A 59,234-nucleotide genomic window follows, 5' to 3' on the forward strand; every position below is an offset into this window, starting at 1 on the left:
GAGGGAGAGGGGAAGAGGGGAGAAGGGGGGCGGAGAGGGGAGAGGAAGACTCATTATGGTGAAAATGACAATCCTACCAAAAGCAATCTACATGTTCAATGCAATCCCAATACAAATACCAAGTTCATTTTTCAAGGAGATAGAAAGGGAAATTATCAAATTTATTTGGGAAGGAAAGAGACCCTGAATAAGCAAAACACTTCCGTTCTCTCAGCTTGAGAAATGCAGTGCGAGTTCTACCCTTTTTATTATCTAACTGCAGCTCTCTGCACATTCCATTATAATTCTTTGCTTTATCGTCTCGACCTGCCCTTTGAAATCTGCTGTTCAGTTCTTCTAGTTCGGCATGCTTTCCCTTTGATTTGGCTTCTAGACGCTGTAGTGAAATTTCCAGACTTTCTTCTGACATGCATTTTGATTTTCTTTCTCTTCTGTCTTTGTAATAGCTTTTTGCTTTCTCCATGGATGATATCCTTTATATCATCCCACAACTCACCTGGTCTTCAATCACTAGTGTTCAATGCTTCAAACCTATTCTTATGATGATTTATTTTGAAATTCAGATGGAATAGATTCAAGATCATATTTTGGGTCTCTTGGACTTGTTTTAATTTTCTTTGGGCTCAATTTGAACTTGCACATGCGTAATTGATGGTCTGTCCCACAGTCTGCCCAGCCTAGTTTTGATTGCTGATACTGAGCTTCTCTTATGATTCCTCCCACAGATGGAGTCAATCTGATTCCTATGCTGCCCATCAGGTGCAAAGTTGAGGTTCATGTTTTTTACAAAAGGTATTTGCAGTGAATAAACCACCGGAAACACAAAATTTCATCATTCTATTTCCAGCCTCACTTCTATCACCAAGCACATATTTTCACTATTATTCCTTCACTGCTTCCAACTTTGCATTCCAGTCACCATTAACGCCTCTTGATTGCATGTTCAGTCAACTTAGGACAGCAAGTTTTGGTAAAAATATTCAGTTTCTTCCTCTTTGGCTCTAGATGTTGTTGTTGTTATGTGCCATCGAGTTGACTCCAACTCATAGCAAAACTATGTACAATAGCTCTGAATTCTGCTCTATCATGCACTAACTTCATCATCTCTGATACACTTACTCTCATTACCCCAGTCACTGAGTCAAGGCATCTCATCATGGGTCTTCCCCTCCTGCGCTGTCCCTCCATACTCCCAAGCATGATGTCCCTCTCCAAGGACTGGTCCCTCCTTGCACTATGCCCAAAGTATGTCAGACGGAGCTTCAAAATCCTGCCTCAAAGGAGCAGCCTGTTTTCACCCTCTTCAGGACAGACCTGTTAGTTCTCTTAGCAGTCCATGGTATATTCAACACTCATCTTCAGCGCCGTAACACAAAGGCATTGATTCTACTTCTATCATCCCTAGTCATTATCCAGCTGTCTGATGCATACCAAGTAATTGTGAAGATCATGGCCTGGATCAGGCACATCTTGGTCTCTAGACTGACATTGTTGCTCTTCAGTACTCTGGAGAGGTCCCTGACAGCAACTTTTCCCAGTGCAATTCTATCTTTTGATTTCATGGCTTCTGGTGTTACCTGTGTAGCCAAGCAAGCTAAAGCTGCTAATAATTGCAATTTCTTCACTGCCTATCATAACACTGCCAATTGGCCCAGTGGTGAGAATCTTTGTCTTCTTGATGTTGAGCTTCAATCCATATTGAAGGCTTCAGTCCTTGACCTTCTGCAGCAAATGCTTCAGGCCCTCCTCAGTTTTAGCAAGCAAAGTTGTGTCATCTACGTAAGACAGGCTGTTGATGAGTCTTCCTCCAATCCTGACGCCACACTCCTCCTGATACAGCCCAGCTTCCTTGATGTTCTGTTCCACATATAGATGGAAAAGATAGGGAGATAGGATACATCCCTGGCATACACCCTTCTTGATTGTGAACCATGCTGTGTTTCTTGCTCTGTCCTGATGACTGCCTCCTGGTTTAAGTATAGGTTTTGCATAAGCACAATCAAGTGTTCTGGGATTCCCAATCTTATCAGAGTCAGCTACAGTTTGTTGTAATCTATACAGTCAAGTGCCTTTGCATAGTCAATGAATGTCCACCATGGGTAACTCTTGTGGCATTTGACTCATAAGTGGCATCGCTTTCAATGTCCCAGCAACTCACAAGTTATCTCAGTACAACAGATGGAAAGACACGTGTTGTTCCAATTAGCACAATGTTCTTCCCAAACACAACAAAATGACAATTTAGTTTGTAATTGTAAAAGCAAATCAGTCTTCACACCAGGCCTGAGGGCATGCCAACTTTTAATCTCAAAGGCCTGTGCTCCGGGTCCTAGTTGGTTTAAATAAGAGGCTCCCAGTCCACAGCTGGTTGTTAATGAAATAAAAATGACCAAATAGGGTACATCTGACTGTTCATGAATAAGACCAAACAGCCCACAACTGACTATTAATCAAATAAAAACGACCCACCATCCAGAATCTAACTGCTTCAGACAAGAGCAAGCTTCAAGTAATTTACTGTCCAAGTGTGTGTAACTGACATGACCCCGTGTGCGTTAACACTGTCTGGAAAGATACACATGGATTTTAACGGAGGCTAACACGAAGGATCGAAGGATCGGATCGCTGTCTTGCATGGAGCTGGAGAAGAGAACTGAAGGCTCGGGCCGCTGAAGCAGCAAGCGCGTCTGTGTTGGAGGAGGTGCAGGCACTTAACAACAAGAACCTATATGCTCTGCGTATAGGGAGCATCCACAGATGAGTTATCTCCCCATGCGTGATTGTGTTTGGCCGGTCCCTTCTTGGCTGTACCTTGCAAAGTGAGTTGGCACGCCATGGTTTTCCTCTAAGCACTTGGGTCCAGCAAACATCTCCCAGAGAGTGCTCACCTACACTGTCAGAGCGACAAATTTAACATTTCACACAAGCACTGGTTAAACTGTTCCTGCTCACGGTGGGAGGCTGTCCAAGCAGGGACTTTCTGCGCTCACGTTGCGCGTGCCATAGACGCTGGAGAACCCAGACTCCACAGAGCTGCACAAAGGAACGCCTACCGATCGATCGCGTCACCGGGCTCCCCTGAACCCCGGCCATGCGCACCTCCAATCGCGCGCCAGGCCTCACCATCCATCGCTGTCATCAAAAGGCTCGCCACACGAGTAGTGCGCATGCTCCACCCTCACTCTCCTTCCCCGCCCCAACCCCTGAGACCCACCCCTTTGTCGTCACGTCCGCAAGAACCGTCCAATGCGCAGCTCCTCAGGCGCACGAGCTCTGTAATTCTCCTCCAATGGAGAGCCAAGCCCCGCCCCCTGCCAGAGGCCCCGCCCCTGCACGCTGCTCGGGACGAGGCCCACGTCGGGCGTCTCTCCGCACGCACAGGCTTCAGACCACGAGTTTTTCCACATCGCCAGGCCACGCCCCCCGAAGCTCCATAGGAGAGGCCCCGCCTCTAGCCTGTCACACGCGAGGCCACGCCCCCGGCCATCGACCCCCCCCCCCACCCCGCCCCAAGTCACGCACCACGAAGGTCCTGCCCCTTTCCGTTCTACCAGCGAGGCCCCTCCCACAACGCTGAATTTCCTGCCCCAAGTCACCACGCAAGCCGAGGAACCGTCCCAACAGTCGAGGCCCCGCCTTCTCAACGCTGCGTGCTTCGAGGCCCCGCCCCACGTCTCCCGAGGTCCCGCCCCACGTCTTCCGAAGTCCCGCCCCACGCCTGTCGAGGCCCCGCCCCACGCCTGTCGAGGCCCCGTCCCATGCCGCCCGGGGCCCCGCCCCACGTCGCTGCGCAAGCCTCCGCCCCGCCCCGCGGCGTCCCGCTCCACGTCTCCCGAAGTCCCGCCCCACGTCCCCGAGGCCCCCCCCACGCCGCCCGAGGCCCCGCCCCACGTCGCCGCGCACGCCACCGCCCCGCCCCGCCGTGCCGTCCACAGCGACGGTTGGTCGTTGGCAGCTGGGCGGGTGTCCCGGAGATCAAGATGGCAGCCACGGCGACCGCGGTGGTTGCGGAGGAGGACACGGAGCTGCGGGACCTTCTGGTGCAGACGCTGGAGAACAACGGGGTCCTGAACCGGATCAAGGTGGGCGGGCGGCGCGGGCCGGGGCGTCACAAAGGGCTGCTGTTAGCTCCGAGGTCAGGCCGGGCCCCGCTCCGGGCGTCGCTGCTGGACCCTGGGGGCACCGGTCACTGAGGGTCATCTCCGGGCCGACCGTGCTCACGTCGGCTGCCCACGGCGTCCCGGCCTCCAGGCGCCTCCCGCTTGTCCCGGGCGCCTACGGGATGTCCAGACCCTCCTCCCGCCCACGGCCCGGGGGCCACCCGAGCCCCTGTCCAGCGCTCGGCCACCTGGGCCTGCTCCCTGCGCTCGCGCACTTCGGGGCGTCTCAGCGCAATACACATCGGGGCTCGTGCCCGCTGCTCCGGGATGGTGTCCGGTGCCCTCCCGTCCCCGCCCCGGGATGGTGTCCTGTGCCCGTGGACAGTGTCCGCAGCCCTCCCCTCCCCGCCCCAGGATAGTGCTCGCTGCCCCTGGACGGTGCCCGCTGCCCGTGGACAGTGTCCGCAGCCCTTTCCTCCCCACCCCTGGACGGTGCCCGCTGCCCCTGGACGGTGCCCGCTGCCCTGGGATGGTACCCGCTGCCCCTGGACGGTGCCCGCTGCCCCTGGACGGTGTCCGCTGCCCCTGGACGGTGCCCGCTGCCCCTGGACGGTGTCCGCTGCCCCTGGACGGTGTCCGCTGCCCCTGGACGGTGCCCGCTGCCCCGGGACGGTACCCGCTGCCCCTGGACGGTGCCCGCTGCCCCGGGACGGTGCCCGCTGCCCCTGGACGGTGCCCGCTGGCCCGGGATGGTGCCCGCTGGTCCAGCGTGGAGCAGCAGGCCATGTTGGACAGGTGCTGCCAGCCGCCTTGATTTCCAGCGGGCAGGGTTGTGCCCTCTCCCTGCCCGTGGCAGGTGGTTCACGAGTCTCTAATCCTGGAGGACAGTTCATGCAGTCCACTCTCTCGGATTATTTGCAAAGCCTTCAGATTGATTAAGCTGAGCAAGGCTGCAACCATTAAACACCCTTGAAGGGCTGCCTCTGGGTCCAGGTAAATGTTGTACAGAAGGTGTTTGCAGGGGATTGATTTCTGTTCTTAGAGAATGGTCATGTTCTCTGCGGGGCCATTTCCAGCACTGGTCCAGTCACGTATGTATTGGTATGTGTGCTGTAATGGAGATACAGGGAGCTCTGGAGGCAAGAAGCCGTGCTGCCATCCCGAAGGCACGCAGTTCGAGATCACCGGCTGCCCCGGAGAGAAGGATGGGTGATCTCCTCCCAGGAAAACCCGCAGGTCAGCTATGGGTCAGCTCTGCCTCGGCGTATACAGCAAGTGAATGAAGATCGAAGTTGTCATGGATTCCATTCTACCTGAATCCACGGGGAACACCAGTGAAAAGCGTATCGGCAGCATGAAGAGGGTGTGTCTGACTCGACCAACTCCATGAAGAGGAACCGTCCCGGTCAACAACCTCTCTAGTACAAAACCAATTCCTGTTAGGTCAGACAGGATCGTTCACACTCCTGTACCTGCTTGACTGAGGCCAGCACCAGTCTTACTGCTCTCTGGTCCAAAATCCACTGCAGGGACCACCCAGACCTCACAGAGCCATACGCACGGTCAGGGATTGATTAGGGAATTAACAGGCCATAATTCGTGTGGGCAGGACACGGTCCCTCAGTTCAGACAGCTTCTCAAATGTGGTTGCAGACCCCTTGACCTTTAGCCTCATGGCTTAGGTCAGTGTCACAAAGTTCCCTTGGTTCTGCCGGTTAGTGGTCTTCCCTCAGTCCTCCAGCAAGCGTGGGGGAAGGGCTCTGGCTCTGTGGGGCAGCAGTCCCAGGCCGGCTCTGTCTCATGTCGGTCTCTGGTTCCCTCTTGAGACTGCTGTTGGCTTTTGTGTAGGTCCCAGGCTGGCCAGTGCAGGAGTCTCTTGCCCCAAAGGCAAGATGTCCCCTGCTTCCTGTTCCTTTAATGTCAAGATTCCTAATTTCTGACACTGAATCTACTCAACTCAATGGCAGGACTAACCTGTCCCCTTACGTGTAGACACCCATCCATGTGGCAGAGTTAGGCATCAGTGGCTAGAAAAGCCATTTTGAACAGTAAGCCCTTGAGACCATGACACACTTTTGATACCACAGTCAGGAAATTAAAAGAAATGTTGCCTTGGGGAAATCTGCTGTCAAGGACCTCGCCAAAGTGCTCAAGAGCAAGGATGTCAGTGTAAAGATTAGGGTGCACCTGCCCCACGCCAGGACGTTCTTGTGGTTCAGATCCATCAGCTGCTCCACAGGAGAAAGCTGGGTATCGCCCCCCATGCCCGTTACTCTTCTGAAAACCTGCTGGACGGTTACCCAACAGCAGCAACAACATACGTGCGTGAAGTTGAGCAGAGAATACGCATGACAGAGAGTTGAGGCTGGTGAGGAGCACTGAGTATCCCATGAACTGTCAAAATCACAGATCTGGCTTGGAGAAAGTGCTTCCAGGATGCTCCGTGGCGGTGGGCAGGGTGAGACTTCGTTTCACGTGCTTTGGGCAAGCTGTCGTGGGGGACCAGCCTCTGGACTAAGAAGACATCAAGCTGAGGCAGGTGGTGGGTGAGAGGAAGACCCTTAGCAGTGGATTTGCAAATACAGAGGTTGTGCGCATGGCTCAGTAGAGGACAAGGTGTACTGCCCTCCACACGGACTTGGTGAGTCCGTGGGGCTTGATGGCACTTAAGAGCAACAACTTGTGGATTTTAAGAAATGTGTTCTCACAGTGAAGGAGAGGAGAAGGCTAAAGGTGGACTGGACTGTCTCCTCCCGTTGTATTTACAGCTTCAGAAAACCAGCAAGGACTTTACAGGATTGAAAGAAAGAGAGGGGTGTGAGTGTGTGAGCCTTGAGCGCGTCCTGGTCTGGCATTTGTTGGCCATCCCCAGTGACGTGGCTTCCACAGCTGAGGCCTGAGTCCAGTAGGTACTCACCGTGCTCTCCGGGGGTGCTGAGACCTCCCCTTTTGGGCTCACTTGTTCCTGTGTCTGGTAAGGTGGGAAGTCGTTAGGCCCACGCTAGCCCAGCGTCCATGTCGGCCAGGCTTTGATGGGGGTATAGGTGTTCTTCCTTTTACAGCTGTTTGCTCCATCAGATCAGGGGGCATTGCTAGAGTTCCACAAGATACCATTATCTGCGTGTGTTGTGGGGACACAGTTCAGTCCTCCACTTATCACCAAGGCCCTATGTTCCACCCTCTGCTCGTTTTGTTTCCAACTTTCCTATTTCAGTTACTAATAATTACCTGTGCATCTTAGTACATCTTTGATGAATTTCAGACTGCAGAAACGTGAATAAATACTCATCTTCGTTGGCATCAATGTCAGTACATACGTTGGAGCCAGATCACATTCCCTGGCCTTTCTTGTCTTCTTGAAGCTGATGTCCTGTCACTGACTGCGTTATACTTCAGGACAGATGTTGAAATGCTTTTTTAACAGGGAATGTGACGCTGTTGGTCTCTGGTTGGTTGCTGGCATAGTGGACCGTATGATTGACTGAGAGGAGCCGTTATCCGTCCCTGTGGGTTTGACAGCTTGCTGAGATCCCGGTCTCATTCTCTGTTGTCCATGTCCTGATGACTCAGGGGTGCCTGCAGCCGTCTCTCCTCATCTTGAGCCAGGCTGTGTCTGAACAACCTCGAGTCCATCCACACCATGAAGGTGGACTCTGCTTTGAGGAGGCTCCTGGAGGCATAGTAGATGACTTGTCTGGTCATCAACAGACTGTGTAGAGAACTGCACTGCCAACCCAGTGGCATGTGGTTCGAACCCACTAGCCTTCCTGAGGGAAGAAGATGGGCAGCTTCCTCCCGTGTGATCCGCTGCCTCTGAAAACCTGTGGAGGGGCCGTTCTGGTCACTGGTGGAGGACATGGTGCCCCAGAGGTGCCACCTCTCTGGCCCTGACTGCTGGCGAGCCTGTGTCCAGCAGCGGGACACCTGCCCAGTCCTGTGCTCGAGCCTGCGGTAGAAGCCGCTGCGCGTCCATCTCCTTGACAGGCATCCTCGCTTCTCCCGCCCTCTGTGTGCCCAGGCGTGAGTCTTTCCTGAGAGCGCGTCCTGGGCAGCACCACGCCATGTGTCTGCCTTGCCATGCGTGTGTCTGCCTCGCTCGCTCCACGGAGAGGAGGCAGCTCTCCCTCACTTGGTGTTTGCTGCTTCCAACCCGAGGGCTCCTCTCCTGACGGTGTCCTGCTGCCGCTCGTGAGGTTTTACCAGCCCGTCGATTGAGAAGTGGGGGTCCAGTCCTGCTTCCTCGTCTGGCTGCTGAAACGTGTCCACCCTGGGGAGCCAGGCTGCTCTATCGGATTCTAGTGCATCTCCCAGAAGAGCAGCCCCACGAGGCCGTCACAGCCCAGCACGTGACACAGTGAGACGCAGCAGCTGTCAGGATGGGGTTCCAGAGGGCGGGAGCCGCCCGGAGGATTGGAGGGACTCCGCACACCCGACTGGCTTCCGGTCCCCTTGGGGCTTGCTCGGTGAACTCGGCCCTGCCCGTTTGGATCTGGGTATGTAGACGGCACATAACAATAACAACAACGTAGGTGGACACTGGGGATGGTGCCCGTGGAACGAGGTTCCAGCTCATCAACCCTACATCAACTCTGCTTAGTTTGCTGCTGTGGAGTTGGACCGATCCGGAGCTGACCCTTGTTGAGTTTCTGAGGCTGTGTATTGCACAGGAGGAAATTCCCATCTTTCTCCCGTGGAGCCGCTGGTGGATTTGAACTGCAGGGAGGATTGGCATTTGGATTCACAGTGCAACACTCCCAGGAGTTGTAAAAAAGTGCACACCCATGTTTATCATGGCTTTGTTCACAATAGCAAGGAGTTGGAAACAACCTAAGTGCCCATCAGCAAACAAATGGATAGAGAAGCTGTGATATATTTACACAATGGAATACTACGCTGCATTGAAAAACAAAGAACTCATGCAATATTATTCAAAATGGGTGACCATTGAGGACATTATGCTAAGTTAAATATATCAGTCACGAAAGCACAAATACTGCATGGTGCCACTGTTAGAAAACAAGGCTGACATGAGGGCTGGGGGGAAATTAAAGAAGGGATAAATAATCTGCACAACCTTGAACAGACGTGGGAAAGAACTGTATAAAAGGAATATATGATTAGGGAGGATAGAAAGAGGATTGATGCCTTTGAGCTATAGTGCTGGACAAGAGTGTTGAATACATGGACTGCTAGGAGAACAAACAGGTTTGTCCTGGAGAGGGTGAAGCCAGAATGCTCCTTGGAGTCAAGGATTCTGAGGCTTCATCTGACATACTGTGGGCATGTTGCAAGGAGGGACTGGTCCTTGGAGAGGGACATCATGTTTGGGAGAGTGGAGGGACGGCACAGGAGAGGAAGACCCTCGATGAGATGGATTGATTCTGTGAGTGGAGTGGTGGGAATGAGTGTGTTTGAGACGGGAGGTTGGCACAGGATAGAATGGCGTTTAGGGATCTTGTACATAGGGTCGATGTGAGTCGCAAACGACTCGATGGCACATAAGAACAACAACAACATGATTAGGTATTAATTGGCATGACAAGAGTCTAGAATGAGAGCGGCAAAGTAAAGTGGTCTGGGTGGGGGATGGTATAACAATGAAAGAACTTTTTTTCCCAAAGAAAAAAGCAGTCTGGGGGATGAGGGGACGGGGAGGAAAATGTGCAACAATGAAGGATTGGAAACCCAAGTTCTTCATAAACATTCATTAAAATCTCAATTAAAAAAAAAAGAATTATCAGAATTCTTGTCATGAGAATGATCTTGAAATGATTACTGCTCTTATAAACGTGTGTGTTTTTTGTGTTTTTTTTTTAAAAGGCTGAACTTCGAGCAGCTGTGTTTTTGGCACTAGAAGAACAAGAAAAAGTAGAGGTATGGCCCTTGTCCGTTTTGATGTGACCACAATCTCCCTGTTTACATCTGTTTCCGGCAGAGTGTATGCAGGGTAGTCCGCTGCTGTCGGGTCGGCCGGCTCTGGGGACCCTGCATGTACTAGACTGTCACCTGGTCCTGCTGCGTTCGGTTTCACGTTCTGACCTGCAGGGTTTTCAGGGCCCCACCACATTAGCAGAGGCTGAGCGGGCCTGCTTCCCCGTTAGTCAGTCTGGAAGCTCCACTGAACCAGGACTGACCTGCTGGTGTTGGAAGAACCGTGGCAGAGCCACCAGCATCACAGGAAAACACATGCCACCACCTCCCTCCTACAAACTGACGGAGGACGGTGACTGAGGGTGCTTTGGGGTTTTTAGAGACAACATTACTCTCCTTTGTGTATGTTTCAGAACTTGGGAGTGAAACGAGGAAAGTCAAGCTGAGCAGCTCTCAGAGGCCAGCTGCGGGTCCTTCCCGTCCCCAGAGGCTTCCCGAGACCACAGGGCCAGCCCTGAACCTCAGTGGGTCCTTCCCTTTCCTGCAGGCCACCTGAGACCTTGGCCATGCGGGTCCTTGAAGGCCTGGCTCCGTGTTGGTGATGTCTCTGCTGCGGGCTCTGCAGACCTGTAATGTGCCCACGTGCTCCGTGAATTCTCATGGGGCTGTAATAGAGAAGGCTGCTTTCTCCTTTCACCTGAGTCCTCCGCTGATCTGTCTGGCTCAGAAGTCCCATCCCTTCTCTGTGTTTAAGTCCACGATTTATCGTTTTCTCTCTGCGCCAAGTCTACAAGAATCAAGTTAAGGCTCTGGACATTGTTTTCAAACGTCTTGAAGGCTTTTCTGTGGGGAACACGGCCTCTCTGGCCCTGCCTTGACCCTGCAGAGCTGCCCTCTGCCCCATGGCCTCACCACTCCTGGCGTGGCCCTGCCATCCAGCCCCTCTTCTCCGCTGCCTCTTCCTCTTGACCAGTCTGGACCCTGACTTCCACTTCCTTGCTCTCCAGCCGTATTTGATCGGAAAAGTTGTAATGATTGAGCGAGCAAACCAGCTTCCTCCTGTGTGTGTGTGGACACCTGGGCCCGGCCCCACGCACCCTGTGTGAGCCCCGCAGTGCTCCCTCTGTTCAGCATCGCCCACTTCTGCTGCTTGCCAGTGCCGCCTCCCTGTGTCAGGTCATCCTTTCTCTCTGGTGGCCACCCTGCTGCCAGTCTGCCACTCTACTTGTGGACCTGGTTCTCTTGTCCTCTGTGCCGTTGACCCGGGGATGACCTCACAGATCCCAGCTCTGCACAGCCCGACCGCAGTCCTTGCCGGCACCCTGTCTGTTGGGCTTGTCTTCTGTGTGAAATGCTGTCTGCATTTCATCTAAGGAGAAAGCCGTCTTCACTCAGGTTCTGTTGTTGGCGTCCCTTTCCCTGGCCTGGCTTCTGCCGGGCAGCGTGCAGCCGAGGCTCCTCCGTGTTGTCATGTCACCATGCGCCTCTGTCGTGGAGTAAGTTCCAGTGTGTGGCTGCACCACGGCTTACCGAGCGCCTGCTGTGTGGTTTCCAGGGTTTCACTCTTGTCAGGGGAGGCTTTGCGCGCTCCTGCGTCAGTCTTCTCTTGGCTCTGTGCTTTTTCCCTTGGGAGAGAGAAGTGCCTGGATGACTGAGGTCGGTGTGCTTCAGAAACTGCCACTCGTCTTTCCAAGGCGATTGCCCAGTTCACAGTCTGACAGCAGTGGGTGAGGGTGCTGCTTCCTCTAGCTATGCCAGCATTTTCTGGGTGAGGTATACGATTTCATTGTGGATTCATGCTGGAAACAGTGGAGGGTCTCTGAAGGCGAGGGAGAGCCTGACCGAGCGGGAGTGGCACAGTGACGGCAGCAGTGGGCTTGATCGGCGTTCATGGGAGGACGGCGAGTCACAGCTGACTTGATCGCACCTAACAACAACACGTGGCACAGGAGCCCTTGCCTCCTGGTGGCTACACCATCAAGCACAGAGGCCAGCAGTTTTCGCCCTTCAGCTGCCCACTGCAGAAGTGCTGTAGCCGTCTGTCTGCGAAGCAGTGACAGCCTCTGAGAGCCTGGGACAGCTGTCTGTCCTGCAGCGTTCCCGTGCATCAGAATCAGTTGGATGGTGGGGTCAAGGACTGACAGGACTGAATGTCTTTCTGTTGGCTTCTCTGTTTTGTTTTGGGAAATGTCTTGAGCTGCTTTGCCCATTTCTCCGTTGGATTCTGTCTCCTCACTGTATATCCTGAATACACGAGTTCTTACGGCTGAAGCACTTTTGCGTCATCTCCCAGCCTCGTGTTTCTCATGCTTCCCTGGAGAGGGTCTGTAGGACAGCAGCACGTCTTCGTCTGATCGCTCCTGACTTCACTTTCTCCTGTGGACTGTGGTCCTAGGCCTGCGAAGTCTTTGCCCAGCATAGGGTCATGGCAATTTTCGACGTTTTCTTGATGTTTTCTTTCTGGATGAGTTTTGTACAAGGCGAGGCTGCGGTTCTGTCTCATGTTTTGAACTGCCCCGGTGCCGTTTGTTGAGGCCGCGGTCTTGAGCCCCTGCAGTGTCTGTGCAGGGCTGTTGCTGTCCTGCATGTCCCTCTGCTCTCTGTAACGGCCACGTGATGCCAAGGTGAGCGGCTGTGGGAGGCCCTGTGCATGAAGAAGACACACATCCTCGTCTACTACACCTGGGTCTACACTCTGTGACAGAGGAGCAAGAGGAGCGCTGCTAACTCCAACACACCGCGAAGGGAAACGAGGCTGCAGCGACGGGCGCAGAGCCGAGCCTGTTCTCGGAGGTCGCCAGCGCCCCTCAGGGGAAGATGCGGCGGTGAACGCAGCCCAGCCAGTCATCCAGTTACGACTGCACAGCGGAGGGTTTCCGGTTTACCTCACTTGTGTGTCACAACACTGAGCTTTAAGATGCCGTTTCTCCCAGGTGGATGGACAACTGGACAACAGACTGATGTGTGGGCGTTTACATGCTGATCCGAAAACACGTGGGAGTGGGAGCAGCTCCTTAAGTCGCCGTCAAGAGACTGGCACACTGCCGCTGGTGTGATGGTGATTCCACCCTGGTCCTGTGACAGAGTGACCACGGTCATCCTTCAGGGCGTTCACTGTGTTATCCCAGTGGAGGGAAGCTCCGGCTGTGGAGGTCACGCCTCTGACGCTCTGCCTCGTGTGGGTGTGGCTGGACGCTGGGCTGGCGCCATCCACGTGCGCATGGGTGCCTTCTCTTCATCGGCCGAGGGACGCCTGGCACGTGCTGCCTGCTCCGCCCTCTCCTCGCAGAGATCACACCCGGTGCCAGGCGGCTCTTGTGTCTGTCCCAGTCTGTGAAGAAGCATCTTGCGTACAACTGAGCAGAAGAGAAGTGAAAGTTCTGAGTTCAGTTTCCTTCGTAGTAACTACATTGAACCTAAGCATTGGTGTTTTCCGGTACCTCGTCTGTTAATGAAAGCTGGACGATGACTAAAAAGAGCAGAGACGACGGGACCCCTTTGAATTACATCATTGGCAAAGACGATTGAGCGGACCCTGGACTGCGAGGCGAACGACCAAGTTTGTCTTAGAAGTCCAGCCCCAATGCCACTGGAAGTGAGGCTGGAGGCCTGCTTACTGGAGTGTGAACGTGTTATCAGGAAGGACCTGTGTCAGCAGAAGGTGGGGACCCTCCAGGAAGAGGACTGACGTGGTGACCCCAAGAGTGGACACACACAGCAGCGATGAGGTGGCCCGGGACTGAGCAGGGCTAGGTCTGCCGTTCGCAGGGTCGTGCTAGTTGGAGCGGATTTGACCTGATGACACACACAGCAGCATGCTAAAGTGGGAGGCACACAGCTGAGAATCAGGCGGCCGGATTTCATAGACTTGATGCAGTAAACAGTGTATGAAAGTTGGCGTTCATGCCATTCTGAAGCAATTCTGTAATGTTTAGAACATTTAGAAGTTAATTACAAATATCTGTGCTATGGTATCTGGGAAGTTATTAAATAGTATCAGGTAATTTGTCATAATGAACAATTATCCAGTGATTCAGCTATCATTTTATTAATGACAGTATATTACCTACTTTTATTGTCCTGAAAGTGAACTTAATCTATGTCTCATGTTTGTTTTTAGGACAAATACCTGATCTTTAAAATATGTAATTTGTTTCTGTTTCAGAACAAAACACCTTTAGTCAACGAGAGTCTGAAGAAATTTTTAAATACAAAGGATGGTAAGATGTTGCAGGTGGTGGTGGTCTGTGAACTAGTCCTCACACCTAGGAGAAGACGAGACGGTGGTGAGGCCTGATGCCCACCGTGCTGGGCCCCTGAGAAGGCAGCATTGCGGGGCTGATAACCCGCTCCTCAGTGGTCTGAGTTCAGGGATGACCCTTGGCAGTGGGGACCTGCATGTGCCTGAGTGCTGACTGCCCAGTGGGCAGCAGTGGCACCTGCTTACCCACCGTCTCTTCCTCTTTGGGTCTCACAGGTCGGCTTGTGGCCAGTCTGGTTGCGGAATTTCTTCAGTTTTTCAATCTGGACTTCACGTTGGCCGTCTTTCAGCCAGAAACCAGCACGGTAAGAAGGAGCACCACCCCTTCCTGGCCACCTTTCTGACACACGGCAGCCTCCTGCACGTGCCCTGCTGCTTGGGGACCACAGCCTGGAAGCTTGCTGGTGCCCGGTGCTTTCACGTGAGTGCGGCTTTGTAGAGCGTTAAACGCCTGCAGCCGGTGGTGGAAACGGACTGCAGAGCCCCTGCTCCTCGCCTCCTGACTGTCCAACCCCTGACAGTGTGAGTGCCCCTCAGTTGTGAGAACCTTGTTCTGTGCCCTCTGCCCTTTGCACTGAGGCCAGCTGCCTCAGAGGCCCCGAGCGGGGGGACTCCTCTCTGGATTCCCAGTTCCGGTGTGGCCTGAGACTCCGTGACTCGGAGCTGCTGCTGGATGGTAGAAAAGGGTGTGAGGAAGAGGGGTGTGCATTTGACCACATCTCAGACTGAGCCGGAGAGGCTCAGCAGCTTCAGCCTTGGATCAGGTCCCGGTGGCCTGAGGGACAGTCCTCAGCCTCTGCCAGGTCAGGCCCAGAGGGCAGGCTCCTGAGCCGGGGCTGACAGCGGAACCCTGGTCACTGCTGTGACGTTTGCACCTGTCCCCGCTCTGTTCTGTAGGGAATAATCCACAGCTGACGTCTCAGCTTTAGATTGCAGCTCGTCTTAAGTCTAGGATCTTCGTTTAGATATGAAAAGTCAGATAAATACATGATGTGAAAACAGGACAACAGTTTCTCCATTTTCCCGTTTGGACCCTGACCCTGTCCATGGTGGGTTTGTGGTGACGTGCGGTCAAGCCAGAGCTGGCCCTCCGCCAGGTCACCTTCAGAAGCTGTGCATCGTGCAGGAGGAGACCCCCCACCCCCGTCTCCTGCCTGCCTTGGGGTGACAGTGCAGCTCCTTCCCCGCTAGGCCTGCAGGGCTCCCTTGGAGGTGAGCACAGGAGGGTAGGTTTAAACAGGAGTGCTCATTTCTGAGTTTACAGGCGCCTGTAAGCCCCAGAGATGCTTTGACTTCAGCCTGGTTTTGTGCCTCACTTCTGTGGTCTTAACTCTGGTCTGTCTTCTCCAGTTTCAAGGTCTGGAAGGTCGAGAGAACTTGGCCCGAGATCTGGGCATCATCGAAGCTGAGGGCACAGTGGGCGGGCCTCTACTACTAGAGGTGATTCGGTGCTGTCAGCAAAAAAAGAAAAGTGTGGCCAGCAGGGAGATGAGCGCGGCCAGCGGGGAGGTGAGCGAGGCCAGCGGGGAGGTGAGGCCAATGGGAAGGTGAGCACGGCCAGCGGGGAGGTGAGGCCGTTGAGGAGGTGAGCACAGCCAGTGAGGAGATGAGCACGGCCAGCAGGGAAGGGAGCACTGCCAGCGGGGAGATGTCAGGAGGTGAGGCCAGGGGGAGGTGAGGCCAGTAAGGAGGTGAGCGTGGTAGTGGGGAGATGAGCGTGGGGATGAGGGCAGTTATTGCGGAGGTGAGCGTGGTCAGTGGGGAGGTGAGTGTGGCCTGGGGAAGTGAAGGCAGTGAGACAGTGAGGGCAGTGGGAGGTGAGGGTGGCCAGTGGGAACTGAGGCCAGCAGGAAGGTGAGTGAGCATAGCCTGCTTGTGTCCCCACATGGGCTTCCAGCTCTGTGATACCACAGTGTCCTGCATTGGCTGGTTGTAGTGAGTGTCCAGCCAGGGTCCTCAGCAAGGCTTCCCCAGCAGCACGGCCTCCTGGTGTCCTCACATGGGCCCGGGACACAGTGATGTCCTCTGACGGCTGGCTGTCACCCAGGGCAGGGCTCCTCCAGCAGCATGGCCTCCTGCTGTCCCCAGTGGACCTGGTCTGTGGGATCTCTGTCCTCGTTCTCTTCCTCCCCTGCCACTCTTGATGGTCCCTGTGCGCCTCCTGCCTTGACCGGGTGGCACGTCCTTGTCTGACGGCGGAGGAGCCTCACGTCCCTGCCCCTGGTGGATGCTTAGTTCCTGGAGGGCAGGCTGTGTCTTTGTTGGTTCGTTTGCTCTCTGAGGGTCAGTGTGAAGGTCCTGGGAAAGAGCCCTTCCTGGAGGAACAGTTGGTAAGGGTGAGGTGGGATGTGAGGGTGTTAGAGGATAGAACCTGCCACCTGTCTGACAAGTGTAGGCGACACCTCAGTGGTGAGGAAGGGAGGAAACGGACAGAGCTTGTTGACCCCTGGCGCCTGCGTGCTCCGTGGACGTTGTGTCTGACCAGTGTCTCAGCGACTCTGGTCTTTGGGAAGGTGGTTGCCAGGCCGTTCCGGGCACCTGTGAGGGGGTTCAGACTGCTGATTCTTGGCTGGTTAGCATCACCCGGGGATTGCGCAGGGCGGGGATTACAGTAACAGCTTCACGGACTGGGTAGCAGGATTTGGGAACGTTAATCTTTTGTCATGAGGGCAAAGCTAAGTGGGCAGCGGGTCCAGTGGGCCCCTCCCCTAACACACCCACAGTGGGCACACTGACGGACCATGTTAAAGGCCGCATAGTTTATGCTTTACCTGCCGCTGGGCCCAGGGGTTCCTGCTCTGGGCGCTGCCTCTGAGCCGAGGGTCTGTGCCAGCCTGGCAGCTGTGAGCGTGGGGCCACGTGCGGGCCGTGACGGGGAGCTCATGGCCTAGGCTGGTTGGGGTGAGATGAGGAAGACAGGCCCTGGAGACGGTACAGTGTGTGGAGTAGTTCCATCTGCACAGAGGGACGAGGGAGGTAGGGGGCAGGAACCGGAGTGGCTGAGGACATGTGGCAGCAGGGTGGCCCTGAGGACAATCCCAGGGGTACGGGGATGACTTGGGCAGGTGAGCGGGACTGGGTGATGGTGGTTTTGGTGATTGGTGTGATTTTTTTTTCTTTTAAATGAGGAAAATGTGAAGATATTTAGATGAATTGGAAAGAATACCAAATTCCACACTTGAGGGTTTCAGATGCTCACGTACTGAACGAGGACACCTGCTCATTCCTGTTTCCGTTGACACTTTGCAGGGTGTCCTAGAGCTCTCTGATGTACATTCTCCACCGAAATCCCCTGATTCAAAGTCAAGTTCACAGACTGTTCCGAGTAAGGTAAGTCAGGCCCTCCGACCGCCTGAGGGGCTCCAGCTCCTTACGCAGGCTACCGTTGTCTGTCACAAGTGTTCCTTAGTGTCTGGAAAGCTGGCCTTTTGTCCTCCCGTTAGTTTCGTGCTTTTGGAAGCTCCTCCAGCGTTGCTGGGCTGTCACTGCGTGGGCGCCCTGATGACAGGCACACCTGCCTTATCTGCCGCCTGTGCCAGCTCCTTGGAGGATCGTTGAGACACTGTGTATCCTGGTGACTCTGACTGTGTTCATGGGGGGACTTGGGGTTTGGTGTGAGGAGGGAGGAGAAGCCTGGAAGGCTGGAGTGTAGAGTCGAGTGAGTGGAGGCCGCAGGAGCAGCTGGTGGCTTGTTGGTCTTCGTGGAGCTACGTGGTCAGGTGTGCGTGCAGGGAATGTCCTCCGGTCCAGGAGCAAGCAGTGAGGCCAGGGAGCCCGTCTCCAAAGACGTCTGTGGACCTGAAGGTCACGCAGACATGAAGGTCATACCTCTTTAAGCCCCAAGAGCTTGGAGGAGGTCGTGCTCACTTGTCCAACTCCTGAAGCTTTGCTGGCACAGTGGTTGAGCACGCAGCTGCTGCCCAGGAGGCCAGCGGTGTGAGCCCGCCACCTGCTCCACAGGAGAGAAGTGGGCAGTCTGCTTCCAAACGGAGTCTGTGCCTCGAGGCCTCTGTAGTGGGAAACTGTCCTGCAGGGTCACCCGGGTCAGAATGGACTCGAGGGTGGTGGTCAGAGAACACTAGAAGGTCCTACTCTTGTCGTGTGCTGATGTTAATGTTTTCAATTGAGAAATCAAAGGAATGTCCGTTTTTACTCCAGAAGAGAGACCACTGTGCTGTCCCCCTTGTCCCCCTTCAGGCTGCTTGCAGGCCTTCCCTGGGGAGTCCAGTCGGGGGTTTTTACAGGCGTCTGCAGGTGCAGTCATAGGACACAGTCATGAGTGAAGCAAACAACATTCCATTTCTTCCAGAGATGGGAGCCTTTGTGGGGGAAATGAGAGCTTTGGATTTTTGTGAAAATGCCCGCTTTGGGGGAGTTTAGCACTCTTACCCCAAATCCTTGTGAGGACAGAGTGAATTTGGAGCTGTTTGAAAGTTCTGATCAGCGATTTTCTACAAGTAATTATGAATGTTAGTTTTCCACGTTTGGTGTTACTTACGATAAAATACTGCTGTGTCTCGTGTTCCCTTCTCTGCATCGTTTCTTTTTAAAGACCTGAGAACTCTGACAGAACCTGAAGTGTTTGCGGTCGCTGAGGGAATGCTCCCAGGGAGGTGATGGGCTGTCATCGCTCTAGAAGACAGCCCTCTCTTCCTGGTGGACCCTCTCGCTGTCTTTCCATGTTGGGGCTTCCAGTGAGCTCTGGTGGCCTCAGGGTGGGTGGCTGTGCTGTCAGCTCTGAAGCACATGGTTCAAATCCACCAGCTTCTCAGGAGAAAGATGGGCAGTCTTGTCCTGTAAAACCCACTGGAGGGTCAGCTGTGAGTCAGCTTCCGACTTGATGGTGTTGCGTTGAGTCAGCATAGGCGCCCTGGCAGTGCAGTGGTTGAGTGCTGGGCCGGTCCTGAATGATGGCTCTAGAGAGAAGGACGAGGGGGCGTGCTTCCCACAGGAGGGTGGCTGTGGTCACTCTGTGGCTCTGCTGTCCTCTGGGCCACTGTGAGTCAGGGTAGCTTGGCAGCAGTGACTGGTCTCAGTGTGCGGACTGGTGACTGGAGGCCCTTTGGGAATGCTGCCCGCTGAGGGGACTGGCTCGAGGGAAGGCCTGCGTGAGACGTGGATTCCCTGGAGCTCCAGTCCTTCCCGCCCTTTCTCTACCTGTCTTCTCGGAATGGTCAGTGTGGACGAACAGAGGGTCCTGTCGTACTCCTGACCTTGGGCAGTCCATCCCGTGGGCATCCTCTGTATGGAGACACTGGGCACTGAGGCTGCAGCCTCTGCCTCTGATGAGACGACTGTTGGGACTGGGGAAGGGTGAGGTGACAGGGTGAGCAAGGACCGGAAGCTGGGCCCCGAAGACCTCATTAGTGAGGGGATTTCCACATACTGTACTAATTTGGTAATAAGTTAATTTTTTAGACTTGTATTTGTGGTAAAATGTCATTTTATTCTCGTGCTCAGATACCAAGGTATAAAGGACAAGGTAAAAAGAAGAAAAGCGGGCAGAAGGCCAGAGAACAGGTAAACCGCACATGAGCACGAGGCTAGTGAGGGCCCAGACACCCCAGGAAGCGCGGCTGCGGGCCGGAAACCCCACAGCGTGGAGCCACGGCCAGTGCCGAGCTCCAGGAATCTGACTTTGAGCTGTTACCCAGACAGAGTCATCAGGGGGACTTACAGCAGCACTGCAGGTCTGCCTGCAGGAGTCCCTGGCATGTTGGCAGTTATGAAAAGCTTAACATGCTTACCGTCCTTTGAGGTGGAAGGCCACACACATCTCAACACTGATTTCTGTCTGAGGAAACTATCAAACAACTTTCCAGCTGAGTTCTGATTGAGGAATCGCAGGTCCAGCCTGAGTCTCCTCCAGGAGGTCTTTGAGTTCAGTCTTGCTGCTGGAGGAACTCAGGTAGGCGTGCCTGGAAGCCCCGAGTGCCGCTGAGAACCGTTTACAGACACGCTGATGGAACTTGACTGCGGTGAGATTTCTGAGTTTTCGTTTACACATAGACTTTTTTTCCCCAGTTGAAAAAACCTCCACCTTTAAAATGGCGAAATACTGTGTTTGCTGTGTGAGCTTGTTTTCACCGTAGAGCTGTCAGGACCTTTTCCTGCTGTCTCCCTCTGCTCGCCTGTCCTTCACCCAGAGTTCCAGTGAGGAGATGCTCTCAATTCTACGCTCTTGCTGTGGTGGTGCCGTCGGGGTGGAGCCGACGGAGAACTGACTCTTCAGATGGTTTTCTGAGGCTCCTTTGGAGCAGCTGGTAGATTCGAGCTGTGCACCTTTGGGTTGAGTGCACAACTCCTAGCCTCCTAGGCCACTGCAGCTTCCAATTACCACACAGCAGTAAGTGGTTTTTGAACTTGTACCTGAGGAAAGTCACCTTACCAAATGTCCAAGAAAAATTCCCCTCCTCCCTTGCACAGGGAGCCGGTAGTCCAGGTGTGTCGATGGCGCACCTGTGAGAGAGCAGACTGCGAGAAGAGCGTGGCAGCGTGCTCTGGGTTGAGGCCAGTCGCTGCGACGCTGGACTTTAGAGCTGTGTTGCGCGTCACCATGTAACATCCATGTGACGTGCAGTCTTACTGGTCAGGAGTTCTTGGAAAGTGTGATCCATGAGCAAGAAGGGGCCCTGTACGTAGGTTCGCTGTGAGTCCCAAGTGACTTGACAGCACGTAATAACAACACACAAAATAAAGATTACTTGGAATTAAGCTTAGTGAATTTGTTAATTAACCTAGTTGGCTGAGACTCCTTTCATTAAGAATTGGCCATGGTTGTGAAGTGCAGCGTTCTCATGTAATTTAGAAATGTATTTGGAGAGCAGTCTCAGAGAAGATAGTAGTTGGTCGGTGTCCTCCAGCCGACCCTGTGAGTTAACGACGTGAACATTGCCCTCTCCGGCACCTCCTCGCCGTCTTGGAGGCACTCACATCCGTTAGGACAGCCCGTTCCTTGTGGTGACCCTCCGTCTTGTTCCTGAGAACTGATCCCTCCTGACTGATGGCTGAAGGAGGTGAGCTGCAGGTCTGTCATCCTGGCCTCCGAGGAGCGCCGTCGTCGCACTTGCTCCCAGGCGCACTCTGTTCTTTTGGCCCGTGGGGCATTCAGTGCTCTTTTCCGGCACACACCTCGCAGGTGCTGCTCTGTGCTCTGTCGTGAGTAGTCATCGTCCTCGCTTTGAGATGCACAGGACACAAGTGGAAGTGCCGTGGCCTGGATCCGGTGCACCTTGAGAGGCCCTTGACAGCAGATGCTCTCTTCCCAAGCCTGCAGATTTTCCAAAGAAGAATGAGTATTTTGAAAGCTTATTTTGCCGACATGAGTAAGTGAACTCTGCCTTGAGGAGAGGACTGCTGTTTATTAAACAGAGGTCTGGTCTTCGGAACAGTGCCACCTGCTCCCCAGCACGCGCCTTGCTGGTTGTGAGAGGACCGTCCACGTGAGTCAGGTTGTCCGTCAGCATGGCCTTGCTGCAGGCCACTTGTCCTCTCGACCTTTGTCAGGAGCAGCATGAACGTGGATCTGTCCCGATCCCAGCTGTGGGCTCAGCTGGGCTGGTAGTTAGAGCACTTATTTCCAAATGCACTTAACCTTTGGGAGGCTGTTAATCTGCTATGACAGCATGAATTTAAAGGAAAATGAGATATTATTGTTACACTGTTAAATGCTGTCAAGTATGACTCATGGTGACCCTGTGAATACCAGACGTGACCTCTGTCCTAGCCTCTTATCCTCACCTCTGGCATTTGTGTCCATTGCTGTAGTCACTGTGTCAGTCCACCTGATTGAGGGTCTTCCTCCCCTTTGCTGCCCCTCTACCTTTCCAATTGCCATGCATGATGTTCTGCAAGGAATAGGCTCTCCTAGTGCTGTGCTCCTTGCCTCCAGGGAGCACTCTGACTGCGCCTTCTCCAAGACAGAGCTGTTGTTCTGATAGTCCATGGGATACTCTCCCCCCACACCGCAGCTCAAAGGCCTCGGGAATGATTTTGTCATCTTTATTCATGGTCCATCTCTCAGCAGCATAGCAAGTGATTGAAAAGACCATGGTCTAAATCAAGTGCACCTTAGTCTTCAAACTAACATCATTGCTCCTCAGTACTTTGCCAGTGCAAATATGCTTTTCATCTCCTGACTGTTGGTGCCAAGTTTGTTTATTGTGGATCCAAGTGAGATGAATTTGAGAATTTGCCTATTGTCTCAGTGGTGAGAATTTTTGTTTTTCTAGACCTCGAGATGCAGTCTGTATTGAAAGTCTTTGATCTTCTGCAGCAAACGGTTGACGTCCACCTTACTTTGAGCAAGCAGGGTTGTCTGCACCCTGCAGGTTACTGCATGCAGAAGGAAAGACAGATTGTGTTTTGATAAGGTGGTGCTCCTAGATGTTTGATAGTGACGGGATGTGCCAAGGCAGTTGTTGGGAAGCTGGTTTCAAAATTCATTTGACTATCTCATATGCTGTCTAAAAGGATGTGGGGTATGAGCCTTAAAGTTGGCTTTTTTAGCCGTTAGTTAGCCCCTTCTGGTCTCTAGCTACCTTAACTGTATACACATGGTCTTGTATATCAGCATCAGCTGTGGAACTAGGATGAGAGAAAGAAGGCTTCACACACTGAGCATTGAGACTTGAAGCAGCAAGACCCTGGTGGTGGAGCCACTGTGGTGTCTCTGTGGACAAAAGGTGGCAAGGTGTGACCTGAGGCTTCTTGCATTTGTGCTGGCCGCAGGTGAAGATTTGGCTGTTTCTACCAGAGGCTTGAAGGTGAAGCTGACTGAAACTGCTCCGAGACAAACCTAGCTGGATGATTTGGATTTGACTGCTGAACTGAAACCAGAGCCTGGATTTATTGAGGGATGGTGCCTTGGGACTGTTGGGCTAAAGCCTACACTTGGATTTGCATTGTTATTCTCTGCCTCGCCCACTCTCCGACTTGCATCACTAGTAGACTGTGTCGTTGGTACCATTACTGTCAGTAGACTCAGCAACGACTGACTGAACCTCTTGGTGCTGGTGGGGCTCCACAGACACCGTGGGGCTGGGCTCCTGGCTCTCTGCCCGCCTTCTGTTCTGGACAGTGGGAGGCTGTGTTATTCTCACTCCTCTGGCCCGTTCAGAAAGACGTTCAAGGTCCTTCGCCCCGTGCCTTGTTTTCTCCCACTTTGGCAAGATGGTAACTTGATGTTTCTTTTTGCAGGTCTCTTTCTTCGCAGTCATTGATCCGTTAATAGAGTTAACAAGCTCCGGCTATGATGACACATGGCTCAGAGAGCTCCGTGAGACCACGGGTCCCTTGGGGTGATGATGTGAAGTATGAGCAGGTCGTTGGTTGCTGTTGAATTACAAGGCCCTAAACTCGGTGTGGATCATTTACTGAGGACACCTGATAGGTGTCCCGTACGCCGTCGTCGTTAGATGGAGTTGACTGTGACCCCCAGTGACCCTGTGAACAACCGATCTGTACCCGCTCTGTCCTGTGTCGTCCTCACGGTCTCCTCACGGCTGGAGCGCAGTGTTACAGCCACTGTGTGTGTCCATCTCGTTCAAGGTCTCTCTTCTTGACGCTCCATTTTTCCTAGCCTGACGTCTGTCTCCAGGACGGGCCTTTCCTGACAGCACACCTGAAGTATGCGAGGCCAGGTGTCACCTCGTGGCCTCTGAGGGGCAGCCTGGGGCACTTCCCCAGGATAGACCAGTGTGCTGCTTAACACATTGCCACAAATGACGGCAAAATGTGTTTCTAAGCACAGTTGTCAATTTAAAAGTGTGCAGCAACGTGTAAAAAGTGAAATAAACCAGGGCACTCTTGTGGCCTGGTGGCAAGAAGCTGCATTGCAATCCCAAAGGCATGTAGTTCAAATCTCCCAGATGTTCTGCTGGAGACGAAGGGGCAGCCTCCTCCTGTGCCAGTCGGGTCAGATCCCAGGGTACACAGCAAGGGGGGACAATTGAAATAAACCTTTGAGAGTATCTTATGTGATGCTTCTTTCTGATATCTTTATTGGTTAGCATACAGTAATTCATTTACATTGTGTTTCTTTCATGTGTATTATATTTTATACAATCTTTCATTTACTTTTCATTCTATCATTCCTGATGGTTTTTTTATCTAGTTAATTATTGTTGATTTATGCCTACTGTTAGTCCCTGTTCTTAATCCACATTGTGTCTCTGCAATTCCCTCACTGCCCTTAGCTCACTCACTGTCCTCTCCTTGTGACTCCCCTTCCCCTTTGCTTCCCCCGTCCTCACTCCCCACCCCCATCTTGCTCAGTGTCCCTTCTCTTTTTATGGTGACGGTCTTAGGCAGTATTTGTCCTTAGGAGGCTGAGTTAGTTCACTCACCGTAATGCTCTCCAGCCTCTCCCATCTTATATAATATTTTACAAACTTGTTGTTCCTTTTGTTTGATAACTTTTAACCCACATTTTTCTTGTTCTGCTTTTGATATTGTTAAGTCTTCCCAACTATCTGCCCCTTCTTTCATAACCAGTTATTTTATTTGGAAAATAGTAATCTAATTTGATTCTTTTGGTAACAGCAGCCAGGAAATCAAAAGACAAATTGCATTGGGAAAGTCTGCTGTCAGGGACCTCTCCAGAATACTGAAAAGCAATGATGTCAGTCTGGAGACTAAGGTGCGCCTGATCCAGGCCATAGTCTTCACAGTTACTTGCTTTGTCAGAAATCTGGATGATGACTAAGGATGATAGAAAGAGAATAGATAACCTTTGAGCTGTGAAGAGTATTGAATATACCATGGATTGCTAGGAGAACAAACAGGTTTGTCCTAGAGAAGGTGAGACTAGGCTGTTCCTTGGAGGCAAGGATTCTGAAGCTCCGTCTGACATACTTTGGACATGTTGCAAGGAGGGATCAGTCCTTGAAGAGGGACTGCGCTGGAGAGGAAGACCCTCGATAAGATGGATTGATTCTGTCACTGGGGTAATGGGGGTATGTGTGTCGGATACATTAAGATTGGCACAGGATAGAGCAGGGTTTAGGGCTGTTGAGTCACGGGAGACTTGACGACACATGACGACAACAACAATCTGATTCTTGCAAGAACTCATGCTTAGGAAAGTTTTTAAAAAGTATTTTGTTAATGGTAAAAATAGAGAAAGAATTGTAGTTTGCTTGTTTATTTTTCCTGCTAGACCTCATGTGCATCATTCAGTACTGTTCCTGTGGTATTTAGATCTGAGTCTTAGAGAATTACATGTTTAACCTGCAGAAGCCCAGCCGTTCAGGTGACATGACTTGCTTGTACAGCACACAGATTCAGAGGTTACCTCTAGGACAGACTTTGATCTGATAGGGCCTCTGATGCTTACTTAATTGGTGGTCTTGACAGGCAACTTGAATTTCTGTCTCATTTTCCTCTCTCTAGAGACAGTAAGGTACAACTCCGTCCTGGAGGGTTGTTTGAGGACTGTGTGCAGTAGCTGCTCTGAAGCATTTGAACACTCGGTGAATATTAGCCACTTTGTTGTTGAACCAGGCAGGTGTGAGGGCACAATGAAATCAGGCTGCAAGGCCTGGAGTGACCCGAAAACAGGAAGCAGCCTGGGTTCTGTGCTGACATCCCCGCCCAGGGATGCTCAGTGAAGGTCTGGATTGGAACCGGACCTCTCCTCCACTCTGATGCCTCTCGTATTTGGGGCTCGACAGGCACTGGTTAACATACGTCCCAGTAGTGGGCGTTTTAGTGCCTCATTCGTTGATTTATATGATGTCACTGTCCTGTTGTGTTTTCAAATTTAAAACGGCAGTTTATGAAGCAGTGGCACCCAAGAGAGAACGGGCTGCAGCCCACAGATAGGACGCTTTATACCAGAGACAGTGCAGGTGTTTCCGCCCAGGGAGGGGATAGGAACTCGGAGAGCCGTTGTGCCGCTCCCTCTCCCGAGTCCATGCCGTGGTGCCCACGGTGAGCTGGTCACCTGGGCTCGCCGGGCGTGCCGCTGGAACAGGACAGGCAGGAGCTGTCCCCGTGTGCTTGGTCGTCGCTGAGCTTGAGGCGGCCAGTGCCGCTACCTGACCACCGTCTCTCACCTTCTCTCTCAAAGCCCGGTCCGAAGAGCCAGAGCGGCACATGTGCCTCCTCCTCGGACCCCAAGAGCCCAAGTGGTCGCCACTTCCTGGCCCATGAGACAAAGCCTGGGTCTCTCTTAAGCACCAAGTCCTTAGACATCGAAAACAAAGCTGGTCTTTGTCCCGATGAAGACGACTTGGACGGCGACTCTTTCTTCGATGACCCCATCCCCAAACCAGACAAGACGTATGGTTGGTGAGTGGACTCTGCATTGAGCGAGTCTGATAATTGAGACTTTAAAAACAGTCGTTTCTGAATATTTTAATTTAAAACTGTAGAGTGCATAGGTCTGATTCTGTGCCTTTTATTTTATAAGATAATTTCAGGTTAGGAAGTGAGGCGTGAACTGCTGCAGTGAGTCAGTCTGTACTGTCACTGCCCGTCTCCCAGTCTGTCCCGGTTCCTTTGTGTGCTGAAGGAGGCCAGGTGGGGTCGAAGGAGAGTGTGAGGCTCCTAACTGGAGGGTCAGCAGTGGGAGCCACCTGCTGCTCCTCAGGAGGCAGGTGGCCTGGGACAGGTGTGCTGTCATAGCCCGGCCACCAGTGGGTGTTGGAGGCTGTGTGTGTAGCTGCCCTGCAGACCTTAGGTTGCTGATAGGTATAATATATGAGCAGGGCCACTGTGGTGGGCAGATTGCAGCAGTCCTTCCAGACTGAGACGGACTGGGGACAAGCTAGCCTGCATCCCCAGCGTTCTGCTCAAGGAGCCCACTGGAGCCCCGCAGAGCGTGGAACTCGCTCAGATCCACATGCAGTTGGGAGGAACCAGGGATGCGACGATGGCGTGCCCTGTGGGCGTGTGAGAGGCCGTGGTGAGGAGGGGCTCTGCCGTCCTAGGCTCGAGCATGAAGTGTTTCCTTCCTCCCAGGGGGTGGCACTTAGCTGGACACCAGCTGCTGGGCCTGTGTTCTCATAGATACGGTGTGCGGTGAAACCTGTCCCCTGTGGGTGACCTTGCTGTCACTTGAAATACATCACAGTCATCACAGCCACACACCAGCCACCCCAGCACAACACGAGGCAGACTAGCAGTGATCGCCACAGGCTGCACCGCGGGCTGGGAGGCAGCCGTCACGTGAGAAGGCGCAGCACCACGGCGTGCGTACTGTGAGCCGAGGACGGCACCTAACAGCAGGCAGACTCAACGCCTCCCCCAGGGGCAGAGTTTGCGGGGAAGGGCTGGCGGCCTCGCTCCCCACCCTTCACGGCCTCGCCTGTTCACTGGTGTGTGAGAGAGGGCTGCGGCCCGTGGGGCTGCAGTGACGCACAGAGGACGGAATCCTGTCACTGCACACGAGGTGGGGGTGATGTCCGGTCAGCGTTCCCGAGGAGGGAAGACTCCAGGCTGCAGGACACACAAGACTGCAGTGTAGACTGAGAAATGGATTAAATGAGTTGCAGGATGATCTCCGAGTGGGAACGGCCCTGCTGGCCAGTGATGACAAGGAAGCCAGGCGTGAGGTGGAGCGCAGGGCTGGACCAAACCGCTGCAGACTCGAGGATGTCCTGAGGCCGCTGTGCTCAGGCCCCGTCTTCCCTTTGTCCCTTAGGAGAGGCGAACCCGGCAAGCAGGGCAGCAGCCTGGCAACCCTCTCAGACGCACCCCCCCTGAAGAGCGGGCTCAGCTCCCTGGTGGGAGCCCCATCCTTGAAGGACCCTGACAGTAAGTGTCCCGGTGGCCTTTGAGGTCAGCCAACACGCTGTGTGCTTGGGCCTGTCTGTGACGGTGTTCCCCAGCGAAGCAGCCTGGGGCCCAGTGAGGGCTCAGCTCTTCATGCCCCGAGTGCGTGAGCTCTCACCCTCCTCTCCTGTCGGGCGCATCTGAGCCCCACTTCCTCCAGGACACATGCCTTCTTTTGGTGGTGCGTGGTGTCCTCAGTGCCACCGCCACAGTACAGAGACGGCGAGGCCGCCTCTGTCCTTACGCATTACCCAACCTTCAGGGGTCTAGGAAGCAGCGACAAGACCATAGTATCACGGACTCAGATACCAGGGATTGTTCTTAGTTTTAGATATTATGCTTCAATCGTATTCTAAAAATACCCTCTTCTTTAAAAACAACTGACACACTTAAAAAGCATATGTTCTATATAAGCTATTAGTATGTTATTTTTTCCTCTTCACAGGTAAAAAGGGAAACGCAGTTTTGAGAGATCTGAAGTTAGTCAGTGAGAAAATTGGTTCCCTTGGTCTGGGTGAGTAGGTGCCCCGCTTGAGGGCTGGTGGCTGTGGGCTCAGCGGACGGGTCCTCATGGAGCCCTTCCTGTCAGCTGGCTGACGTGTGTGCCCCGTAGAGCACGCCTGTGGGCTGGGGTGGCAGCCGTGTGGAGGTGGCTGTCCTGGTGGGTGCGTCCCCTGCCAGGTGCTGTGGCCCTCAGGACGGGTGCCCTGCTGCAGGCCCTGCCTCTCCCCACAGTCTGTGTGGGGGAGCTCACACAGGCAGATCCAGGGGTGCCCGGGGCAGCTGTTCCTACACTCGGGGATCACCCGCCTCGGTCTTCCTTTGCTCTGACACGCCGCCAAGGAGGAGTACTCCAGCCCCCGTGAGGGAGGAAGACAAGGGGCAGTCCAGTCAGAGACTCTGGCCGCCTGTGGGACACTCCCTGTCCAGACCCACCCCAGCTGGGCCTCTCCAGTGACCGTTTATGCTTTTCCTTTGACTTGTGGCCTCTGAGCACATGGATTGTTTTTGTGGTCCGACCGTGTGTGGGGAGATGGAAACCACGTTTCCCGTCCTGTCTCCTTCACCCCCTCTCTGTGCTCATGACCTACGTGGCCTTGAACAGCCTGGCCACTGCTCCATCCTGCGTTCTGCGGTCACCCTGCCTTCTGTGCTGTGGCCACACCTCCCACCTCTATCAGATGTCTAGGGCTGGCCTCGTCCCGTGCCGTCTGCCCCTCCTCCTCACCCTGTGCTGTTAGCCGCTGAGGTCACTGAGGTCATCTTTTCCATCATTCAGTCCCCAGATGGAGTGGATAGTACCTGCATCTAATGACTGGTCACGCACGTGTTGATAAACTCCTGGGGTGACTCTGAGGAGGTTTTACGTAGGAGAGTTGCTTCTTCTGATGTCCTGTCGATCTGACCTGAACGTCCTTCCAGTCTTTGGCTCCTGTCGCTCCAGGGATCCCTCTTTAGAAGCCTAAATTGCCTTCTTCGTGCCCACACATAGGCCAGGGGTCTCCACATTGCATGGCGCTGCCATTGTCTGCGTCTCCTCAAGCCTGGTGGCCCCCAGTCTGGCCTGGTCTGGGCCCTGCAGCTATTCCAGGGGCCCACTCTCAGATACTCGGAACCTGACCACTCATCAGGCACAGTCTTGTACTCAGAGGGGCTGGTCTCCTGAGTCTCAGTGTGGGATGTCTGACTTGGCCCAGCATGGGAACTGAGGGGCCAGAGCCAGGAGTCTAACTGACCCTGAGAGTTGCCTCTCTCTCTGCTTTCTGTATGATGGCTTGCTTTCTGCCTCGGTCAATCCATCCAGAGACTGACCCTTTATTCTCCTGCTCCTGTTGGGAGCTGAGCTCTGCTGTAAAGGGAAGTTAGGAGTGGAGGATGGTCCAGTTGAAAGTGTTCCCACTGAGCACCTGGAATGAGAGACTTGGTGCTAACTGCATTGTCAGGACACTGCGTCCACCAGGCTGAGTCAGAATCGACTCAGGACAGGTTCACTTGGGCTTTTAATGACTTCGAAAAGCCCATTACCTGTCCTTTTCATTCACTGTGGTTGTTGTGTACCATCAAGTCAGAACTGACCTCTAGCTGGCCCTCCAGTGGGTTTTCAGAAGCGGGTTAATCGCATGGGCGGAGATTGCCCGTCCTTCTGCAGAGCAGCTGGTGGATTTGAACCATGTGCCTTTGGGATTACAGTGCAGTTCCTCGCCAGTGTTGTCTCTGATCTTCTCAGTCCTGCCGCGGACCTCAGTCCCATGGTTGTTCTGGAGGCCGAGGGACGTGTCTAGCGGTAGCTGCGTCATGGAATGTGTGTGCATTTAAACTGACCTCCCTTCTCTTACTTCACCAGGGTCTGGGGAAGAAGATGATTATGCTGATGACTTTAACAGGTAAGGAGACCTGAGGGGCCGCACATGCACATGTTGAACCAGTATCAGAACTCAAGAAAGGAGACATTTGCTGGTGTCTGTGTTAGTGGTTTTGATACTGTTTTTCAGATTGTGAGGTGGTTAACCTGGGATTAGGGAGCTCCGGTGGCATGGTCCCTAGGGCCTTGTGCTGCTGACCTGAAGACAGCATCTCTGGTTGTTCAAAACCACCAGCAGCTCCAAGTGAGCAAGGTGGGCAGTCTCTTCCGGGGTCATTTATGGCCTCCGAACGTCCACGGGAGGGCCAGCTTGGAGCTGATGCCAGCCCAGCAGCTGTGGAGTTTGGAGTGAACCTCAAATTAGACTCTTGGTTTAGGAGCCTGTGTTCAGTTTATATTAGAAAATAGATGTCTGCCCTGAGCTTGGTAAACAATGATAAATCCAGCGCCAGGGGCTCTCACACGCAGCTCTCTCTCCTGCCTTCCTCTCTTTGCTTTGGAATCTTCCACCTGCAGCTTTTCAGGATGCCCTCATTTCATTTCGTCTGAAACAAGTGACATTGCTTTTTTTATTTTTCTCAACTAACGCTGCCTCAGCATAATGTAAACGACTGTCACCATACGTCAACATCTGAGTCTCGCCTCACTGCCATCTATTTCTAAATAGATTTTGGAGAATCTTGTTACAGTCATAAAGAATATGTTCTTTCATAATAAACAGTTTCCACAGTGCGCAAAGAGAGGTGACATCCCTTGTACTTGACCTTAGGGCATCTGTGAAGACCTCCAGCTGCCAGCCTTCCACTGAGCAGGGGACAGGAGAGCCCTCCTGAGAGCAGGGGCGAGCCAGGGCCTGCCGCCACCCCCCTGCTCGCTGAGGTCTGCACGTCCCAGCCAGGGCAGTAAGGCAGTAAACCCTCGAGGGTTTCTGTACAAGGAGAGAGGTCTAAGAAGGAAATAAAGCCGTCCCTGCACAGCGATCAGCCTGTGAGTGAGGACTGAAGAGAGGAACCTAGACCTACATAAGGGAAAGGAATGGGAAGCTGGTGGACACTCATGGATTAGGCCTTAGTACTACCTACAGCTGTCAGTACGCCCCACGCAGCCCTGCGCGAAGCCCACCTGCCCACCAGCCGCAGCCCCTTGGAAGGGAAGTCTACAGCATCGGAGACGAGTGGAGGAGGAGGCCGCACACGTCTGCTTACAAAGCTTGCTGGGCAACAGCAGGGATCGGCAGGGCCCGGTGTGGGCCCAGACCAGACAGGTGGATGGAGGACAGAAGGAACCAGAAGGAAACGGGCGCTCTGCAGCCTGGGACTCTTAAACAAGGGAGCACAGGCTGTTCCGGGGGAGCAAGGGTGTTTTCAGCAGAGCCGCTGGCACTGTTGGGTTTCCACGTGCAGAGCATTGAAGTGGGAACCAGACCTCACACCTCACAGTTAAAGGAACCCAGAATGACCAAAGACCTAAACGTTAAAGTTCAGACTCTAAATCCAGAAGAAGACACAGGAACCGGGCCGTGCTCTCAAATAAGTGGCTCTTGGACTTCTCTGTTGAGAAGATGAAATAACCTCGGGGCCTCATGAAAAGAAAACACTGTTCATCAGCAGTGAGACCTGCAGACTGGGGCCCTGCCTGACGAAGGTCTGATGTCTGCAGGGGTTAATATGCCATCAAGTCTCCTGTGACCCATAGCGACCCTGTGTACAGCATCTCTGAACCTGGCCCTGTCCTGAGCCGTCTCACTAATTCCAACACACCTACCCCCCTTGCCCCCAGTTCCTGTATCGATCCATGTCATACAGGGTACCCTTCCAAGCAGGATATCCTTCTAGGACTAGTCTCTCCTGGCCACGTGCCCAAAGGAAGCGAGATGGGAGCTTCAAAATCCTAACCTACAAAGAGATACTTGGTTTCACCCTCTCCAAGACAGACAGACCTGTTTGTTTTCGAGAACCTTCTCTAGCACCACAATTCTTCTGTCATCCTTAGTCATTTTCCAGCTCTCTGAAGCATAACAAAGAAGACCATGGATGCCCTGGACTAGGTGCACCTTAGTCTCTAGACTGACATCGTTGCTCTTCAGCACTGTGGAGAGGTCCCTGACAGCAGATTTTCCCAGTGCAATTCGTCTTTTGATTTCCTGACTGCTGATTGTGGAGCCGAGCAAGCTGTAATTGCTCACAGCCTCAGTCTCTCCTCTAGTAATCTCTTGTCTGCAGTAGGTGTGAGCAGTAGAACAGCCCGATCCAAAAACCACTTCTCATACGACCCTGGAAGGCCTGAGAGCTCGCCCCACCTCCAGAGCAGACAGACACTGGTGAGCCAGCACCAAGCAGCTGTGGGCGATGGGCGATGCCTCGAGGCTGAGCGGGCCCACACCGCCCGTGTTCACTGCGGCATCGATGAGTGTGTGCGCCCTGTGTGAGCTGTCTGTTGGTCTCCCGTCCACTAGAGTGTTACCTCTCCATGAAACCCCAGTGCGTGCTCCAGCGTGTCAGGCCTCGACGGCGTCCCACTGAGTGAACTAGGGCAGTCCCAGGACAGGTAATGCTGTCCAGAACACAACAGAAAACCCACCAGCATCAGTGCTGCAGAAATGCTGTCTGTCCTGATGGGATCTTGGGCGTCCTGAGTGTGATAGTTGACTGTTGGACTGATGTCACTGAGTTGTGCGGAAAAAAGTTTTTCAAAATAGAGGGATATGACAAATTGCTACATTTTATAGTAAAAATAGCCAAAGATTATAGCAGTGGGCAATACCCATCAATAATCTCACCACAAAGAAACACCTGGTGGAACTGGGTTTCCTGTCCGTCTTCAGGGGCCTGGCCAGTGGTCGGTCCAGCGCGCTGGCCAGTGGTTTGTAGGGCCACCGCTCTAGGACCCTGCGAGTGGGTGAAGCCTGTAGGCTGATGAGCAACGCTCAGACGTTGACCAGCAACCACCGGCAGCAGCAGGAAGGACTCCAGGCAGCGAGCGTGTTGGTGGTTTGGGAAGCAGATGCCAACCACCAGGTTGCCGGCTTGAATCCAGCAAGTGGCTCTGACAAGCTGCATGAAGATTTTCAGTCTTGGAAACCTGATCTAGAATCAGAACCATCTTGGGCACGGGTTGATTTTGGTGGAAATGACCTCTGAACTAACTGCACCTCCTGTTGTCTCAAGATTAGAAGAATTAGATAGGTCCCAGTTAACCAGATCTGAATCCAGGGAGGAACATTGAGGAGAAGGGCTTCAGATTCCTATTGGGAGCCAACCTCACTGGCCATGCCGAGACCAGAGGGAGCCCAGCACTCCATGCCGGAAGGCGGCTTTTGAGCATTGACATGAAGCGATTCCACAGTCCTGGTTAAAGCCAGTGATGCTTAGCTTGTGAGGCACCTCTGCCCTGCACTCCTGCCTCCTGAGGAAGCGTCTCTGTGAGCGTGTTGATGACGCCGACTGGAGAGCAGAGATGTGAGGGCCGAGGGGCAGAGAGTGCAGCGGAGCCGGGGTGCGGCCTGGCGCGTCTGGAAGCCACACCGAGGATGGTGACATGGTGAGAAGCCCAGAGCCACTGCTGCTAGCTGCTCACGCAAAGAGAAGTGACGGAGATGCGTCTGTACATTGGCTGCCAGGACACTGAGGGGCCGCAGAGAACCTCACGGCAGTCAGCTTTGTGACACCCAGGCCCTCTTGTTGAGCGGTAGGCGATTGTGTGTGTGGATGGCTCGGACAGTGCTGGTATCCTCGTGCCTTCCCTCAGACGACGGTTGGATGACGAAGGTGCTGTGTTCAGTGCTGTCGAGTATGACTCAGAGTGACCCTGTGGACGGCAGATCTGAACCCTGTGCGGGCCTGGGCCACCGCCTCCTCGCTGACACAGCGCACACTGCTGCAGTCACTGTGTCCACCTGGTTGAGGGTCTTTCACTGACCCTCCACCTTTCCAAGCATGATGTCCATCCTCTGACAGCACGCCTCGAGTGTGTGAGGCGAAGCTTCCTCATCGTGGGTCCCAGGGGCTCTGGCCGCACTTTGTACAGATGTACCTGTGTGTTCTGTCGGCAGTTTGTGAGATAAACTATCTTCCCCAACACCACAGCCCAAATCACCACTTCTCTCGTCCTTGTCCATTGTCCACCTCTTACAAGAGGAGGTCCCAGTGTGTCGGAGCTGCCAGGACCGGCTGTGGACATGGAGCTCTGTTCCTAGAAGGGCGTGGCTCTGCCCGTTGTGCATAGGACCAGGGATTTGAGTGGACACCCGAGAGTTTGTGTGACTTGCCTGCTGCCTGAGTTCGGGGGGTGTTTTGAGTGGTAACCAGCTGCTGCTGTCTGAGAGTGGGCAGCGGGCAGCATTGTCCACGTCGGGGCTGCTGGCCTTCGGGACTGCTCACCTCGCGCACCTGTCTTCTCAGCTGTCCTGCTCCTCGCTCTTCCTACCTTTGCAGAGTTCCTGTGAGGACCAAGTGAAATCATATGTATGAAATAAATGGTATTCAATATTTTATCTGAAGGTCTAACTATCCACATATTAAAGACTTCAGGCACTCTGGGGGTGTAGTCTGTAGGGAGTTGTCCCCATAACCCCCACAGGTCGTCCCTCTCTGCCCTCTGGGGGGTTCACACCCGCCAGTGACCAGGGGAACGCTGTGCAGGCGCCTCCCGCGTGGCTGACGCCGTGGAGGCCGCTGCAGGGAGCTCGAGTGCTGCTGACGGCGCTTCTGAGGAATGTCAGTTACTCCCTGGCACGGCGGTGTTGAGTTGTTTCTTTGTGTTTTCTTCTGAAATCAGCACCAGCCACCGCTCAGAAAAAAGTGAGATGAGTATAGGCGAGGAGATCGAAGAAGACCTTTCCGTGGAGGTGGATGACGTCAACACCAGCGACAAGGTACGGGGCTCCCAGCCCTGGCGCGTGCCGCCTCCTGGGCCGAGTGTCCAGCCGGACCCTGTGTGCTGCCCTGGGGGCCACGTGCAAGCTTTGGGCAAGCGGGCTGAGGGGAGACACGGGACAGTGGGCAGAACTAGCTGACCCTCCCAAGCAGCAGGGAGCGCTGCCCGCTGGGTCGTGGAGGCTGTGGTGAGATCTGCCGTGGAGGACTGACCAGGAGGCAGGTGGAGCTGTGGGCATGTGGCAGGGACTGAAGCAGGGCTGTCAGGGTCATGGCACCTTCACTGCACTTGGCTCCCAGGTCGTGGCTGGCATGACACTGGACAGACGAATGGGGCGCTTCCCCGAAGATCAGGCGTGACCTGTAGTGGGCAGAGGAGGGCCATGTGTGGCACTGACCGGCCCAGTGCCTCTGTGAAGTAAGGCTGTTGGGCCTGGCACATTACAGCGTTGGCATCCATCATCCCGTAGGACGGAGGGGACGGGCCGGCAGTTCTTTGGAGGACAGCACTCGGCATGCACGGATCTGAGCTCAGGGTCGAGGGCCAGGAGATGGTCAGCTCCACAAAGGTGGCGGCCTGGGGGAGCACGCGTGGGGTCGCTGTGAGGGGCCGTGTGGATGCCACATGTGGAGTGTGGGGTGTGAGGACTGGTCTGCTGCTTGCTCCGCTGCCCGTGTGTGTCCTCCAGAAGAGGTGTCAGTGGCAGCACCGAGCCATAGGAGCCCTTCCCCTGGAGAGCGTGTCCTGGGCAAGGTCTCGTCCAGCCCCACTCTCAGGGAGAGACTGCAGGGAGGGTGGCACGTGTGTCTCCGCGTGACAGTGCCCTGTGTCAGGGATGGGGCCTGTGAGTGCTCAGCCGGGGCCCACAGCTGCACTTCAGGAGGATGGGGCCAGCAGCTTCGTAGAGATGGTGGCCGTGAAACCCAGGCTGCCCTTGCTGTCCTGCAGGGGTCCCCTCCCTGTCCTGTGGGGTTCCCTCCGCAATCCTTCAGGTTCCTGTCCTCGGCTGTCCTGCAGGGGTCCCCTTGAGTCAGGATTGCTCTGCAGCAGGGAGTTGGAGGCCCAGTGGTGTGGATTTAGGCAGAAGGCTGCAAGTTTGCGTATCCTGAGCTGCCTCAGAAGAGGGGGCCTTTGAGAATCGACCTCTGAATACCTTGTGGGGGCCTTGGTGGCACAGGGCATAAGGCATTGTGCTGATAATCAAAAGGTTGGCAGTTCAAACCCTCCAGGGGCTTTGCAGGAGAAAGGTGGGCAGGCTTTTTTCATGAAGATTGAGTTGAGAAACCTGGAATGAGCGGATGAGCAGCAGGCCAGGTTTTAGTACCTTTGTTTGCATGTGAGCCCGTGGAGGTCATCCCTGACTCGGGCTGCGTGGGTCAGGTCCTCACAGTGGCCCCTGGCTGGGTGCCGTGTTTTAAGTTGATGTTTCTGCCCTGCTCCCAAGGACAGGCGGTAGCACTTCAGAGTCGGAGGAGCGCATGCTCGGGAGGACCCCAGGGGGTGCCGTTTGCTGGGACTGCCGCAGGGGGCACTCTGCAGCTCCTGCTCCCCTCTCCTCCCCTCTCCTCCCCTCTCCGGGGCCACGCGGGACAGCCCTGGCTCCAGGCACGGAATGTGGGGTCACTGTCCTCGCTCCCCTCTCCTCCTCCCCTCTCCTAGAAGGGCACATGGGACTGGGCCTCAGGCACTGGCTTGGGACTTGGGGGCCACTGGTCCTCGTCTTGAGGGCACTTTTGAACCAGTGGGCACTGGGTGAAGCTGCGTTCAGGTGCCAGTATGATGTCTTTTTCTGATCTTGGAGGACATCTCACATGTGACCCTGACTCTTTTCTCTTGAACTTCCAGCTTGACGACCTCACCCAAGACCTGTCTGTCTCCCAGCTCAGCAGTGTGGCCGATTACCTGGAAGACGTGGCGTAGATGCGGCCACAGAGTCCGGCCACTGTGGAGGAGGGGCGGGACCTCTGGTCAGCCACTCTTCTCTCAGACATTCGGCTGGAAGGTCTGCCTCTGTCGGTGCCTTGTGTTTAGAAGACTGCAGGTATCTTAGGAATGAACTTTGGGTAACGGAACGCTTGTATCTGAGCCTGGGAGGGGGCCTCTGCCACCTTCCTCTGATTTAGTGACAGTTGTCTGTACAAACGATTGTCCGGCCGAGCTCCAGCCCAGGCGTCACGGCGCCAGCTCCAAAGACAGCGGGTGTGATGAGCTGATGAATAAAACCTGTTCTCTCACACGTGTGTGGCTGATCTCACGGAGATGCCCGAGCAGTGCGTTCCGGCCTCCAAGGGGAGACGCCGCGGTGCGGACGCTGGAGGCTAGACTTCAGTGTCTGCTGTGGTGGAAGGTTCTAGACCCTGACCCGTACAGGCCTAGTACGGGACTCTGTGCTGCTAGGTGTAGCCGTGGTTTGTAATCACCAGTGCTGACTAGGATTGGGACTTGCTCTTGGTCCCTGTGTTCATGTGAGGTGCTTGCTCACAGGTTCCCTTGTTGTTATAATTTATTCTCTGTAAAGATGCTTCAGGAATCTTCAGTTCCAATCACCTCTGGACCCCTGGGGCCCAGGAGCTCCGTCAGATGACACTGGCACGCCCTGGTCAGAGTGTGACTCAGGGTGGCCTGAGGCCGCCTGGTGCACGAGCTCCCCATACTGGACACGGTCAGGCTGTGATCCCTTCTGAGGTTCCTGGCCAGCCACAGGCTGACCTTCTGCTGCTGCCGCGGTGACAGTGAACTCGTGTGCAGATGACATGGGTGTGACGGGTACGTGGCCAGACACAGATCTTGATAGCGCACTGGTGAAGTCACTGGAGCGAAGCCACCTACTGCCCTGAGGAACACAGACGTGGGGGCCTGCCCCCGGGACCCCAAACAAGAGGGGCAGGGCCTCCATCAAGCTCGGTGCTGTCCTCTTAGGGCTTTGGGTTCCCCATGGGCTCAGTCACTGGGTCCTGGTAGGTGAGTGGATGGCATAGTTTTCAGAACACCAGTTGCATATTTCTGAGCCCAAGTATTGTGAAAAATATTTGTTGGGTGCTAAAATTACAGAGAAATAAAAACAAGATGATTAAAAGCTATAAACGGTCCAGTCTGGTTTTTCTCTTCCTTTTAAATGTGAGAGAAGCAGCTCTAAGTGACAGGAGGAAGTAGGCGGCAGTCCAGCCGGTGCCCCTTTGGGAGGTGCCGTCTCAGCTGTGTTTCCCCTGTGGCCTGAGCACCGAGGGGTCCCCTGCCGTCTGCCCCAGCTCCCCTTGTCCACAGCCGGGGCAGCAGCGGGGGCTCGGCGGCGTGGATGTGATGCTCCTGCATGGGGGCAGGTACCTGGGACATGATTTGAAGCAGGATGTGGCTTTGTTTGGGGGGACACCTCTGAATAGTCACATTGAAACTCAGTGTTTTCCTGTTACCAGAGAGCCTGACTTTAGATCACCTTGTAGGGTGGGGGGCACTGTCCCTGGGCTGACCAGGACTTCACTGGGAAGAGGGCCCAGAGTGTGTGCTCTGACCAGATGTGGTCAGCCTGGCCGCCGCAGGCACACAGGAACAGGAGGCTCGAGTACAGTTTGATTTTCTCTTCCTCAGGAAGGTTAGTATGAAGCGTGAATCCTGCGAAGAGCGTTTCTGGGCGTGAAGGTGGGGCGTTCTGTGCTCCAGTCTTCCATGTTCCCTCCACACTCGGTGAATAACGCTCAGCTTGCCAGCTGACCTCTGCCTGTGTTCCCGGCCTCTGTGGCCGGGGGACCATCCGGGTGTCGCCCTTGCTCCTGTCCTCCCTGGCCAGGTCCCTGCCCATCTCCCCTCTGCCAGGTGCTCCTCACCTGTCCTGTCTCAGGCCCCGGCCTAGAGCCCCTGCACTGAGCTGTGTCGCCACAGGGACCACTGGTCTCAGGTGACACGATCACCTTGCTCAGCTTGTTTGCTCTGTGCTCAGCCTGGCCCCTTGGATTGACCTTTACCCTCGGGGTGAATGCAGCTCCTGGCTGCTCATATACATGGGCTGGTGGTCATCAGGCTTGTGACCCCTGAACTGGCTTAGTTCCCTTAGCAGATTCAGTTTTTTCTCACACTCATCCACACCCAGGAAGCTCTGGTGGTCTTGTGGTAAGGAGCCGCACTGCCAACCCAAAGGTGCACAGTTCGAATCCACAGCTGCTCAGTGAGAAAGCTGGACAGTCTCCTCCTCCCATGAGTTGAAAACCGGCTGGAGGCTCAGCTGCTTCTGCCTTGAAAGCAATGAGAGAATGAGGCCAAAATCACTGTCCTGTGATTTCTCTTCAACATAGTAAAGGCAGTGTGGGAAAAAGCAGAAATCTTGTAGTTCTAAAAGTGTCATTTACTTTCCTACATTTTGTGATGTTTGTGGTATTGCTCGGTCAGGTTTTAAACATTTTAAGTTCATTATCATTTCTCTTAAATACGCTTGTAGTTAGCTTGTATCCCTTTTTAAAAAACACAAAAGCAAAGGTGAAAAATGCTGACGTCGGCCCTAGCTCACAGCAAGGTTTGTTGGATCTAGGTGTGAACTTGGGGTCTGGGCAGACTGGAAGACAGACCTCCTCGGATAGCAGAGAACTGGACAAGTCCGGGTGAGCTGCTTCCTGGATGTCATGTGGACCTTTCCAGAGAAGACCCAGGTCTCGAGTGTCCTCTCCTGCTCACTGAGGGAGCACACCGCAGTGTTCACTGAGTGTGGCGTGACTCAGGTTACACTGTCCAGGAAGGACCCTGGAAGTGTCCTGTGGTCCTTGCTGGACAGCTGCCTGGGAAATAGGTCAGCAGTTCCAATCCACCGGGTGCTCTGTGGGAGAAGTTGGCCGTCTCTGGTACGGACTGCAGCCTGGGAACCTCACAGAGGGTCAGGTCAGAATCGACAACAGGGCTTTTGCTTTGCTTTTATGTTCTGTGAGCGTGTTACCACGAGGCCCTGGCCCTGGAGAAGAGCGTCGGATGGCAGGCTGAGGGTCTGGGGACAGGAGGCAGCCCCCCAGGGAGGTGATGCAGCCTGCGAACCTTCAGGACCAGCTGGCACTGCTGCCGTGAGCCGGCACCACGTCAGTGACACCAACAACACCGCATGCAGGGCTTTCTCTGACGCCAGGTGCCCGGGAATCCCCAGTGCTGTTGGGGAGCCTCCAGTGCTCTCTTCAGAAACAGATTTCACACCTGGGACGAAGGGGGTCCAGTGGCCAGCAGCTCCTCATGGCCGGAGGTGAGGCAACAGGAGGGACTGGGCACGACCGGCCACTCGGCGTGTCAATGTGGTGCTGAGCTGACCTGAACATGGGCCTCAGGGCAGGAGCCACCAGCAGGGCAGCCGTGTGAGGTGCCCCCTCTCCAGCCGGTCAGGGTCAGTGGGCTGGGCAGCGGAGGCCACGGTGAACAGCCAGAGAGGGGCTCTGGGCCCAGCCCCAGGGCCCTGCCGCCATGCCCCTCGGCACTGCAGGTGGTACAAGACTGCTGCTGCCGCAGGGTGGGGACAGTAGGGTGTGTTGAGCACCCACTCTTGACCCCTCCCCCAGGACGGCCTACAGACTCAGATTCCTCCTGCAGCCTTGGCCACATGCAAGGGTTGCTGGGAGTACCACCTTCTCATGTCCACAGGGCGGAAGGGGAGAGAAAGATGTGTGAAAATGGTAGTCTACCCCAGCTAAGCACAAGACAGGAAGACCCTCAGTGACTGGTGGGTTGAATCGGTGACTGGGGCAGTGGGGGTGGTTGTGTCAGAGACGGTGAGGCTGGCTCAGGATGGAGCTGGCTTCAGAGCTGTTGTACACAGGTCACCATAAATTGCAGGCCACTCGGTGGCACTTAACAACAGCAAGGCCTTCAAAGCAATGCCAAGAAAACAAAATCCTCACCACTGGACCAGTAGGTAACATGGTGATAGAGTATAGACTGTCCACAGCGTCGTCACACTTGGATCCGTACTCGGTGCTCTTGGTACCAGCGGTCAGGAGACTAACTGCACTGGGAAAGCCCGCAGTCAGAGACCTCTCCAAAGTATGGAGGAGCAGCCTGCCAGTCAGGACTCAGACGTGCATAAATCGGGCCAGGTGGGCTGACCGTGAGTGCTGCAGCGGGCTGTGTGTGTCAGGGACTGGGGTGGTGCAGGACAAGGCTTCATAGCGTTACTATGCCATGAGTCGTACTCGACGGCACCTAACAGTTCAGGCCAGGGCCTTTCAGATCACTTGCTCTGCATCTGAAAGCTGGACAGTGAAACAGGACGACGAGAACTGGAGCCTTTGAACATCATGGACAGCCAAAGAACGAACAGCTAGACCTTGGAGAAAGCGCAGCCAGAGCGCTCCCTGGAGGCAGGGTGGGGGCACTTCAGGCCGGTTGCTAAGAGAGATTACTCCTTGGAGAAGGACTTCATGCTTGGGAAGGTGGAGGGCTTCATCCAGATGGATTGACTGTGACTGATACCGGCTTGAGGGTGTTGGAGATTGTGAGGATGGCCCAGGATAGGACAGGGTTCAGATCTGTTCTTGGGGTCACCTCAAATAGAGACGTCACCCTGCAGGCCTACAGAATGGCTCTCAGGCGATCAGACTTGACATCTGTCCCCAGCAGTTGTGTTGGGTGCTGTTCAACCAGCTCCCACTCCTCCTGCCCACGCCTCCCCCACCCCCGTCCCCTGTGACAGCCTAGAAACACCCTGGAGGGTGCTGGCAGCGGGCCTCGGCAGAAGCAAGTGGCCAGGTGCTTGCTCTCCGGGAAGCTGCGGGGCTCAGTGGACCCCCTTCCTTTTCGTTAGTAGCCAGGCTCTCGCCCACCCACACACAGGACACAGCCGTCCTTCAGCCGTGTGTTTGCAGGTGTCCTCCCAGGCTGGTGTGTTTGCAGTTTGCCTGTTTCTCCTGGGTCAGTGGGCCATGCTTTTCGACGTTGTGTCTGAACTTGCAGGGCATGGGCGTCTCCTTTGCTCCTCAAGGCGTCTGTTGGAGTTGACTGCTGTGGGGCTGTAAGGTCCGCATGGCAGCCTGATGAGATGGTACGTGAGGCCGCGGTTCAGACCTCAGGGTGCTCTGCGTCAGAGGCAGTCGCCAGGGTTTGTGGCCTGGAAGCCGAGGGCAGGCTCGGGGGCAGGGCTGCTGGCAGGGAGCTTTCTCTCCGAGGGGCCTGTCTCCACTGTGCTCCCGTCCACACGCGACATCAGTGCTCCCGTTCACACGCGGTACCGGTGTTCACACGCGGCATCCGTCTTCACACGCGGCATCGGTGTTCACACGCGGCACCAGTGTTAACACATGGTGTCCGTGCTCCCGTCCACACGCGGCACCGGTGTTCACATGCGACATCAGTGCTCCCATTCACACATGGCATTGGTGCTTCTGTCCACACACGACACCGGTGTCCACACATGGTGTCCATGCTCCCGTTCACACGCGGCAGCAGTGTTCCAGCACCATTTGCTGAAGAGACAGCCCTTTTCCCAGCTAAGTGCCTCTGCTCCTTTACCAGACACCATTGCTGTGACATTTATAGACTTTTCTAAACACTGCTCTCAAACAGGAGCATTAGGGCCTCATGCTGCCGACCCGAAGGCACGCAGCTTGACCCCTCCGATGGGCAGTCTCCCGTGTGATTTGCTGTCGTGTTGAGCACGACCCACAGCAATCCTGGAAACAGACCTGACCCTGTCCTCTCCTGTGCTCTCCTCAGCGTCTGACATTGAGGCACATTGCTGCAGTCACTGTGCCAACCCAGCCGGCTAAGCGTCTCTCTGCGCCATCCCTCCGCCTTCCCACGCATGCTATCCCTCTCTAAGGAAGAGTCTCTCCTAGCAGCATGCCAGAGTATGTGAGATGAAGTGTCATCTTCCATGAAGCACTCGGACTGCACCTTCTCTGAGACATGTCTTTTTTCTTTCAGAAGTCCATGGGCTATTCAGCTCCTTCAATATCACAGCTCAAAGGCGTGAATTCTTCGGTCTCCTTATTCACTGTCCAGCTCTCAGACGCACAGTAAGTGATTGAGAAGTCTGTGATCTGGATCGGACTCACCTTAGTCCTCAGACTGACATCTTAGTCCTCACATCGCACCTCGATCATTTGGAGAGGTCCTTGACGACAGGCTCCCCCAGTGCCATGCATCTCCTGATCTGACTGCTGGTACCAAGTGTAGTGACTGGATCCAAGGAAGATGAGATCACTGACAATTTCAGTCTTTTCTCCATCCATCGTGATGGCGCCCGTAGGTTTGGTGGTGAGGATTATTGTTTTTTTGATGTTGAGAGGTCATGCATATTGGAGGCTGCAGTCTTTGATCTTCTGCAGCAAGTGCATCAGGTCCTCACTTTGCGCGAGGATGTGCCATCCAGTGTGACTTCCAGTCTCTCTGAACACCTGTTGGAGGTGGTTAGGAGTCGGCTCTGAGCCAACAGCACACAGGCACGCGACCACCACCCCGTGCGCCTGGGGCACAGAGAGCCGAACACCCCACATGCTGCTGCCCACGTCATTCGTTCTCACCTCTTCTTTTTGTAAATATCTTTAATTGGTTTTCATATTATAATTCCTTTGCATTATGTTTTATTCATATACATTGTTTTATACAGTCTTTCATTTATATTATGTTTCATACAATCCTTCATTGCATTCTGTTACATTGTTTTAATTAGTTTGCTTACAACGTTTATTACATTGTGTTCCACACTTTTCTTCATTCACATTGTGTTTCCTACAGTCATTCTCACGACTTATGTTTTATAAAATTAATCACCATGGGACCTTGCCCATCATTGCCCTTTTGCCCGCATCCTTCCCATTTACATTTGCATTGAAAACTGCTGCTAAAGTAATTGCAATTCAGAAGAGCAGCTGGAAGAACTGGCTAGAACAGTACAGGGAGCCCTGGTGGTGCAGCGGTTAATCACTTGGCTACTAGCCCAGAGGTTGGCAGATGCTGAAACACGGTTGTGCTTCTGGAGAGACTGCAGCTTTTCAAACCCTGGGGGGTGCTTCTACCAGACCCCCCCCCCCCCCGGGCACGCCTGTCAGGCTGCATGCTCTCGGTGGTCTGATGGCTTCAGAGCACGGCGTCGGGGAAGTGCTAGCAGCCTTGTGAGTGTAAGCCCCTGTGCTCACAGCAGCACCTGTGCCGTGCTCCCTCTCCTGGATGTGATGAGAACTGGGTTACAGCCTGTGTGCACTGGGGGGTTCTCCCCTGGGATGTGATGAGAAGCAGGGGTACAGCCTGTGTGCACAGGGGTGTCTGTCCTGGGACGTGATGACTCTGGGGGTCTCCTGGGACGTGACGAGAAGCAGGGGTGCAGCCTGTGAGCACTGGGGGTCTCTCCTGTGAAGGCCGCTGCTGCTCTCAGGCCCATCCTGTTGTCCCGGCTCGTGGCCCTCTCAGTGTGTCAACAAACCCTGCCCGGTGGCTGCTGGCTTTGAGCCCATTGTCGCTTCCTAGGTCACTGTCTCCCTGAGAGCCTTCCTCTCTGTCATGGTCTACTTTTCTGGGCATGATGCCGTCTCCAGGGCCTGGCCCACATCATCACACACCTAAAGTCTGTGAGATGAAGACTCAGCCTCCTCTTCCTAAGGAGCATGGTCCACAAAGTCCATGTCAGATCCAGTATTCTCACAGCTCAGGCATCTGTTCTCCTTCGGCCTTTCTTATCCATTGTCCAACCTTCATGTGTTCATTGGTGATTGAAAGCCTTGCCTGGGGTCAGGCTCACCTTAGTCCTTAACATGACATCTTTGCTCTTTAGCATTAAGGAGGTCCTTGGCCTCACGTTTTCCCAGTGCAGCAGGCCTTTTGATACCTCGTCTGCGGCTTCTGTTCGTATTTGTTGTGGATTGAGCAAAATTAAATCCTTGGCAACTTCTGTTTTATAGATTTTTTGTTGTTATGTGCCATCAAGTCGCTTGCGACTCATAGTGACCCTGTGTACAAGAGCCCTAAATGCCGTTCTATCCAGTGCCAACCTCGCCATCTCAAACACACTCATTCCCACCGCTCCACTCACAGAATCGATCCATCTCATCGAGGGTCTTCCTCTCCTGTGCCGTCCCTCCACTCTCCCAAGCATGATGTCCCTCTCCAAGGACCAGTCTCTCCTTGCAACATGCCCAAAGTATGTCAGACGAAGCTTCAGAATCCTTGACTCCAAGGAGCATTCTGGTTTCACCCTCTCTAGGACAAACCTGTTTGTTCTCCTAGCAGTCCCTGGTATATTCAACACTCTTCGCCAGCACCACAGCTCAAAGGCATCAATTCTCTTTCCGTCATCCCTATTCACTGTCCAACTCTCTGATGCATAGCACGCAATTCTGAAGACTGTAGCCCAGATCTGGCGCACCTTAGACTCCAGCCTGATGTCGTCGCTCTTCAGTACTCTTGAGAGGTCCCTCACAGGCGACTTTCCCAATGCAATTCATCTCTTGATTTCCTGGCTGCTGCTGCTAACAAGAGTGTTGACTGTGGAATCAAGTAAACTAAAACTGTTAACTGTCTTAGTCTCTTCACCATCCATACTGATGCTGCCAGTTGGCCCAGTGGTGAGAATCTTTTGTTTTCTTGATGTTGAGCTTCAGTTCATATTGAAGGCTGCAGTCCTTGACCTTCTGCAGCAAGCGCCTCAGGTCCTCCTCAGTTTCAGTAAGCAGGGTTGTGTCATCTGCATATCACAGGTTCTTGATGATTCTTCCACCAATCCTGGTACCACATTCCTCCTTGTACAGCCCAGCATCTTGGATGATCTGTTCTGCATACAGATTGAAAAGGTATGGAGACAGAATACATCCCTGACGAACCCCCTTCTTGATTTTGCTCTGTTATGGTGACTGCCTCTTAGTCCAAGTATAGGTTTTGCATTAGCACAATCAAATGTTCTAGGATTCCCATTCTTCTCAGAGTCAGCTATAGCTTGTTGTGATCCACACAGTCAAAAATGCCCTTGCATAGTCAATGAAGCACAGATAGACATTCTTCTAGTATTCTCTGCTTTCTGCCAAGATCATCTGACATTAGCTATAATATCCCTAGTACCACGACATCTTCTAAATCCAGCCTGCACGTCTGGCAGTTCTCTGCTGACATATTGTTCCAAATGTTTTTGGATAATTTTCAGAATCTTGCTTGCATGTAATATTAATGATACTGTTCGATAATTTCCACACTCTGTTGGGTCATCCTTCTTTGGAATGGGAACAAATATCGATCTCTTCCAGTCATTTGGCCAGTTGGCTGTCCTCCAGATTTCCTGGCACAACCTAGTGAACACATCCAGGGCAGTGTCTGTCTGTTGAAATATGTCAATTGGTATGCTGTCAACTCCTGGAGGCTTGGTTTTTGCCAATTCCTTCAGAGCAATTTGAACTTCCTCCTTCATCACCATAAGCTCTTGCTCATATGTTATTTCATGAAATTCTTCTGTTTCAGCCAATTCCTTCTGATACAATGACTCTGTGTATTCCTTCCATCTTCTCTTGATACTTCCTGGATTATTTAACATTCTACCAAAAGTATCCTTAAGTATTGCCACCTGTGGCTTGAAATTGTTTTTCAGCTCCTTCAGCTTAAGAAATGCTGAGAGAGTCCGACCCTTTTGATTTTCTGACTCCAGCTCTCTGCACATTTCATTATAGTATCTTGCTTTGTTGTCCCGAGCTGCCTTTTGAAATTTTCTGTTTAGCGCTTTTATTTCTTGGTTTCTTCCTTTAGTTTTGGCTTCTCAGCGGCGCTCTAACGCAATACTCAGAGTCTCATCTGACATCCATCCTGGTCTTTTCTTCTTCAGCCTTTGTAATGATCTTTTGCATTCTTTATGGACGATTTTCTTGATATCCTCCCAGAGCTCATTTGGTCTGCACTCACTGGTGCTCAAGGCCTCAAACCTGTTCCTGAGATGGTTTTGAAATTCAAGTGGGACAAACTTAAGGTCAACTTTTGGTTTTGTAGATGAGGAACCCAAAATTCCAAGTGTGGGAGCCTTCCTCCCCTCCCCAGAGGGAATGGTGCTCAGAATGTGAACTGATTTTCCCCTGGAAGGGGGCGTCCCCTGGAGCCCACCCTGGAGGTTCTCTTCCTGTGAGATAGAAGCAGACACATGGAGAGGTCTGTCCACCCTCACTGGTCAGTCATGTCCAGGCCTGTCCTGTTCCTAATTGTGCAGAAGCTGTTCTCTACAGCCCGCTGTCCGTGAGCCAGCTCCTGGCAGAACTTGACAGGGACGGGTGGGCAGGCCACGAGCTGGCAGAACAGAGGTGTCTGTCACAGCTGGGAGGGTGGCCACTTCTCAGGCGTTCAGACTTTGTTGGGGTGTAACAGCCCAGACAGCACACCACCTGAATGAAGTACACCTACAATTCAGTGGGCTTAGGATAGTCACCACCTAGTGCTTCTCACAGTGATGCCGCAGGTAGATGCCGTAATGTGCACATTTATTCTCTGAGCATCATGAGGTCTGATGAGGTGTGGCTCTCTGGGAAGGGTTCTCGCTCTGTCGGTGAAGGAAGGCCCTGGTTGCTTCTGCGTCAAGAGGTCTGACCTTCCTTGGAGCTCTTGGCCTTGACCTGTGATGAGAGCTTCCCCCACCCCTTGGGAACCGGAAGCTGAAGGACACACCCCTCTCCTGTTTCTTGCTGTCCCTGGTGCTAACGTCCCTTCTCTGCTCACTTCTCTCTGCTCTTTTCTCTGTGTGACAATGGGCGGCCAGGCCGCTCTCATGGAAGCTCTCCTTCCATCCAGCTGAAGCTGTGACCTGACTAAGGGCTGGGAGCCACCCTACTCCCCTTACAGCTGACTGGTCGGTGGCATCTCAGATCACAGTGTGGGGGACGAGCACGTCACTGTGTGGCCGCCTCAGCAGTCTCCCACAGGTGAGGCTCCACAACACGGGACAGTTACCTTGGACAGAGAATGAAGATGTGGCCCGTTTGACACATGATTTGGAGGGATGCACTTCAATCCTGACATGTCACCATCTGCAGATTTGGAGCGTTTTCATCCGCCCAGAGGCTGACGTGAGCACATACTCCCCACTTGCACCCCAGCTACCCCTCCACCCTCGGCAGCCACTGTGGTGTCGGGTCTGAGGCCTGCCTGGGGGGATCTTTCATGGTGGGAACCACACCACAGACGGCCTCCGTCCTAGACTCCTTTCCCTTCAGGCAATGCCTTTAGGCTTCTCTCAGGGGTAAGACCTCATACTTCAGGCCTTTTTTTTGCCAAGTACGACTCCATTTTGTGCATGAGCCATATTGTGTGTCTGCTTAGCTGATGAACATTTCAGTTGAGGCCATATTTTAAAATAATGAGTAGAATAAGAAATGCTGGAACACGTGGTAACTAATATTTTGAGGAATTACTTTGTTTCTTAAAATGTCTGTAACAACACCCATGTTTATCGCAGCTTTGTTCACAATAGCAAAGGGTTGGAAGCAGCCTAAGGGCCCATCAACAAACAAATGGATAGAGAAGCTGTTGTATATTCACACAATGGAATACTACATCGAAAAACAAGGAACTCATGCAATATTATTCAAAATGGGGGACCCTGGAGGACATCATGCTGAGTGAAATATCTCAGCACAAAAGGACAAATATTGCATGGTGCCACTGTTGTAGAATGGGTCTGTCATCAGGGTGGGGGTATGACAGAAAAAACTGGATAAATTATGTATATTGCATTGAAACAGATGAGGGAAAGAACAGATTAGAAGTGATATATGATTATTATGGTTAGCACAGGAATCCAGAATTAAGGTTGCATAGAGAAGTGTACTTGGGGTGAGGCGGTGGGGGGAAGGGATGGGGGAATTGTATACTAATGAAGGAATTTTTTTTTTCTTTTCAGAGAAGGGAGCGAACTGGTGGGGAGGGTTGGGCAGGGAGAAAGGTGCACCAATGAATGAATGGAAATCCAAAACCTCTGTAAATGTCTATTAAAATTAATAAAAAATTTTAAAAAATGGCTGTAACATTTTGCATTCCTCCCACCACTGCTCCGTGGGAGACGGGTGGACAGTCTCCTCTCATGCACTTTACTCCCTCTGAAAACTGGCCGGAGGGTCAGCTACGGGTCAGCTTCGATGCCACACAGCAGTGACCACCACCATACATCAGTGGCCCAGTTCGCACATGTGTCCACCAGCCTTTGCCCTCAATTCTCTTTCTGATTCTGATCACTGGCGTGGGTGTGCAGTGCCGTCTCCTTGTGGTTTAGCTGTGTGTTCCCCTGGTGATGCGTGACGTTGAGCAAATTTCCCCCCACGCCTACTGGCCAGTTATTTGCATATCTTCTTGGTGGAGAGTCTATTCAGACACTTGATTCGATTCTGGAGTCTGAATTGAACTGCAGGTGTTCTTAGTGCGTTCGTTCTTCCCATATGTGAGGATCCCCTTGGCCAGCCCCGTCTTAAACGAGGTCTTTCTTCCCAGTGTGTGTTCTCAGCAATCACGTGGAAAGTCAGTGAGCGCGTGTGTTCCTGGGTGTCAGTTCACTCTGCTAGTGTACAGGTTCCTCCGTGTGCTTGTGCAACAGGGTCTTGTATTTGTACCCTTGTATTAAGGTTTGAAATCAAGAAGTCACTCTTCGCCTTGTTCTTTTCCCAGACTACCATGGCTGTTCTGTCTCTTAAAGCTGTATATGCTGTTTAGGACATGTTTGTGCGGTTTTGGGGGGACACCAACCTCCTGCTAGGGTTTTGACATGGATTCTGTTGAATCTGTGAACCACGTTGGAGAGTGTTGCCAAGGTAACAAACTTACCTCCTCCAGTCCATGTGCTTGGGGCCAGCCCATGATTTAAGGCATTCTTCAATTCTTTTTAGAAATATTTTATTGTTTTTCAGTTTTCTTATCCTTTGTACATTTCTAAGCATTTTGTTTCTTTTTGATATTACTGCAAATTGCTTACCTAATTTCATTTTGAATTGTTATTACTAGTGCATGGGAAAATAGCCAAGTTTTAAATACTGATCTTCCCCCTATACCCTTGCTGAACCTTTTTACTAGTTGTATCAGCGTGTGTGTGTGTGTGTGTGTGTGTGTGTGTGTGTTTCCTTTAGCATTTTCTATATACATTATCATGCTCGTCTGCAAATACACTTTCACTTCTTTCTCTCCAACCCTGATGGCTCTCTCCCCTTATTGTCTTGCCTGTTGGCCCCGACTAGAAACTTCAGCACAGATGCTGACCAGAAGTGCGGAGAGTGGACATCCCCCTCGTTACTGACCCTGGGGAAATGCATTGCTTCTTTTACTTCTAAGCGTGATAACGTTGCTGCTGTTGTGTGGGGTCCAGTCGGTAACAAGTCAGAGCTGACCCGCCAGAGGATTCCAGAGGCAGTTCACCCCACGGGAGGAGATGCTGTGTGTGATAATAGTGACATAGTGAGTGTGACAATAGCTGTGGGAAGTTGTAGATTTCCTTCTAGTCCTGTTGTGTTGAGAGGCCTAATAGGCGACTGACTCAGTCAAATGCTTTTCTCCAGCTCTGACAGGATCTTATGGTTTTCACATAAATTGATTTTCTTGGCTTTTAAACCAGCTTTGCATATATGAGATTGATTCCTCTTGGTAGGTATGTTGTTATGTGCTGTTGAGTCATTTGCGATGCATAGCGACCCTATGTACAGCAGCCCTGAACCCTGCCCCATCTTGAGCCAATTCCATTTTCTCCAACACACCTAGCCCCATTACCCTGGTCACTGAGAGACTCCATCTCATAGAGGGTCTTCCTTTCCTGTGCTGTCCCTCCAACGATTCCAAACATGATATCTTCCTCCAAGAAACGGTCCTTCCTGCCAAAATGCCCCAGGTATATCAGACAGAGATTCCGAATCCTTCACCCTCTCCAGGACAGACCTGTGTGTTCTCTTAGCAGTCCATGGTATATGCTCAAGACTCTTCTCCAGCATCCCAACTCAAAGGCATAGATTCTTCTCCTGTCATCCTTAGTCATCGTCCAGCTCTCCGATGCATAGCAAGTAATTGTGATGATCATGGACTGAATCAGGTGCACCTTAGTCTCTAGACTGACGTTGTTGCTCCTCAGTACTCTGGAGTGGTCAGATTTTCCAAATGCAGTTCATCTTTTGATTTTCCGGATGCTGCTACCAAGAGTTGATTGTGGAAACAAGCAAGTTGAAATTGTTAACAATCTCAGTCTATCCCCTGTCTAGTGTGATGTTGCCAATTGGCCCAGTGGTGAGAATCTTTGTTTTCTTGATATTGCGCTCCCATCCATATTGAAGACTGCAGTCCTTGACCTTATGCAGCAAGCATTTCAGGTCCTCTTCAGTTTCTGCAAGCAGGGTTGTGTCATCTGCATAATGCAGGTTGTTGATAAGTCTTCTTCCAGTCCTGATGCCACATTCCTCCTTGTACAGCCCAACCTCCTGGATGATCTGTTCCACATATAGATTGAAAAGATATGGGGTCAGAGTGCATCCCTGACGTACACCTTTCCTGATTTTGAACCATGAAGTGTTTCCTTTCTCTGTTCTGATGACTGCCTTCTGATCAAAGTATAGGTTTCACATAGCACAGTCAAGTGTTCTGGGATTCTCATTTCTCTCAAGGTTAGCTACAGTTTGTGATCTACACAGTCAAATCCCTTTGCATAGTCAATGAAACATAGATTGTCCTTTGGTACTGTCTGATTTCAGCTAAGATGTACTGCAAGACATTGACTGCAATGTCCCTAGTGCCATGACCTCTCTTTTTTTTGAATTTTTTTATTAATTTCAATGAAAATTTACAGAGACTTTGGATTTTCATTTCTTCATTGTTGCACTTTTCTCTGCTCCCAACCCTCCCCCCACCCCAGTACACTACCCTCTTTTAAAAGAAAAATTCTTTCATTGTTTTACAATCCCTGCCCCCAGGGCCACTCCACTATACAGCCTTTGTTCTCGACTCCTGTCATGACAAAAATACCTAATTACATATCCCTTTTAAACAGTTTTCTCCCTCATCTGTTTCAATGCAGTATACATTATTTATCCCATCTTTCTCAGTCTCCCCCAAACCCTGATGTCAGTCCTGTTTTACAACAGTGGCACCATGCAGTATTTGCCCTTTTGTGACTAAGATACTTCACTCAGCATCATGTCCCCAGGGTCATCCATTTTGAATAATATTATATAAATTCCTTGTTTTTCAATGCAGCATAAGTATTCCACTGTGTGAATACACCACAGTTTCTCTATCCATTTGTTGATGGGCACTTAGGTTGTTTCCGACTCCTTGCTATTGTGAACAAAGCTGTGATAAACATGGGTGTGCATATGTCTGCTTGGATGTCAGTTATGGTCTCTTTGGGGTATATTCCCAGTAGTGGAATTGCTGGGTCAAATGGTATCCCCATTTGCAACTTTTTGAGAAAGCGCCATACTGCCTTCCACAGTGGTTGCACCATTTTACACTCCCACCAACAGTGAATCAGGGTTCCAGTTTCTCCATAACCTCCCCATTTGTTGTTTGCTGTTCTGTTCAGTTTTTCTGTTCTTACTGGGCTGAGATGCTATCTCATAGTTGTTTTGATTTGCATCTCTCTTAGAGCTAGGGATTTTGAACATTTCTTCATGTGCTTGTTAGCCATCTGAATGTCTTCTTTGGTGAAGTGTCTGTTCATATCCTGTGGCCATTTTTCAATCGGATTATTGACCTTTATCTTGTTGTGGTGACAATGGCCTCTTCTAAACCCAGCCTGCACATCTGGCTTTTCTCTGTTGATGTGCTGTTCCAGTTGTTTTTGGAAAATCTTCAGCAGAATCTTACTTGCATGGGATAGTAATGATATTGTTTGATAATTTCCAAACTCTCATGACCTTTTGCATTCTTTATGGATGATATTCTTGATATCCTCCCACAGCTCATTTGCTATTCGCTCATTAGTATTCAAGGCCTCAAACCTGTTGGTGTTGAAATTCAGGAGGGGTAGACTCAAGGTCAAACTTTGGTTCTTGTGGACTTGATTTTACTTTCTTTAGCTTTAATCTGAATTTGCATATGAGTAGTAGATCATCAGTTCCATAATCAGCACCTGGTCTAGTTTTAACAGCTGATATTGAGCTGCTCCGACCATTCCACCCCCACTCCCCGCAGCTGTAATCAGTCTGATTTCTGGGTAGGCCATCAGGTAAAGTCCATGTGTATAGTTGCTGTTTGTGTTTCCTATAAAACATATTTACAATGAATAAATCATCGATTGTACAGAATTTTATCATTCTGTCTCCAGCCTCATTTCTGTCACCAAGTCCATGATTCCTGACTACTGATCCTTCTTCTCTGTTCCCAGCTTTTGCGTCCACTCACCTGTTATGTCTAATGCCTCTTGGCTGTGTGTTTCATTAATTTCCATTTGCAACAGTTGGTGGAAAGAATTTCTTTCCTTCACTCTGGTTGTTGGTGCATAAATTTAAATGATGGTATTAGCAGCTTGTCCTTGTATGTGTATGATATTAAAATCCCTTTTTATGTTGCTATATTCAGATTTGAATAATCTTGAATATTTTGTTTGCATGTGATGTTGTGTTGTTGTTAGGTGCCGTCGAGCTGTAAACGACTCATAGCGACCCTATGAATGGAAGCACTTGTATAACTTTCATTGTTTCTCCACGTTCATAGAGTTTTTGGAGGCAAGCGGTTTGGAAGTGGATTCCACTCCTGCTTCCAAGCCTGTTTTAATCGGGGAGCTCCTCCGAACACTGTCCACCATGGGGAACCATTCTCACATTTGACACATCACTGTCACAGTGTTTAGCATCACAGCAACCACGAGTTATTTCTGTACAGCAGATGGATAGACCAGTGCTATATTATTTTTTTATTATTTTTATTTATATTAATTTTTTTATCATTTCCATGTTCTGTTGGGTCACCTTTCCTGGGAATGGGAACAAACATGGATCTCTTCCAGTCAGTTGGCCAAGTAACGGTTTTCCACATTTCTTGACATAGAATAGTGAGCACATTCAGGGCAGGATCCATCATTTCAAACACATCAATTGGCATTTCATCAAGTCCTGGGGTCTTATTTTTTTTTTTGTCAGTTCTTTCAGCACAGCTTGAACTCCTTCTTATTGTTTGCTTTTGATCAACAGCATTTTCTGAAATATTTCAGTGTGGTGAATTCTTTTTGTTACAATGATTCTATATTTTCCTTCCATCTTCTTTTAACGCTTCCTGGATCATTCAAGATTTTGCCTGTGACATCTCTCAATATTGCAACTTGAGGCCTGAATTTGTTCTTCAACTCTTTCAGCTTGAGAAATGCTGAGTGAGTTCTTCCCTTTTTATGCTCCAACTTGAGCTCTTTGCACATTCCATCATAATTCTTTGTCTTCTCGAGCTGCTCTGTGAAGTCTTCTGTTCACTTCGCATTTAGCCCCTTTGTTTTGACTTCTTGATGCGCTAGTGGCGTTTTCAGAGTCTCTTCTGACATCCATTTCGATCTTTTCTTTTCCCTCTGTCTTCATAATGACCTTTTGCTCTCTTCATGGATGATAACTTTGATTTCATCCCATAACTCATCTGGTCTTTGATTGGTGTTCAATGCCTGAAACCCATTCTGGAAATAATTTTAAAATTTATGTCAGGAAATGTGGAAAACAGTTACTTGGCCAACTGGCTGGAAGAGTATTGACTATACCATGGACTCCTAAGAGAACAAACAGGTTTGTCCTGAAGAGGGTGAAACCAGGCTACTCCTTAGCGGTAAGGATTTTGAAGCTCTGTCTGACATACTTTGAGCATGTTGCCAAAAAGAATCTGTCCTTGAGGAGGAACATCAGGTTTGGGAGGGTGGATGGACAGTACAAGAGAGAAAGACCCTGGGTGAGATGGATTGACTCAGTGAATGGGGACATGGGCGTAGGATGGCTCAGGTTAGAGCAGAGTTCAGAGCTGTTCTACACAGGGTCGCTGTGATTACTAGTTACTCAACAGCAGATAACAACAACAACAAAATTTGCTATTAATAAATCATTGAACATACACAACTCAGTCATTTGATATCCAGCGTTGCGTTTGTCACCAAGACTATAATTTCCAGCTACCATTCCTTCCTCGTTGTTTCCAATGTTTGCGTTCCAGTCATGAAGAATTATTAATGCATCTTGATTGTATATTTGATCAATTTGGAGCTGCAAAAATTGGTAGAAATCCTTCATTTCCTCCTCTCTGGCCTCAGTTGTTGATACCTTTATTTGAATAATAGTCATATTAACAGTCCTCCTTGTATGCATATGGGTATCACTCACAACATTGTACTTGAGGATTGAACTTGAGATTTTTTCATTAACTATAAATGCAACTTCATTTTTTCTCAGTTTTTTTTTATTCCCAGCATTATAGGTCATATTGTTGTCTGATTCAACATGGCCCGTGCCAGTTCGTTTGTTTGCTGATGTCTACAGTGTTAATCTTCATGCTGAAGGCTATCCAAACCAGCTAGACAGTACAAAGAACAAAGCTAGACAAAGAACTGCCCTAAGTTCAGACTGAGTTTAGAAGAGACTGTAGCCCCAGGGATGGCATTGGTGCTGTCAGATGGATCCTGGCTGAAAGGAGAGAGTACCACAACAAGGTCCAATTGGTGCACAGACGAACATTTGACTGTGGAGCATAACGAATTATGGCTAAAAGTGAGAAGACTGGGGATCCTAGAATATTTAATTGTGCTCATACAAAACCTGTACCTAGACCAAGAAGCTGTTATCTGAATGGAGCAAGGAAACACTTGGTGGACTTAAAATCAGGAAAGGTGTGCACCAGGACGGTGTCCTTTCTTCGTACCTGTTCAATATGTATGCTGAACAAATCATTCAACAAGCTGGATTCTATGAAGAAGAAAGCAACATCATGATAGGCTCATAAACCTTGCTTGCTGAAAGTGAGGACTTGAAACGCTCGCTGCAGAAGATCAAGGACTACAGCCTTCCTTTGGGATTGCATCTCAACATAAAGAAGACAAAAATTCTCACCACTGGACCAATAAGCAACATAACGGTAGAGAAAAGATGAAAATTATCAACATTTTTTTCTTACTTAGACCCACAGTCAACTGAGCAGTAAGGAGATTAGGATGTGACGTAGTGGGAAAGTCTGCTGTCAGGGACCTCTCCAGATTACTGAGGAGCTGTGACGTCAGCTTTCAGACCAAGGTGCGCCTGATCCAAACAACAATTTTTCCATTCACTTAGTATTTGTCCGAGAATTGGACAATGAATAAGGATGACAGAAGAACAACTGATGTCTTTGCGTTGTGGAGTTGAAGGGAAGAGCTGAATATCCCACAGACTGCCAAAAGAACAAACAGATATGTTTTGAAGACGGTGAAGTCAGAGCGCTCTTTGGAAGCAAGGATGGTGAAGCTTGGTCTCGCATATGTTGGGGATGTTGCTAGGAGCAGCTGTTCCTTGGAGAGGGACATCATGCTTGGAAAGGTAGAGGGATGGCGAAGGAGAGGAAGACCCTCGACAAGGGAAACTGACATCATGATGACAGCAACGGCTCGAGTGTATCAGAGACTGTGACATTGGCTCATGATAGTACAGGGTTCTCAGATTTGTTGTTCAGAGGGTCTGTCTCTATGCGTCATAGTGGATGACACCTCACAGCAACATACTCAGATTGTTGAGAATTTCCACATCTGCATTCGTAAGGGCTATTGGTCTATAGTTTCTTGTAATGTCTTGAATTTTAGCATCAGAGCGATACTTACAGAATAAGGTCCCAGTGTTTACTCATTTGTTTCAAGGTGATTTGAAGAATTGGTATTAATTTTCCTTTAAATATTTGATAGAGTTTACTGTATGGTTATGTAATTTCGGGAGGAGGAAATTTTCTTACTCATTCAGTCTCTCCTTGTTGCAAGACTACTCAAAGTTTCTGTTTCTTTTTGAGTCAGTTTTGATAGTTGTGTCTTTCTAGAAATATGTCTGTTAGACTTAATTGGTTGGCATACAATAGTGTTTACAATATTCTAGAATCTTTTTTTCCCCCTCAAAGCTTTGTACCTTCTTTTGTTCCTGATTCTGGTAATTTGAGTTTTCTCTCATTTTCTCTTGGTCAGTGTAGTTAAAATGTCATTGATTTTGTTGACTTCAAAGAACTGGCCTAGTCCATAGGGAGTTAGACTTCCACCGTAAAGGCCACACTTCTCTGTGAGTTTGAATCCGCCTGTCTCTCTGAGGAAGGAGGTTGGCCATTCTCCTCCTGTGTGTATGGTTTGCAGCCTCAGAAAACCTCTGGAGGGATCAGCTCCGAATTGGTTCAGCTTGAACAGCTATGAATTTGAGGTGGGTTTTTGCTAGTAACTTTGGGCTTTATTGATTTTCGCTTATTTTTGTTTTGTCCCTAATCTCACTAATCTCTAAACTTTGTTGTTTTCTTCCTTCTACTGGCTCTAGATTTAGCTTTTTCTGAGAAAGTCATTGCCAAAATTATTTCATGTTTTAAAGCAGCCCCAGCTTAAAAAAAATCTCAAAGCACTTTGAAAGGGCTTTGCTCTTCTCTGAGTCTGTTTTGTCTTTCAAGAACATCCCCTGCACAGAGTGCTCAGTTATCACGACAAAGAAAAATGGGTCACGTACCCAGGCCACATTTCTGATCAGACCACATGCCTCATGGGGGAGGTTTATCTGCAATGATTTCCACTCCTTTTAAAAAGAGCAAAACAAAACACAACACTGCTGTGGGTTTATGAAAATATTTGACAGTTATCTCCTAAGAAACAGAACACTTTGAACATATTTTTCTGCTGAGAAAATAAGTTGAGGGCTTAGGAAACCAGAGAGGAAATGATAGTTGTGACTTTTTTAGAGAAAAATAAAGCGTTGTGCTGACCACTTTTGTAAGAAGCAACATTGAATACTCAGCCTTCCATTGTTGATGATGTGAGGCCAGAGGGGAGAGCAGCGGAGGCCAGGAGGAAATGAGGTGGAGAGGAGACGTGGGGCGCAGAGGAATTGTTGAGGGCAGGAGGAAAGGACAGGCAGTGGAGGGAGAGCTGGACTGGGCAAAGACTGACGACACAGAGGGGCATCAGTGCTTTCAACAAGGAGACAAACACAGTCACGCTGTCTGTCTGTGTGATGCTTGACTGGGTGGAGGGGCGGACCCTCTCTCAGCTGCACTCCATGCCATTGCTGCCCTGTGACTCCTGGTTCCCCATATTCCTCATTCTCCCTGGTTTTCCTGCTACCACGTGACTCCTGGTCCATGTCCTGCTACCACGTGTTTCCTGGTTCCCCATTCTGCTATCACTACCTAATCACTGGTCCCTCATTCTCCTATCAACGTCTCCTGCTTCTGACACTGGTACTACTATGTGACTCATGCACTATAACAAGGTAATATTCACCGTCTTTTAATGACATCCATCAGTTCTAGTCTCTTCTGCATCTATTAGTCCTAGAAGTCTGAAGAAGACGTTCCATTTCGAACCACAGAGACGTGAACAGAAATCATTTCTTCACCTCTGGTCCTTGCCAGAGAGCACAGATGACCTGGGGCCAAGAAGCTGTGCTGCAGTCCTGAAGGCGTCCAGTTCTAATCCACCAGATGCTCCATGGGAAAAGGGTGGGCCGTCTCCTCCCACGACATTAACTGCCTCTGAAGTCCTGCTGGAGGGTCAGCTACACACAGCAGCAGCAAGATATTTGCCTCAGGGCGGAATGCAATCCCGGAGGCTTTCCTGCTCCTGGTCCTGACTTGCACGTGGGAGCTCGGGGCTGGGGTGCAGGGTGCTGTGCTGCTGACACAGAGGCTCTGCTTCTCTGGTTGCTGGAATTCACAGCCGCTCTGGAGGAGGAAGGACAATGTCCTTCCCTGTGATCTGCGGCCTCGAGAAGCCGACTGGATGGTCAGCTATGAGCGGGTTCCTGTCCAGTGACCGTGAGAGTGAGTGAGGATGTGGATGTGCATACACACACCCCGGTGTACACACACACACACACCCCGGTGTACACACACACACGTACCCTGGTGTACACGAACACACACACACACACACACACAC

The 59,234-nt window shown here is 51.9% G+C and overlaps 1 protein-coding gene across 2 annotated transcripts; it reads left to right on the forward strand.

Annotated features, from left to right (window-relative positions):
* The first annotated feature begins 3,980 nt into the window (after positions 1 to 3,980).
* Positions 3,981 to 37,165, forward strand: FGFR1OP (FGFR1 oncogene partner). 2 transcript variants are annotated; one of them, XM_006882785.1, is made up of 13 exons: positions 3,981 to 4,082; positions 9,921 to 9,974; positions 14,137 to 14,191; positions 14,449 to 14,537; positions 15,583 to 15,741; positions 17,482 to 17,562; positions 18,391 to 18,408; positions 26,315 to 26,523; positions 27,878 to 27,990; positions 28,454 to 28,522; positions 30,353 to 30,392; positions 35,147 to 35,243; positions 37,091 to 37,165. In XM_006882785.1, exons 1-13 carry the CDS (start codon positions 3,981 to 3,983, stop codon positions 37,163 to 37,165), a joined length of 1,161 nt encoding a protein of 386 aa, XP_006882847.1. The 2 variants fall into 2 exon arrangements, with proteins under 2 accessions (XP_006882847.1, XP_006882846.1); XM_006882784.1 differs by lacking the exon at positions 18,391 to 18,408 and adding an exon at positions 19,693 to 19,740 and having other exon boundaries at positions 26,303 to 26,523.
* Positions 37,166 to 59,234: the final 22,069 nt, after the last annotated feature.

The sequence above is a fragment of the Elephantulus edwardii genome, unplaced genomic scaffold (assembly GCF_000299155.1).
Source record: "Elephantulus edwardii isolate Elephantulus edwardi_28Jun2011 unplaced genomic scaffold, EleEdw1.0 scaffold00024, whole genome shotgun sequence".
Lineage (NCBI taxonomy): Eukaryota > Metazoa > Chordata > Mammalia > Macroscelidea > Macroscelididae > Elephantulus > Elephantulus edwardii.

What these genes read in the sequence shown, in the direction of transcription:
- FGFR1OP (XM_006882784.1), top strand. Translation starts at nt 3,981, where the DNA reads ATGGCAGCCACGGCGACCGCGGTGGTTGCGGAGGAGGACACGGAGCTG. An exon ending in GGGTCCTGAACCGGATCAAG is followed by an intron (nt 4,083 to 9,920) that starts GTGGGCGGGCGG and finishes TTTTTTTAAAAG; the next exon opens with GCTGAACTTCGAGCAGCTGT. An exon ending in TGAGCGCGGCCAGCGGGGAG is followed by an intron (nt 15,742 to 17,481) that starts GTGAGCGAGGCC and finishes GACACTTTGCAG; the next exon opens with GGTGTCCTAGAGCTCTCTGA.